Below are 72089 nucleotides of genomic sequence, written 5' to 3'. Positions count from 1 at the left end.
ATAACCCCAAATGTTGATTTTAAAAGAAAACAAGAAGAAAAGGTATTTTAAATGTTTTGGAGGCTGACCTGATAGTGTTTTTGTCTTGGCTTCTCCATAGGAAGATAAATTTCCTGCTATTTAGCACAGTCATCTCTGGTGACAGATCTGGGACGACCCAGATGGATCATTTTGTGTGAGACAGTAACAATCCTATCTAAGATAAATGGGAAAGCCTCAAAATTAAACACCTTTGTGCATCAGAGAACTTTGTCAAGAAAGTAAAAAGACAGCCTATGCAATGGGAGATAATATTTGGAAACCACATATCAGATAAGGGTTTAGGATCCAGAATATAGAAAAAGATTCTTCAACTCAACAACAAAAAGACAAACAACCCAATAAAAAAGTAGGGAAAACCATTTGGAGAATTTTCAGTATCAATTCTCTGAGCCCTTGGTCTTGGGGTTCACTCCTATGAAACTTCTTCCTGCAAAGGATAGTCTAAGCCTACTTAAAATTAGGCCTAAGAGTCACCCCCAGAGAACCTCTTTTGTTGCTCAGATGTGGGCTCTCTCTCTCTCTCTCTCTCTAAGCTGATTTGGCAGGTGAACTCATTATCCTCCCCCCACCTATGTGGGACATGACTCCCTGTAAATCTCCCTGGAAACTGGGACAAAAAACCCAGGATGAGCCAAGACCTGACATTAAGGGATTGAGAAAATCTTCTTGACCAAAAGAGGCAAGAGAGAAATAAGAAAAAATTAATTGTCAGTGGCTGAGAGATTTCAGAGTTGAGAGGTTATCTTGAAGGTTATTCTTACGCATTATGTAGCTATCCCCTTTTTAGTTTGTGGTGTATTGGAATGGCTAGAGGGAAGTACCTGAAATTGTTAGAATTGTGTTCCAGTAGCCATTTTTCTTGAGGATGATTGTTTAATGATAAAGCTTTTACAATGTGACTGTGCGATTTGTAAAAAACCTTGTGTTCGATGCTCTTTTTATCTAGGGTATGGACAGATGAGTAAAAAATATGGATAAAAATTAACAAAAAATAGGGGGACAAAGATTAAAATAAATTGGGTAGATGGAAATACTAGCAGTCAATGAGAAGGAGGGGTAAGGGGTACGGTATGTATGAGTTTTTCTTTTTTCTTTCTTTTTCTGGAGTGATGCAAAGGTTCTAAAAAATGATCATCGTGATGAATACACAATTATGTGATGATATTGTGAGCCATTGATTGCATATCATATATGGAATGTTTGTATGTTAAGAATGTTTGTATGTTTGTTTAATTTTTATCAATAAAAATATTTTTTGATGTGGAAAAGATATGAACAGACATTTCTCAGAAGAGGAAATACAAATGGCTAAAAGGCACATGAAAAGATACTCAACTTCACTGACTATTAGGGAATACAAATCAAAACCACAATGAGATATCATCTGACATCCACTGGAATGGCCATTATAAAAAAAAAAACAGAAAACAATAAGTGCTGGAGAGGATGTGGAGAAAGAGGCACATTTATCCACTCTTGGTGGGAATATAAAATGGTACAACCACTGTGGAAGGCAGTTTGGCAGTTCTTCAGGAAGCTAAGTATAGAATTGCCATGTGATCCAACAATCCCATTACTAGGTATATATTCAGAGGACATGAGGGCAAGGACACAAACGAACATTTGCACCCCAATGTTTATAGCAACATTATTCACCAAGAGATAGAAAACAGCCCAAATGTCCATCAACGGACGAGTGGCTAAACAAGCTGTGGTATATACATACAATGGAATATTATGCAGCTATAAGACAGAAAAAAGTCACGAAGCATGTAACGACATGGATGAACCTTGAGGACATTATACTGAGTGAAATTAACCAGAAACAAAAGCAAATGCTGTATGATCTCACTGATATGAACTAACATTAATGAGTGAACTTGGAGAACTGAAGTTAAAAACACAGATAGAAATAGGGTAGAGATTGGGCTTGTGATGCTGAAGGAATACAGATTATGCAGCAGGACTGATTGTAAAAATTCATAAATGGATAGCACAATACCACCTGATTGTAGCACAGTAATATAAGTACACTGAATGAAGCTGAATGTGAGTAGATTGAAGGAGAATGGCTGGGGCCATGTATGAAACCAGAAGGAAAGGTAAAGAATAAAGAGTGAGATGGCATAACTTAGGAATGCCTGGAATGGATAATGATGGTGATTAAATATACAAATTTTTTAAAAAGTTTTTGCATGAGGGAAAAAAAATCCTATCTGCTTGCTGCACACGAGATATATTCAGATCACTTTGGTCCTCATGAGGTCGGACCCTGTTGTCCTCGCTGGAGTATCCTATGGAAGGTACATGGTTGGGACCTTTCAGGAGAAGTGGATAAATTGAATTTCTCCATCCAAAGGACCAAATCATTGGAATGTGTTATCTCTGTAGAATCACAGTTTTTCCAGGGAAGACTACAGTCCTGAAAAAACGCCAAGAGAAAGTTTACATTTAAAAACAAACAATTAACAGGGACAGAAAGGGAGGAGGGAGAAACAAGACAAGCTTCCTTTCAAGTAGGTTCATTTACATAAAACATTAAACCTGATAAAGGTTTCTGTCAGTGTGTGGGAGGGTCTGTATTTCTTCAGTTACCCACAACCAGAATGAATTAATTTGACACTAATTGCAGAAGAATTAAATTTATTCAATCTCTATAGACTACTCCTTGACTATTAAAATTAAATGAAGATAAAAATGAATTATCCTTTCCTAGATCAAAAATTAAAGACCAAACCAATTTATGAAGGTGTGGGGGAAGACGGCCAGTGAAGTCCATAACTTGTGACTTCTTTTTCTGAAATAAATGGAAATAGGAAACTTATTTTTTTGTAGATTAACAAAAATTCCTTATTTAGGAGGCCTCTTGGACATCTTTTGAAAATATACTATAGCCTAGCTATAGGAACCTGAAAAACATCCATTCTTATTTAATAATTTAAAAATATATAGATAAGTCAAGAAATTCACTTGCTTGAGAATGACTTTTTAAATAGCCAAAACACCAAAAGAATTATTAAAGTGAAAAAAATAAATTTCAATTCAGCATGTGTCCTCTTTACATCCAGATCAGGTAAACAACTGAGACAAAACTCATTATTAGAAGAGCAGCAGTCTTGTAAACTAAATTTTGAAAGAGCTCCCCATTTTCAGAATGATCCTGAAAAAAAACCCCATCAGTTGAAGGCAATGCCTAAGGCTCCCTGAGACTGCCAGCTATTATTTCTTCTATTGCTTTTGCCTGTCTGCTGGCTTAGAGAAAGCACATTTGGGGAAAATCTACAAATTTAGTGGTCAACTTGTGATTGAAATAGTGCTTTGTTGATTCTGAGCTCAGGGCTCTTTCTATCATATTATGCAAATGTGCACACTGTAAATACCAATATCCTAAATAAGGATTCAGAGCCATTAAAGTACCTTTCCTATCAAGCGACATGGAATTAAATATGTATTTGGAATGTCTTATTTTATGGCATTTCTTAAAACAGATAAGACATTTAAGACATGTAATTTTTAGATGATTATACTTAGACAGCAACACAACATTTTAGTGACTTCCTAAAATTAAGGAAATACTAAGTCTATAGGCAAAATGCTAAAACGGGTCAAATGATTGTCTTTGGTCACTGATAAAGAAGCTGAAGGACTGGGGAAGTTAGGCAATTTGTCCAAGGTTGCAGAGATCATAGCAGGATAAGGGTTAAAATGCATCTCTCGACCCTAATCCAAATAGCACATCCTGTTTCTTAGCATAAGATTTATGTGTTAAGGCCTTCTAAAATTGCTTTTTAACATAGGTCAGTGTCATAGATAATTAAGGAAGCATTAACAATGCAATTTCAGGCATCAGTTTTCTTATTGATTCAAATCCACCCCATTCTCCTATACCCCAAAGCACATACGAGGCATATTAGATAAAATTTCTGCTGTAAAAACTGTCTGGGTAAGGTCATTGTTCATATGAAATAGCATTATAAATGTGTGTGTGTATATATAATCTGTCATATTAATGGGTAGCCTTCTGAAGAGTTAGTGTTTGATTAAAAGTCTAAAATATGAGAGATTAGGGATCTTTGAAAAATCAGAATTATTAGAAAATGAAAAATAATGGTACAATTTTAATATTTTCCCTTATGTGCCAGTTTGAAGCTATGTGCCCCAGAAAAGCAAGGTCCTTTTTCCTGATCCAATCTTGTGGGGGGCAGCCATGGTTTTTTAATCCTGTTTCAATACTATGAAATGGAAACTTTGATTGGATTTCCATGGAACTGTAACACGCCCAGTTGTGGGTGGTTCCTTTTAATTGGATTGTTTCCATGGAGATGACACACCCAATTTTGGGTTGGCCTTTTGATTAGATGGAGAAGTGACTCCACCCATTCAAGGTGTGTCTTGATTAGTTTACTGGAGTCCTTTAAAAGGGGAGATATTTTGGAGAAAACACAGTTGCTTGAGAGCTGACAGAGATGCAGATATTTGGAGATGCTTGGAGTGCCGAGAGAGAAAGGAGATACATAGACAAACAGACATTTGGAGATGCAGAGCCAGTAGACATTGCCATGTGCCTTCCCATGAGATGCTAAGCAAGCCAGAACCCAGAGGAGCTAAGTGAAGGCCCATAGATAATTAGAGAGGAAACCACAGGCATCAGAAGCTGGAAGCAATGGAAAAGGGAACAAGGACCAGCAGATTCGTGCCATGTACCTTCCCACGTGACAGACATCAGCCTTTCTTGAATCAAATTGTTCCTGTCTGGATGCCTTAGTTTGGACATTTTCATAGCCTTAGAACTATAAACTTGAAACTTAATACAGTCCTCTTTAAAAGCTGTTCCATCTCTGGTATATTGCATTCCAATAGCATTTAGCAAACCAAAACACCTCAGTTATACTGAAATTCATTAAAAAGAAATGAGTTAGTACATTTTACCTATTTACAGAGCTCCTATGCTTTAAAACATTAGTAATCACCCAGATTTTCTCACTTGAGTAGGTTACTTTTAAGAAGTAAAGTTCTTTTGGAAATACCTTTGTAGAACATTTAGCACAATGCAACAGTAAATTAAATGATGCCACCTTTTAATTTTTATATTTGCATTAAATTAAAATATATCTACCCTACATATAGCCATGTTGGTGTTTTGTTTTGTTAAACATAATAATATTCCCAGTTGACCCAACCATTGTTTGTGCATTTTGAAATCCATTTGTTTTTTTCAAAGGAAGTAAGGTGGATTGACTCTAAAGACTCTAAAGGTGCAGAATGGATTACTGATGCTTTGGTGAATGTTGGTTAACACTTGGTGAACACTGGTAAATGTTACAAATAACTTAGCATTGATCCAGATAAGGAGGCTATAATTGACTACAAAGCAGTCCACTTTAGTTGATCAGCTCTCAATTTTCTTCACCCAATCCAGAAAGAATTAAAATATATACTGGTAAAATCATCACCATCATAGATTAAACTCTACTTCATTTAAATTGAAGGTTATTACTTTTTAGCATGTTTTTCTAACTCTAGATGGTCATAGTGCTACTGTTTTATATCTTAAAGGAAAGAGAATGAAATTAACTTCTTTCTTCAAAATTAATCTTTATTTTAATCACAACTCAAGTATGGTGATACTATGTCTTGGTACTTTTGCAAGAATATTAATAAGTGAAATGATTATTTTGCAATGACCCTTATTCAATGTGGAGGATCTTTATCTCTGTCCATCACCTTCTTTCCAAACATAACCATGATCACCAATCTAAATGCTGCATGACTTTACCAAATCATATGGGTTTATTTTTATAACATTTTTCATTTGCTGTTACATTGCAGATGTAAGATTTATTCACAGGATTAGTTTTTACAAGTAATCTACTAACCATTCCTAACTTCTGTTGGATGAAACGCACATCCTCTCTCATCCTCACCAAACCTGACTATGGTGAGATCTGAACTTTTGCTTTCATCTGACTTCAAACCACAATCCTGCTATTTCCCTGAAGGAGATGAAACCTTCTAGTCCTGTGGACTAAAATTCTCTGGCAAATCACCTTCATTTTTCCCTTGAGGACCATAATATAACTCTGCATGTGAAAATATTTCCTAGAAATATGTTTTTCTTCTTCCTTCTATGTACTCACTCTGTGAGATATGGAAACATTACACAAGGGTAATGTGAAACATATGTCTGTGGTTCAATTTTATTTTTTGAAATAGGAAAGTACAAATTCTTTCTGGAACAATTTCTTTGAACAATTTCATTGTAAGAAAAGCTGTTGTCACTATGCCAAAGACAAAACTGCTGCTGGTTTAGTTTTGAATTTTATAAAGTGAAAAATATATACACTTTCACTTGATTCAAGTTATAAATAATTAAATGAATATATAATTGTATCCAGTTTTACCCTCAAGCTCAACCAGCGAAGACATCTTCAGTCCATGTAAAAATGATATTTCATGCTTTTTTAAATTATGAGTGAGCTGCCAAACATCACTGAATTTATATGCTTGTAGGAAGATTAGCAATCTGTTGATAAAATTATATGGCAGAGAGTAAAGCAGCATGCAAGCATTTTGTTTAATGTGTCTTATGGCTTCTAAAATTTGAATTTACAGAAGTGTTTTCTTAGCATTATCTCAAATGTCTTATTCTTCACCATCTCTCTTCTTACCTCTGGCCTAAGCATGGGGGCCCAGGGGTAGGGGGTGGAATGGGCTTATTGTACATCCTTAAGTAGCATATGTGAATGTGTCTAGAAACTCATATTTTCAAATTCAGAACCAGTCCTCCAGAATTGCTTTATCCATAGAATAAGGGAGCCTTTCTATTACAAATAAGAGAATTACACTCAATTCTAGGACCTTGATGGGAATCTAGGGCCATCCTGTGCAGTTGAGCATGTTGTTCTGCACAGAGATTCATCAAGCCACATGCTCTGGAGCAAGGCTAGATCTGCCTGAGAGGGAAGGGTAACTTTTAAAAGTTTGCACAAAGACACCTATTACAGAAGACTGCCCAAGGTCTGCCCCAAGGTGCTCCATTCAGCCAGAGATGGTCTTGGCTAGTTTATAAAAAGGTGTCACATGGGCTAGCAGCAATTAATGAGGAATTTTCTCACCCTATGGATACCTTGATTTTGCCATCTTCAAGGCAGGAACTAGAAAAACACTGGCATAAAATCTAAGTGAGGGGAAGCTCTTTTAATTATTTACAAAAAAAAAAAATTTGAAAAAGTACAACATGCCCTGTTAGCGAAGTGTAATGATATACCTAAATTTCTCCATCTGTGCAAAATGCTGTGGGACTAATTTCATGAGGAGAGGAAGGACTAGCTACTGGAATAGCAAAAGTACAAAGATGCAGAAAGGAGCTATCCAAGAAGCTGTGTGCTGAAGAGGAGTTAGTACAGGACTCTTTTACACACTCGAGGCCAGAGTGATCCAGGGAAGGGAAATAAGGCACAAAATATGTGCCTGATTTGAAGACCATAGTTCTTCCATGTGGAAAAGCTGCCAGTGCAAAAAAAAAAAAAAAAGAAAGAAAGGTTGGGGTGGGGAGGCATTCTTTGAGGAAGGACAAGAGTAATTCCCAGAATACAAATAATTCCCTTCCCTATGGAAAACACATGCCTAACTGCAAAATTTCCCAGAGGAAGCCACTCCACCACTTACCCTGAGACGTTGGTCATTCTGACAATTGAGAAGATGACAGGGGCCTGTCCTCACTCCATCTGACAACATAACTCCCTGGTAGCACAGGGCAGAAGGTAACTCCTGCCCCTTCCTCTGGTGCACATTTCCATGCCTGCAGCCTGCCTTCTCTCCCACCATTCCTGGCACAGACACTCAGCACCCTTCAAATCTATGTTGCCTGGGTGCTTTTATTTAGATATATGAAGTATGACAAAGTAAAATGAATGATTTTAAGACATATTAAAGCATGTATTCCAAAGAAAGTTGTCCCCTTCAAAGTGGTTCTTTTAGGAAGACTTATCCTAATGATGTTGTCACTGTGCCGGACATATTTCAATCTCCTTTTTTTGGAGTGCAATTATAAAGAAAGCACTGGTTTTATTCCCACGTTGCTCTGAACCAAGTCAGCCTGAGCACAATAAAAATTCCTTTTTAATCTGGGTTTTGACCACGTCTTACTCTTACTGGTCATTTACACCACCCACCTTCCCACATACTGTTAGTGCCCCAGTTATACTGAATATTGCTCAGTTCCTAGAAACTTTAGGCATTTACTAAGAGAAGATCCTTCTCTCACTAATAAGCTCATGATCACCTCCTTCAGAAGACCTTCCTTTGCCGCCTCTCTTCCCTCCTCCCCTCACACCCAATCTGTTTAGCTACCTTCTATTTAGCTACACTTTAGAAGTACCAAAGTCATATCAATCTCCAAAAATGTTTATTATCTTCATTTGCCTCTCCCCCTTTCTAGTTTATAAGCTCCTTGAAGGAAGATATGCTTTTTTATTTGCACACCCAGGGTCCAAATGTATTGACAATAAATGTTTGCCAAATGAGTGGTGTCTTTATTTCCTAGCTATAAATCAAATGTCATACAATAGGTTGACTTAAAACATGGAAATTTATTGGGTCATGGTTTTGCAACTAGGAGAAGTCCAAACTTGAGGCATCAGATTTCTCCCCGAAGACTGTGGCATCTGGGGTTGGCTGCCAGCGATCCTTGGTCCTTGGCTTTTTTTCACATGGTGATAACGTTTCCTTTCTCCTCCAAGTTCAGGTGACTTCTGGTTTCTTACTATGACTTTCCCTTTATGGCCTTCTCTATAAGGTCTCCAGAAATAGGACTAAGATCCACACTGAGTCAGTTGGGCACACCTTAACTAAAAATCACGTCAAAAGGTCCTATTTACAATGGGTTCACATCCACAGGAATAGATGTTTTTTTCTCAATCTGCACCAAGTGGACACTTGAATAAGAGGGTAATAAATGATGACATCTGTGCCAGTTTGAATGTATGTGTACTCCAGAAAAAACCACGTCTGAATCCTGACTCAATCTTGTGAAGGTAACCATTTCTTTTAATTCTAATTCAATATTGTAGGATGGAAACTTTTGATTAGATTATCTCCATGGAGATGTGACGCGCCCAATTGTGGTTGTGACCTTTGATTAGATGGAGATGTGACTCCACTTATTCCAGGTGAGTCTTGATTGGCTTACTGGACTCCTTTAAAAGAAACATTTTGGAGAGAGTCAGAAACAGCAGAAGCCTCAGAGCTGACCGAGAGAGCTGACAGCAACTTCAGAGCAGACCTGACAGGCAGAGAACAGAGACAGGGATGTCTGGAGATGCTCGGAGCCCAGCAGACATCACCATGAGATGTTAAGCGAGCCAGAACTTGGAGAGAGCCAAGGGAAAGCCAAGAGATGAAAGCCAGTCCGAGAGAAGCAAAGGGAGGAATTCCCAGAGGAACGGAGGCTAAAAGCAACAGAGCCCAGGAGCAAGGGACCAGTAGATGCCAGCCACATGATTTCCCAGTTAACAGAGGTGTTCCAGACCCATCAGCCTTCCTTGAATTAAGATATCTTTCTCTGAATGCCTTACTTTGGAATTTTTATAGACCTAGAACTGTAAACTTGCTACGTATTAAATTCCCTTTTAAAAAGCCATCCCATTTCTGGTATATTGCCTTCCAGCAGCTTAAAAACTAAAACAACATCTCTGAATTTTTTTTCCAATTTTTAACAGTCCAAATATCTGCTTATTTACACAAATAAGTGTGCAAAATACATAAAGACTGCCCAAAATGTCTGGAAATACAGCAAAATAGTATATATTTAACACTTTTTACAGATTAACAATTGTACTCATTCCTTCAGAGACACCTAGCTGAGAAGGTATCTGGAAGTTAAAGGCAAATATATTGAGCCTATTTTTAAAAAATCTTACAGTATATTGTTAAAAAACAATTTTGTACTATTTTTCTGACTTTTTGGACATTTTATGAAGTGTTTTAAATTACTAAAAAACTGAAGCAATCTACATGTTCAATAAGGATTGTTAACTAATATATTACCCATAATAGACATGGTGCTGCAATATATTGACCTGAAAAGAGTTCGTGATATATTTCAGGATTTTAAACAATTTTCTGCCCCCCTGTGGAGAACACTACTCATTACAGGACTGAAATAAGCACAATACCCAACAATGAAAAAACTCTGATTTTGAAATTGCTAGAAGGAACATGACCCAAGAAGTTGTTTCCCTACAGCTCTGTTGATCTGTTTTGCTAATTTTCTCTGTCAGCTATTTAACAAAATTGCTAGACGAGGAGGAAAATAATAACACCTGACATTTACAATCACTGTTTAATATATATACAAAATATACTCCATAAATTTCATTCTCAAAAAACCTTATAAGGTGGGTATTATTATTACTATATTTTACAGATGAGGCTCAGAGCATTTAACCACTTGCCAAGATCACACAGTGTTTGGCCAATAATTTCAATTTTTTTTTGACTTTTCCGTTCCCAGGTGCTAAACACAAATATATTAACTTGCCTGCTAGGCCCTTGTATGGGGTTAGGTAGATGAGACTCTCAGAGGATTATTATGTTGCTGGCTTTCTCCAAACCAATAACTAATCTTATTTCTTTGACGCTGTAGAGCAGTTTTGCTCCTCAAAGTATGGTCCATGGACCTGTGCCCCTCAGAAAACTTTGTCACTAGTCCAATGTAAGACAAGTGCAGAAATCCAGAGAAAGCATTTAAAAAAAAATTATGGCAGTTTTTACAGAGCACTCGCTGCTGTTGACTTGTACTTTCTTGACCTTTTTTCCTCATTTTTATATATTTCTATTTTCTTTTATAAAAGTATGATACACACAAATTTTGAAATTAAAAAAGAAAAAAGTGATTGCTTCTGATAGCATGGGAAGCATTGCTTTAGAGTAAAGCTGTCCACACTCAGGAATTTTACCAAACTCTCTAAGGATTCTTCTTAGGTCTGGATCCCCAAAATGAGGCCTCAGATATTTTTCTTCTCATTTTATTCTATTTAAAATGCAGGCATGATTAGAGATATTGCAGGTTCAGTTCTAGACTACTGCAATAAAGGAAATAGAGCAATAAAGTCAATGACATAAATGTTTTGGTTTCCCAATGCATATAAAAGTTATGCTTACACTATATAATAGTCTATTAAGAGTGCAATAGCATTACATTTAAAAAACAATGTCCACGCCTTAATTAAAATGTGACACAGGGACTTCCAGGAAGATGGCAGAGCACAGTGGAGTGAGTTCTCCTCTGCTCCATGAACAAGATAGGGGACAAGGAGAGAATGACTGGGACTGAGGTCTCAGGGTGGGAGTAAACAAAGAGGGTCTCTAGGGTGTTTTTGGGAGAAGAGAGGCGAGGAGGACAGGGATGAGGAGAGTGGGGCGAGAAGATCTACTGTAAGCCCCACCAGGGGTGGCCTACAACATGAGAGGAGGTGTGGATCGGAACATGAGAGGAGGTATGGATCGGAGGAAACTAATGGTCTCTCTGCTCCAACCTGCCCCAGCCACACTGACTTGGGAGACTTCCCTAAGCAGCTCCCCGATTATCCACCGCGGGAAGGCCAGGCCTCCGGTTTGCTGGGAAAGATAACCTGGCCAAGCGCCAGGAATAGCCGGCCCTTTGGGCGCAGGGTCTGGTGGATCTGCTGGGCACTGAGAGTTGGTGATCCCCCAGGCGCTGGTCAGCTCCCCTGTCCCACATGCTGGGACTGGCTGACCGGCAGCCATGGGCCGGGAGCAGCAACTCCCTCACCCCCACCCCCCAGTCCCACATCCTTTCCCCACCGTGCCAGGCCATCTTCCAGCAGCTGCTGCAGTCCAGGAATGGGCCTGAGGGACGAGATGCCTTGGGAGCACCACCTGCTGCTGAGAAGTTGTAAATGCGGGCTGGCTAACTACCTACCTCCCTTAAGTTTTTTGGTTTTTTCCCTAATATTCTTCTTTACTTTTTCCCTTCTTTTTAAAATATAGTTTTCTGTATATTTTTATTACTAGTGCTATTATTTTTTATTTTTATGTATTTATTTTTATTGATTATTTTTATTTCTTATTTATATATTTTTACTCTCTTTTACTGATTTATATAATTTTATTTTTATTACTATTACCATCTTTAATTTTCTCTCCCTTTGGTGGGCTCCAGTCTGAGTTCATTTGCAGTTTATATTGGAGTAGCTCCTTCTGACCTTACAGCTTACTACTTGATGAGGTATGTTTTGTTGTTGTTATTTCATATTTCTATTATACCCTTATTTGATTTTTTTTTTTCTTTTTTGGGGGGTACATGGGTTAGGATTCAAGCTCAGGTCTCATGTGTGGTGGGCGGCCATTATACCACTGAAGTACTTGTGCACCCCAGACTTGGCTTGTTTTTTTTTTGTTTTGTTTTAGCTTATTTTTATTATGAAATATAACATATATACAAAAAAGGAATACATTTCCAAGCACATTTTAACAAGTAGTTATAGAGCAGATTTTAAAATTTGGTATGGGTTACAGTTCAAGATTTTTCATTTTTTCCTGCTAGCTGCTCTAAGATACTGCAGACCAACAGAAATATCAATATAATGATCCAACAGTCATACTCATTTGTTAAATCCTCTCTTCTCTATTATACTCCTCCTTCTCTTTAAATAGCATATACACAAAAGCAGTACATTTCAAAGTACATTGCAACAATTAGTTGTAGAACAGATTTCAGAGTTTGATATGGGTCACAATTCCACAATTTTAGGTTTTTGTTTAGCTGTTCTAAGACACTGTAGGCTAAAGGAAATATCAGTATAATGATTCAGCACTCATACTTATTTGTTAAATCCACCATCACCTTTGATCTTTCTACCAGTCTTTAGGGGTATTTGACCTATGTCCATTCTAACTTTTTCATATTGATAATATGCGATGGGGGGCGGTGGAACTAGTTGATGTTCTGGAGAGGCTAGGCCCTCTGAATTTCAGAACTTCTCTGGTATAGGGACCCATCTGGAGGTTATAGGTTTTGGAGAACTACCCTAGTACATGGAAACTTTGTAGACTCTTATATAATGTCCTTGGTATTCTTAGGATTGGCTGGAATGGTTTTGGTTGGGGGTTGGCAAGTTCACAAAAGCAAGTTTCAAGATCAAGGGCTTGGCCTATTGAGTTGGGTGCCCCTAATGCTTGGCACAGTACTGGGGTTTCCCAAGTGGTAAGGTTTAATAGTTCCATAATTTTTCTCCCAGCCCTCAAAGAACTTTGCCAATACTTTTTGATTATCTGCTTAATTTACTCTGGGATGTATCCAGGCATTATATTAAACTATACAGTATTAAAAGCTCTCATTTTTATTCTGGGCTCCCTGTGTTTGAATTGTTTAAATGATCCATCCAGACAAGTTGAGTTAGATTATATGCTACAGAAAACCTAGGTTCTGGACATAATAAAACTTTCTTCGTTTGGTTTCAAAAAGTAGGTGAAGTTCAAAAATATCGACAATGTCTTCTTACCCCTGTATTCTGAATTACCTTGAGCCCAACCTAGTCAGCCAGCCTAGCTTTTAACAGACGCTCAAGTTGCATTGTATCCCCTACATGAGATCTAGGCATTGGTTTGGCAGGTAATAACTGCCAAAACTGCCAAACCAAGTGCAAAAACAAAGTAAATATGTTTTTAACCAAGTAAATGCAAATTAAATGCAAAATCAAGTAAATAAAAAAATTTGGATGAGTAAAGGAAACCAACATGGAAAATAACCTTATTAAGATAGTCAAATGCTCTAAACACAACAGAATATCACAAAGCACATGAAGATACAAGCAGAAATGATCCAACCAAATGGCCAAATCAAAACTCCAGAGGGGACACGGGCTATGGAACAACTATTCGAGGATATTTATAAAGAGATACAGGATATCAGGAAGATGCCAGAAGAACAGAAAGAATTCAAAAGAATAAATAGAAAAGTGGCAAAAATCTCACAGAAATGAAAGATACAGTAGACCAAATTAGGAATATACTAAAGAGACACATGATGAGTGAGCTAGAAGGCAGAACAATTGAACTAGAGCATAGAAAAGAAGAAATGGCAAGAAAGATGAAAAGAATGGAACTGGATCTTAGGGAAATGATAGGCAAGAGACACAGAAACAGAAGAATTATTGGTGTCCCAGAAGGAGAAGAGAAAAGGACTGAGAACATTAGTTGAAGATATAATCAGGGAAATCTTCCCAACCCTTATAAAAGACATAAATATGCAAATCAAAGAGGTCCAACAAACTCCAAATAGAATAAATTCAAACAAGCCTACTCCAAGATACATACTATTTAAATTGTCAAATGTCAAAGAGAAACAGAAAGTCCTGAAAGCAGCATGAAAAAAATCTATCTATTACATACACGAAAAACACCTAAGATTGACTTTGGAATACTCAACAGGCACCATGGAAGCAATAAGGCAATAATATGAAATATCTAAGATCCTGAACGAGAAAGGCTTTCAGCCAAGAATTTTTTATCCAGCCAAAGTTAGCCTTCAAAATTGAGGGAGAGATTAAAATCTTTAAGGCAAACAATGACTGAGAACTAATCAACAAGAGACCTACCCTACAAGAAATACTAAAGGGAGTCCTATCATCTGGGGGGGAAAAAAAAAAAGACAGGAGCAGGAGGTCTGGAGAAGAGAACAGAATTGAATAATACCCATAATGGTGATTCAAAGCATAAAAAAAAGAGAGGGGAAACAAGAATATATAGATCTGACAAAAACTAGAGGACAAGATGGTAGATTCAAGAATTATTTTTACAGTGATTATTTTGAATGTTAATGGACTAAACTCACCAATTAGAAGATACAGAATGGCAGAATGGATTAAAAAATATAACCCATCCATATGCTGGATCTTAGACCCAAGGACAAAATTAGATTGAAAGTGAAAGGATGGAAAAAAGATCTATGCAAGCTGTAACCAAAAGGAAGCAAGATTAGCTATACTATTATCAGATAAAATAGACTTTAAATGTAAAGTTGTCATAAGAGACATATTAATAAAGGGGACAATTCACCAAGAGGAAATAACAGTCATAAATTTTTATGCTCCCAATCAAAGAGCTCCAAAGCACATGAGGCCAACATGAAGCAAACTAAAGATGTTTCCTCCTGAAAATGTTTCCAACTGAAGGGAACTATAGATGTTTCAAAAGTTATAGTGGGAGACTTCAACCAGACAGAGGGTCAACAGGGAAATGAGAACCTAAACAACGGATCATTGAATTAGACATAAAAGATCATTACACCCCAAAACACCATGATATACATTCTTCTCTAGGGCACATGGAATGTTCTCGAGGATAAGTCATATGTTGGGACATAAAATAAGCCTTTATAAATTTAATCACATTGAAATTATCCAAAGCACTTGCTCTGACCACAATGGAATGACACTGGAAATTAATAATCAGCAAAGAACCAGAGCTTTCACAAATATATGGAGATTAAATGACATACTTTTAAATAACCAGTGGGCCAAAGAAGAAATTGCTTGAGAAATTGGTAAATATCTGAAGATGAATGATAATGAGAACACAACATATCAAAACTTATGGAATGCAGCAAAGGCAGTGCTGAGAGGGAAGTTTACGGTACTAAATGCCTATATTATAAAAACTAGGGTGGACAACGGTGATTCAGTGGCCGTTCAGTGGTGATTCACCTGCCATGCCATAGACCTGGGTTCAATTCCCGGTGCCTGCCCATGTTAAAAAACAACAACAACAGAAAAAAAAACTAAGAACGAGTAAAACTGAGGACTTAACTGCTCATCTGGAGAATTTAGAGAAAGAACAGTAAACTAATCCCAAAGCAATAAAAGAAGATAACAAAGATTAAAGTTTAAATAAACAAACTGGAAAACAATAAAATAGAAAGAATCAACAAAACCAAAAGTTGGTTCTTTGAGAAAATCAATAAATTTGATAGAACCTTAGCTAGACAAACAGAATAAAAAAGAGAGAAGGCAAAAATAAATAAATAAATAAAAGTCAGAAATGAGAAGAGGGTCATTACCATGGACCCTGATGAAATTTTAAAATTATAAGAGAATATTATGAACAACTATAAGCCAACGAACTAGACAACATAGATGAAATGGACAAATTTCTAGAAACACATGAATTACCTATACTGCCTTGAGAAGAAAAAGGTCTCAATAAGCCAATTAGACATAAAGAGATTCAATCAGTTATCAAAAATTTTCCCACAAGGAAAGGCCCAGGACCAGACAACTTCACAGGGGAATTTTAGCAAACATTCCAAAAAAGAACTAATACTGATCCTGCTCAAACTCTTCCAAAAACTTGAGGAAAAGGAACACTACCTAACTCATTATATTAAGCTAACACCACTCTAATACCAAAACTGGATAAGGATAAAGACACTACAAGAAAGGAAAACTTCAGATGCAAAAATTCTTAACAAACCCCTCTCCATGGGACCTGACTCCCAGGGGTGTAAATCTCCCTGGCAATATAGACCTGACTCCCAGGGATGAGCCAGGACCCAGCATCATAGGGATGAAAAAGCCCTCTTGATCAAAAGGGGGAAGAGAGAAATAAGACAAAAATCTCAGTAGCTAAAAGATTTCCAACAATCAGGAGGTTATCCTGGAGGTTACTGTTATGCATTATATAGATATCCCTTTTTAGTTTATGATGTATTGGAGTGGCTAGAGGGCAGTGCCTGAAAATGTAGAGCTGTGTTCCAGTAGCCTTGTTTCTTGAAGATGACTGTATAATGATATAGCTTTTACAATGTGACTGTGTGACTGTGAAAACCTTGTGTCTGATGTTTCTTTTATCTACAGTACGGACAGATGAGTAAAATATATGGATAAAAAATAGACAAATAATAGGGGGAACACAAAGGTTAAAATCAATTGAGTAGATTGAAATACTCGTGATCAATGAAAGGGAGTGGTAAGGGGTATGACATGTATGGGTTTTTTTCTTTTTTCTTTCTTTTGCTGGAGAGATGCAAATGTTCAAAAAAATGATCAGGTTAATGAATACACAACTATATGACGATATTGTGAGCCATTGACTAGAACCACGTCAAGAATGCTCTATGTCAAAAATGATTGTATGTCAAGAATGTTCGTATGGCAGTTCATTGTTCATAATAAAAATATTTCTTTAAAAAACCATTCCATTTCTTGTATATTGCATTCTGGCAGCATTTACAAACGAAAACAGACACTTTTCTGAAGAGCAAATACAAACGGCTAAAAAAAGCACATGAAGAGTTGCTCATTTTCATTAGTTATAAGGGAAGTGCAAATTAAGGCAGCAATGAGATATCACCTCACACCTATAAGAATGGCTGCTATTCCACCCTCCCCCTCTCTGCATGGGACATGACTCCTAGGGGTGTGGACCTTCCTGGCAACGTGGGACAGAGATCCTGGAATGAGCTGAGACTCAGCATCAAAGGACTGAGAAAAACCCTAGAATGAGCTGAGAATTAACATCAAGGGATTGAGAGAACCTTCTGGACCAAAAGGGGGAAGAGTAAAATGAGACAAAGTGTCAATGGCTGAGAGATTCCAAACAGAGTCGAGAGGTTATTCTGGAGGTTATTCTTACGCATTAAGTAGATATCACCTTGTTGTTTAAGACGTAGTGGAGAGGCTGGAGGGAATTGCCTGAAAATGTAGTGCTGTGTTCCAGTAGCCATGTTTCTTGATGATGATTGAACAATGATATAACTTTCACAATGAGACTCTGTGAATGTGAAAACCTTATGTCTGATGCTCCTTTTAGCTACTATATCAACAGAAGAGTAGAACATATGGGATAAAAATAAATAATAGGGGGAACAAATGTTGAAATAAATTCAGTTTGAAATAGTGGTAAATAAAAGCGAGGGGTAAGGGGTATGGTACATAGTTTTTTTTCTCTATTATCATTTTATTTCTTTTTCTGTTGTCTTTTTATTTCTTTTTCTAAATCGATGCAAATGTTCTAAGAAATGATGAATATGCAACTATGTGTTGATATTAAGAAATACTGATTATATATGTAGAATGGAATGATATCTTAATGTTTTGTTAATTTTTTTTAATTAAAAAGTTAAAAAAAAAAGAATGGCTGCTATTAAACAAACAGAAAACTTCAAAGTTGGAGATGATGTACAGAAATTGGAACACTTATTCACTGTTGGCGGGAAAGTATAATGGTGTAGCTGTGTGGAAAACAGCTGGTGATTCCTCAGAAAAGTAAATATTGAGTTGCCCTATGACGTGACAATACCACTACTCATTATATACCCAGAAGAGCTGAGGACAGTGTCATGAACAGACATTTGCACGCCAATGTTCATAGCACCACTATTAACAATTTCCAAAAGATGGAAACAACCAAGTGCCCATCAAAAGACAAGTGGATAAACAAAATGTGGTATATACATATGATGGAATATTATGCAGTAGTAAGACAAAACGAGGTTCTGAAGTATATGACAATATGGATGAACATTGGGGACATGATGCTAAGTGAAATAAATCAGACTCAAAAGGACAGACACTGTATGATTTCACTATTATGACTCTAGTAAAGGAAATCTCAGAGGTTACACTGTAGAAACAGCAGACCTAGAGGTACACAAAAGCTAGAGATGGAAGAAAGACTACCCAAGAGGTTAAATCTAAAATGCAAGGGAACAGATAGAAGTAATTAGTGGATTTATAAGTAACATTGCCATATTGAAGATGAATTTGATTGAAAGGGGATGTATAGTGCCATGTATCTCACTGATTAAATCTATAATTATAAATAAGTTCTCCCAAGAACTATTTCAATCGTTCAATAGTGGACAAAGAGTCAGTATTAGAGGAATGTTGTGGAAAACTAAAAATGAATGCCATGTGGAATGAGCTGAGACTCAGCATCAAGGGACTGAGAAAAACCCTAGAATGAACTGAGAATTAACACCAAGGGATTGAGAGAAACTTCTCGACCAAAAGGGGGATGAGTGAAATAAGTGTCAGTGGCTGAGAGATTCCAAACAGAGTCGAGAGGTTATCCTGGAGGTTATTCTTACACATTAAGTAGATATCACCTTGTTGTTCAAGATATAGTGGAGAGGCTGGAGGGAACTGCCTGAAAATGTAGAGCTGTGTTTCAGTAGCCACATTTCTTGATGATTGAACAATGATATAGCTTTCACAATGTCACTCTGTGAATGTGAAAACCTTGTGTCTGATGCTCCTTTTATCTACCATATCAACAAAAGAGTAGAACATATGGAATAAAAATAAATAATAGGGGGAAGAAACATTAAAATAAATTTAGTTTGAAATGTTAGTGGTAAATGAAAGCGAGGGGTAAGGGGTATGGTATGTATAACTTTTTTTTCTCTATTATTGTTTTATTTCTTTTTCTGTTGTCTTTTTCTTTTTCTAAATCGATGCAAATGTTCTAAGAAATAATGAATATGCAACTACGTGATATTAAGAATTACTGATCATATATGTAGAATGGAATGATATCTTATTGTTTTGTTTGTTAATTTTTTTTTAATTAATAAAAAAAATTAAACATTGATTGCTGGGCCCCATCCCCATAATACGTGAGGGTGAAGCCCAAGAATTAAAATTTTTAACAAATTCCCAGCTAATGCCAATGATGCTGGTCATTGGCCACACCATGAGGGCCATTGCTTTAGATTATGATTTTGTCTTACTATTTATCTTTGTTTTGCAAACATCTAGTCCAATGACTGTTACTTAACAAGTACTCAACTATTCTCAAATAAAAGAATGCAGGGATGAACACATTCCACTAACAGAGTAAATAAATACATTAAACAGGAAAAAAAAAATGAATGCCACGGCCAGTAGTTAACAGGAAGACATCAACAGTACCACAGCACTATCAGGGGCAACTAACTGGACAGGGGGAGGAGAGGGATAAGTGATAAATGAGCAGTTTTGATTCAATAGTTAGTAATGATACCCAATAAATGGAGAGAGCCAAAGGATATAATGACTGAAAAACATAATAGCAAATGGTGATACATCTATATGATGAAATATAGCGTGGCTACAAAAAGGAAGGTCAGTGAGAAGCATACAAAGAACTGAATGAAGTTTGGGGAAAATGTGTTGTGCAAAATAAGCCAGAAACAAATGAGCAAACATGCTGTTCTAGTTTGCTAGCTGCCAGAATGCAACATACCAAAAACAGAATGGCTTTTAAAAACGGGAATTTAATAAGCTGCTAGTTTACACTTCTAAGGCCAAGGTAATGTTCCAATTAAAGCAAGTCTATATAAATGTCTGATGAAAGGCATCCAGAAAAAGATACCTTTGTCCAAGGAGGCCGATGAAATTCAGGGTTTCTCTCTCAAGGGGATGGTCACATGGTGAACACAGTCAGAGTTCCTCTCTCACCTGGAAGTGCACATGGCAAACACAGCGTCATCTGCTAGTTTATTCTCCTAGCTTCCTTTCACAAAGGGAGGCATTTTCCTTCTTCATCTCCAAAGGTCGCTGGCTGATGGACTCTCTGCTTCTCGTGACTATGTCGTTCTGCTCTGCTGTCTTTGAATCGTCTAGCTTCTCCATTGCCGTTCTCTTTTATAGGATTCCAGTAAACTAACCAAGACCCACCTGAATGGGTGAAGACATGTCTCCACCTAATTCATTTTAAGAACCACTCTTCATCACTCAAGATCACATCAAGATGTGACTCCCTAAGTCACATCTCCAGGGAGATGACCTAATTAGTTTCAAACATAAAGTACTGAACAGGGATTAGAAGAAACGGTTGCCTTTACAAAATAGGATTAGGATTAAAACATGGCTTTTCTAGGGCACATACATCCTTTCAAACCAGCACATATGCTAAGATCTCTCACAGAAAATACTTATTAGAAAACTGGAGTCTAGATTGCAAACCCTTATAGGAGCCACATTTAGTCTGAAGTAAATTTATTTCTAGATTCTGAGACACTGAGCTGTATGTGTATCTGCTGGTATTTCTCTGTAACTTTGAGCAACTCTGTGACACCCAAGACCCAGAAATGGAGTGCTGCAGTCCTGAAAGTCAGCATAGCTATAAATAATAACATTTAAGTAACGGAAAAAGACAATGCCTTCCTGACCAAAACGGGAGAGAGAATTGTAACAAAATAAGGTATCAGCGGCTGAAAAGAGTTCAAATAGAGTCCAAAAGCTATTCTGTATGCTACGCTTAGCCAAGCTTCAGCAAGATATTGCTATCTACCATGGTTTGCCAAATCCCAAGCAAAACCATTCCTGCCAAACCTAAAGAATACTTAGGTCTCTGAGATTGTACAAAGATTCTTTGCAGTATGATTACTTTCCAGAAACTTATAGCCTCCAGATGGGTTCTTAGGGCAGATAAGTCCTGAACTCACAGGGGCCAGCATCTCCACAACATCAACTAATTCCACCTCCCATCCCATATTATTGCCAGCCCTTCCCAACATGAAAACATTAGAACGGGCATAGTCCAAATATCCCTAAAGATTGGTGGAAAGATCCAAGGAGAAGGAGGAGTTATAACAGAGAAAATTAGACTTAACAAATGAGTATGATGGCTGAATTATTATATTAATATTTCTTTTCGTCTCCAGTGTCTTGGAGCTGCTAGAAGGAAAAACCTAAAATTGTGGAACTGTAACCCAATATCAAACTCTGAAATCTGTTCTATAACTAATTGTTGCTTTGAAATTTATTGCTTTTTTGTATAATACATGTTATTTTTCACAATAAAAAAAAAGTAATGGAAAAAGAGAGTAGGTCTCAATTAGAGTTTAAAACAAAGCCAGTCTGGTTGGGTTTAAGGTGAATTAGAACGCAGGGTAAAAGATGATAGTGTATGTACTCTAGATCTTCAGCTACGGTATGAGATCAAAGGCAGATAGGTATATAATGTCTAGAACCTAAAAGTAACACAGAATCTAAATCAAATTCTCTGGATAGATCATTTAAACAACGCAAATTCCTGGAGTTCAGTACAGGAACAAGGCCTTATAATTCTGAATACCTTAATAACAAACCAGGATACATCTCAGACTATGGTGAGCTGATAATTTTTTTAAAAAGTATTGGTAAAGGCCCTTGAAGGTCCGAAGGAAAAAAAAAGTTTATATGGAACTATTTAACTCTCCTATCTGGGCAACCCCAGGTACCCTCTCAATCATTGGGGTTTCCCAAGAAAATCATGAAGCTTGCCCTTAGGAAACTTATTTCTGTAGAGAAGCTAAGACTATCCCCATAACAAGGCTTGAGAGTTATTTTCAGGAAGCCTCTTTGTTGCTCAGGTAGCCTCTCTCTTATCTCTCTAAGCCCAACCCTGCGAGGAAAATCACTATCTTCCCCAATACTTGGTACAAGCCACTCAAGGGTGAAAATCTCCTTCACAATGTGGGCCGTGACTCCTTCCTGGGGATGAGTCTGACCCTGGCATTGTAGGATCCATAATGCCTTCCTGACCAGGAGGGGGGAAAGAAGAAATAAGGCATCAATGGCTACAAGAAATCAAATGGAGTCAAGACGCTATTCTGGAGGTTCTCTTATGCAACCTTCAGTTAGATAATGCTAATTGTCATGGTATGCCAAATGCCAATCAATATCACTACTCTTAACTCGTAAGAATACCTAAGGTATGAGTTTTTTCTTTTCATTTCTTTTTCTGGAGTGATGCAAATGTTCTGAAAAATGATCATGGTGATGAATGCACAACTATATGATGATACTGTGAGCCACTGATTGTAAACCATGTATGGAATGGTTTATTGCTAAGATTTATCAATAAAAACTTTTTTAAAAAAAGGAAAACTGTAAAAAACAACAACAATAACAAAAAAAACACCTAGGGCTCTGAGACTCTATGAAGTTTTGATGCTCTAGGTTTGTGTTCCTGGAACATATAATTCCTGAGGGGTTCCTAGGTCAAGAAAATCCTGAAACTCAGGGGGACCAGCCTCTCCAAGATTATCAATTAATTACATCCCCCTATCCTTTAGTGTGTAGCCAGCCTTTCTCAAAATGAAAAATGCAGAACAGGCATTGCCCAAAGAGCCCTATAGTTCAGGAGAAGGTTAAAGGAGGAGTAGTTATAACAGAGAAAATAAGATTTAACAAACGAGTATGACTGCTAAGTCATTATATTCTTCTTCTAGCCTCCAGTGTTTTGAAGCAGCTAGAAGGAAAAATCTGAGATGGTGGAGTGGTAGCCCATGACAAACTCTGGGATCTATTCTGCAACTATTTGTTGAAGTATGCTTTGAAAATTGCTTTCTTTTCTTCACTTTATTTATTTTACAAGAAAAAATTTTAAGAAATACTTAATGCCAGAAAACTGTACACTTAAAATGGTTTAAGTGATTTTGTCATATGTATTTTTCCACACAATCAATGTTCAAAAAATGTGACAAAATGAGCACCAACTGTTGGAAAAATGATGCAGATAGGACTTGCTAGAGGCAGGGTTCCCACAAACCCTCAATTAGTAAAAAACAAAAACGCTGTATCTGCAAAGCGCAATAAAAGGAGGTATGATTGTACATAATTTCTGTAATTATAGTAATGATAAGCCAAAGGAAAATAAAAATGGCTCTTTGGGAGTTGAGGGACGCCTGCCAGCAAATAAGAATGGGCTGGGAAGCGCGTCTAGCGCTAAAGACAGCGCCAATGAGGCTTTAACTCTACCTTCTGCCCAGGAGAAAACCAGGGAGGCCCCTTGCGCATCCCCGGGATTCAGCCCGAAGGCTCGGAGTTGGCGTGGGTCGTGGGTCGGGTCGGCTTGAGTTTGGGGTGACCCTGGGGTAGTCTAGCAGACCGCCAAGACTCCGCCGCCGCCTCCTCGTCTGAGGGCTGGGGTGCCAGGAGAAGGTCGGAGTGTCGTCACTTCCGTTGTGCCCGATTTCTGCGTCCGGGTCAGGGCTACAGCCGTCGCCTCCGCCGCCACTGCTGTAGCCACAGTCGGGAGCCTGGGCCCTAGTCCGCGCCGTCCACCGAGCGGAGCCGGCAGCGTCTAGTACGACCTGGCCGTCAGCCGCACGTCGCCGGCCTGGAGAGACGAAGAGCGCGAGGGGGCCCAGGCTTCCTCCGGGGTGAGTGCGTTCCGGTAGGGGCTGGTAAGGTGGGCCTGGGCTGGAAACAGGCCTGGGGGGCGGAGGGTCTGAGTGGCGCCAGTCCACCGGCGCCTGGAGAGAGGAAGCGCGGATGGAGGGTGGGTATCCGTCGTTTAGAGCGTCTTTGAACCTGCCCGGAGGCGCTTCCCGGTCCCGCCCAACTTAGGTCCACGCCCTTGGCGCGGCTCCTGTTCACTTTTGCCACCCTTGCCCCCCACCCCTTTACTGTTTGTTTTGGTTGTGGTGCTCGGGTTGGGGCCTTCTCCCTCCCGGGAACCCCGCACCCACACACCCTGGTCTGCATGCGTGAATGGGCCACGTTGGTCCCGTGTCTATGACTGGTGACTGTCCTGATGCAGAACAAAGAAACTTGGACTGGTGCTTTGCCTTGTACCCTCGGGGAATGGACACGGAAGCGGCATTAGTAATTCCGGGACAAGCCAAGCCAAACATAGGGTGTGCACAGAAAAGCCAAGTCCCTGCCTGGATTCATATACTGTACGCTTTGTACATAAATACCCGGCGAAAAACAGATTGGGTTTCCGGGGTACATCTGATGCCACCAGGGATCAACTCTATCAAGTCATATAAAATTAAAAATTTGTTTTTTACTTTGTCACATTGCTATCGAAACTGCTCCCTTGGCTGCCAGGAACTATTTGAGTGCACAGCTTTTGCTGTGTTTATCTAGGTATTCACAATGCCCCCCCCATATATTTGGTTAACTGAATCCGTGCTAAGTGTGTGCTTTTCATCCCCACCACTAATTAATTAGGATCTCTGTTTCTCCTAACTCTTAATTTCTTTTTATTTAACTAATAAATCTTAACATACAAACATTCCATACATGACTTACAGTCAGTGGCTCATTATACTATCACATAGTTGTGTATCATTTTTTTATTATATCTGTATAATGCGTAAGAATAACCTCCAGGATAGCCTCTCTACTCTGTCTGAAATCTCTCAACCACTGAAACTTTATTTTGTCCCATTTCTCTCTTCCCGCTTTTGGTCAAGAAGGTTCTCTCAATTCCTTGATGCCGGATTCCAGTTCATCTGGGCTCTCTGTCCCATGTTGCCAGGGAGATTTTTACCCCTGGGAGTCATGTCCCACCTAAGGGGAGGGAGGCAGTGAGCTCACCTGCTGAGTTTGCTTAGAGAGAGGCACATCTGAGCAACGAAAGAGATTCTCTGGGGTGACTCTTAGGCCCAGTTTTAAGTAGGCCTAGCCTGTCTTTTGCAGGAAAAAGTCCCACAGGAATGAACCCCAAGATTGAAGGCTAGGCCTGTTGACATGGTTGTCCCCACTGCTTGCCTAATGCATAATTTCTTAATTATTTTTTAATGAAACATATTCTTACTCTAACATAAAAATTTCAGCAATTCATAAATGGGTGTTTCCTCTAAATTATAACAAAGTAGGTAGTACCTTACAAAGTAGTTTCTTGATCTTGTACATTTTCTCCTACTCTGTTTTTGTCGTTTTATAACCTTGATCTTCATAATCTCCTCTATTGCAACCCAATATTATAAGATTTAGGAAATCCAGTGGCAAATCTACTTCTACAAACGTGGAACTTGAACTAGATCAAGTTCTAGTTCAGGGGTTTTTATAGTCTATAGACTTCGCGGGACCTTTGAAGCTAGACTTATTCTGTGTAAAGTTGCAAGTGAACTGAAGGCAATGTGCTGTATTAGAGACAGTTCTGGACTGGATCTGGAAACCAGAGGATTAAACTTTGTAGTGTCAGTGCCTCATATATAAGATAAAATGGGGATAATAACACCAGTGTTTTATACCTCACGAAATTGTTGGTTGAAATGCATGTGATGATGAATGTAAAAATAATTAGTAAATGTGAAAAGCAGTGTTTGGGAAAGTGGTTCTCTTCTGTTCAGTCTGTCTGGGGTAATGCTGGTAGAATGAGCAGTGAGGGCGGAAAAGGTTTTGAGAAATACAATGTAGCCAGGTACAGTGAATCAACCTTAGTTGGTCGTAATAAAAAAATGTTTTGTTAAGTTTACATCTTATAAAGCACTGTGCTAATGTAATGTATTATTGTGATAGTAATATTCCAAAATTGTAATTTTTATTACGACCAATATTTTAAAACTGTAAGTGTTAGAGATCAGTTATTAGACTTTAAAAATTTCAGCCTCTTCTGTATGTTCTGCATTCTGATAATTCAGTAAATGTACATATTGTTCTCTTCTTTTGTGTTTGTGTATTAATGTCTATGGCAGAGGATTTGTCATCTCATGGATGAACTATTTATGCTTTGCTTTATTTTCACAGTTTGAGAAAACTCAGGACCATTCTAGTTTTTCTGTAAATTGTATGATAACATTCCTAATAGAGTATCTCATTGTACCCTTAAAAACCTGTGTGATCCTGGTTGCTCAAGTGTTTCAGCGGTAGAATGCTCGCCTTCCATGTGGGAGACCCAGGTTTGATTCCTGGACCATATACCACTCTCCCCCCCCCCAAAAAAAACAACTTATGTGTCCTCAAGGGAACAATGCCGGGTAAGCATTTAGGGATTTTCTAGAGGTGTTTCAGTGATCTTTGTAAACATATAGGCTGGTTTAAAGTATTTTCCTATGGTACTACCAATGGCCAACCTCATATGAAAAACTGAACATATTTAGAATTAAAATAATGAATATATTTAGAATTAAAACGTTTCATTTAAATGGAGACGTGAACAGTTTGCCTGAGCATTTCCTTCTGCAAACTGTCCTAATTTCAGCATAGATGATGACTACTGGCATCTATTCCAACAGCATTGTTAAACTACATAATAGTATTTAACAGTTTTTTTGGTTTTTTAACATGGTCAGGCACCGGAAACGAACCCAAGTCTCCCGTATAGCAGGCGAGAATTCTGCCACTGAGCCACCGTTGCACCGCCTATGTAATAGTATTTTTCATGTAAAATTATGTTATAGTTTAGACAGTTCTAAATATGGTCTAAATATTTAATTTTTACTTTTGTTACCAAGCTGCATGGGGAAATCCCCTTCTTCATTTGGTTGGATTTATCACCACACCTTCCCTTTGAGGCTGTGTCAGGAGGAAATCCGTAGCTCTTTGATTTTTAACCTCAATGAAGTCAGCGACTTTTTCTAATTCATCTTTATGATATCCACAGATAATTGGCATGAGTAAGGATATGCTACCACTACCACCAAACGATTACTCTTGTTGCATTGGGTTATTCTAACTAATGGCATCTTATAGTGTTAATTTACCCTTACACACACACACACACAAATCTATGAACAAAAAATGGGGAACAACACAGTTAACTTGTGAGTCAGCAATATCCTGATTTCCTTCAAAGTGGTTGTGCTTATATTATTCTTTTTTGTTAGCTTCCTGTTCTTACAGCTGCTTGATGATAAAGTGCTTCCAAGAATGGTACTCTCTCAATTGTTTAAACTGTTTTTATCTACCTAGTGTGTTATTTGTGATGAAATGATCAAGAGTAAATATATCTTTATCTCTAATCCTGGGTTATATTTAACTAGCTTAATTAATTATCCCCAAACTCTGAATATCCATGTCCATATGGTGTGTCATAGTAACGTCACATGATTCAATATGGTATTAAAGGAAAGTTGAATAAATAGGCTGAGAAAGACTTTAGGCTCTGTGTTTAGGCAGGTGTTTTCAACTGATAACTTTATTCTAATGGGTTTGTCTTGTAAAATTCCACAAGATTATATTAATCTTACCTACAGAAAATTCTATTACATGTCTATAGATTGTCACAAAATATTTTTATTGTATTTTTGAGGCATAAACAACAGAAAGCTTATTTGTGAAGTTTAATAAGCAAAATGAGCATAAGAGGTTGAGTAAAGGCTTGCTAGCAAGTGTCATACTTTACAATGAAATATTTGTTCATTTAATTATGCTAGATGTTAGAAATAAGAATGGTAGCAACTTGTAGCCACCACTTTTACTTTAGAAATATTGAATGTTTTTCTGAGTATGTAGGATATTGGAAAATGACATTCAGAGCATCCTGATATTTTTCAACACCCAGTTAAAAGGTAAGACAAGGGAATAGGAAACTTTTTCTGGTTATCAAATTTAGAAATATATCTGTTCACTTTAGAGTAACTGCCAAAGACATGAGAAAACTTGACATTGAGAACCTTAGTGAAAGGTTGTCAGTCCTTAGTGATAGAATGCTCTGGGCTTACTTGGGCATAATTCTAGAGTAATACCTTTTAAGTATTTGGGATTGTTGGCTATGATTTGGAGTTCTTTTCTACTGGTTCTGTGCTGAGTAAAAGAGGTTGCTTGGTAAGGTAATGTCCTTTTTTGTTTGTTTTTCCCACCATATAGAGAAAAAGTTTCAATGAGAAAGCAGTCTATGGAGTGATCATTGAAGATGTGTGTTAAAATTACTTTAAAACATAGACTATGTTTTGGAATTAGAGGAACTAACTGCTAAGTAAGTCAAGCTTGTCTTATTTTAAGTGTGTTTCTCGTTAATTTCTCAAGATTACCTGGCTCAGTGTTTTCCCAGAGGATTATAAGTTCCTTATTCATATATATATATGAATTTGTATATACATATGGATAAACTAAGTTCTCCAAGCAAATATGTTGGTGAGGAAAAGACAGAAGTTGCTAATTTTTTCCATGCTGACAAGTTGGATACTTGAAAACTTAAACCTTTTGGAAATGTTTAAAGCCTTCCCTTGAGCATAGATAAGAATTAAAACCGGGAAGAGTGGCTCCTAGTCTTGGTGGAGTTTGAATTTGGTCTACCATGTGAACTCTAATAACACTTTAGAAAATTTCCACAATAATTTTATTGTTGTTCTAGAATCAGTGCTTTTTCTATACCACTTTGTGTTGTAATGACATAGTATATTAGTCAACCATTAAACATGACCAAATGAGGCCATTTGTCTTATTTGATAAATGCATTTAAAAAATCATGTATAAATCAATGTAAGCCAGGGTCTGTAGTCATCAGTAACTTTGTAATATGCTTCCACTGACTGTAACAAAGGCATTATGTCAACAGGCTGGGAGATTGGGAAAGGGGTCTGGATTCTTTGTGGAAGAAAAAGAAATGTCTTCAGATTGAGTATGGTGGTGAAGGCGTGTCTACACAATTAGACTGGATTTTATGATGTGTGAATAAAACTGGGAGAAACAAGTGCTACAGAAAATGCGGAGAAAGAGATGTACCTGTTTACTGTCAGTAGGGAAATGAGAGCTGCAACCCCTTGGAGGGCAGTGTGTTGGTTCAACAGGAGGCTAGGGATGGGTTTGCCATATGATCCTGAAACCCCATTGCTCAGTATATACCTGGAGGAACTGAGTGTGGGGACAAAAATGGACGTTTGCACACTGGTGTTTCTGGCACCAGTGTTCATGATCCACAACGAATGGAGGTGACTTAATGGTATAATAATTGAAGACTGGAAGGGGAAACTATGGTGTATGCATACAGTGAACTACTGAGCAGCAACAGAAGGAATGAAGTTGTGAGGCGTGCAACTAAGTAAATGAACCTTAACAGCTATATGTTGAATGAAATGTCAGGAAAAATATATATATATTATGCCTCAATCATATGGAATAACATAAAAATTCAGTGAACTAAAGTTGAGAGGATTGGTTATCAGTTTAGGGCTTATTTTAAAGGGTCCTAGATTGTAAGCCTTTACAGCAGTCACATATATTCAAGAAGTGTAACTTTTAATTTTAAATTCTGAGATACTGAGCTGTTTGTATATAACCTGATCTTTCCTAGAAACTTTGGGTATATATGTGACACCTGAGACTCAGAGTTAGAGCTCTGAAGCTATGAAAGTCAGCAGTACCCCATACAGGAACTGTTTAAAAAGTTGAAAAAGTGATCAGACATCAAGTAGAGATATGAAGCTGATGTGAAGAGCAATAAGCTATATCAGAAGACTGGGTAAAGGATGATATCATCCACATTTTAAAACTCCAATTTCTGTGTGAGACTAAAGGGAGAGATGTTTATTTGGTGCAAGATTTATATTTTGGATAGTGCATTTCCTAAGTTAACTTGTATGGTCAGTTTTGTTGAACACCATAAGTACATAGAAGTTTGATAGAGCATGAGATTTTCTTAAGTTTGTCCAGATTAGTGCGATGCCCCGATAAATCCCAGAGTAATTTGGGCAGTACATAAGGAAGTATTTGTAGAGTCCTCTTGAGGGAATGGAATAAAAGGAGGAAATATTCAACTTCCCTATTTGGAGAATTGCTGATATCTCGCAAGCAGTGGAAATATTCAAATGAATATGCTGAGCCCTCAATCTTGGGGTTTGTCCCTTTGAAACTTATTCCTGCAAAGGATAGGCTAAGCCTACTTAAAAGTGGGCCTAAGGAAACAAATGTTAAAATAAATTTGGTAGATTGAAATGCTAGTGATCAATGAAAGGGAGGGGTAAGGGGTATGGTATGTATGATTTTTTTTCTGTTTTCTTTTTATTTCTTTTTCTGAATTGATGTAAATGTTCTAAGAAATGAACATGATGAATATATGTGATGAAAAAAGTATTGCTCTTTTCTTTCTTTGCTTTGTATATATTATATTTTACAATAAAAAAGTTTTTTAAAAAGTGGGCCTAAGTGTCACCCCCCAGGGAACCTCTTTTGTTGCTCTCATGTGACCTCTCTCTCTAAGCTGTTCGGCAGGTGGGCTCACTGCCCTCCCCCCTGCATGGGACATGATTCCCAGGGGTATAAATCTCCCTGGCAATGTGGGGCAGAAAGCCTGAGATAAGCCAGGACCCCCAGCATCAGGTGATTGAGAAAGTTTTCTTGACCAAAAGGGAGAAGAGAGAAATGAAACAAAATGAAGTTTCAGTGGCTGAGAGATTTCAAACAGAGTTGAGAGGTTATCCTGGTGGTTATTCTTGTGCATTATATAGATATCCCTTTTTAGTATATGGTGTATTGGAGTAGCTAGAGGGAAGTACCTGAAACTGTCAAACTGTTCCAGTAGCCTAGATTCTTAAAGATAATTTTGTAAAGATAGAACGTTTACAGTGTGACTGTGATTATGAAAACCTTGTGTCTGATGCCCCTTATATCCAGGATATGGACGAAAGAGTAAAAAATATGGGTAAAAAATAAATAAATAATAGAGGGGGACAAAGTTTAAAATAAATTGGGTAGATCGAAACACTAGTGATCAATGAAGGGGGGGGTAAGGTGTATGGTATATGTATTAGTTAGGGTTCTGTAGAGAAACAGAATCCACAGGAAATATTTGTAAATATAAAATTTATAAAAGTGTCTCACGTAACCGTGGGAACATAGAGTCCAAAATCTGTAGAGCAGGCTGTGAAGTGATGATTCCGATGGAGGGTCTGGATGAACTCCACAGGAGAGGCTTGCCAACCGAAGCAAGAAGAAGAGCCTGTCTCTTCTGAATCCTCCTTAAAAGGCTTCCAGTGATTAGATTAAGTATCACTCATTAAAGAAGATACTCCCCTTGGTTGATTACAAATGGAATCAGCTGTGGATGTAGCCGATGTGATCATGATTTAATTCTATGAAATGTCCTCACAGCAAAAGGCAGGCCAGCACTTGACCAGACAAGCAGGTACCACCACCTGGCCAAGTTGACACATGAACCTGAACTATGATAGTATATATGAGTTTTTTCTATTTTCTTTTCTGGAGTGATGCAAGTGTTCTAAAAAACGATCGTGGTGAAAAAAATCACATATCCATAGTTTTAAAAATAAAATAATGCAGAAGAACTTAAAATGAAAAGCATCGGTTCTCGTTCCACCTTCTTTTCTTTTCCACTGGTGTCAACCAATTTAAACTGTGCTTTTAGTATCTAGTGATACTTTATATCTCTTAAGAAATATGTATATTCTGTTGTTTTTTGAATAACTTTAGATGTCTGTGGACTTACTCTTAAGTAAGTGAACTAAATACCTACCTATTAACTCAAGACTTCTTAAATAAATACCCAAACCTCTATTTCTTATTCTGCCAACCAGAGGGAGTCTCTCTAGACTCATCACTCTGTAAAATGAGAATATTAGCATTCACACCTTCCTTGAAAAAACTAAAGTTAAAATTCATAGCCTGAATTCAAATAAGTAGTTGCATAAGCAAAGACATTCACCAAGTTCAGTGTCTGAAAACTTAATATTGAACTATACAAGAAAGGTAGTGTAGATATGAAACAAATCAAAATATAGCATAATTCATTTACCGAACAGTTACCACATAGACTTCTTTCGGTGGCTCAGGAGTTGTGGCATTGAAACTATAGAGGAAGAAATATACATGATAGCACACCCTTTTGGTTCTGCTGAGTCATGAGAATGCTTTTTACTTGTTTCCAATTTCTAGAATTAACTTCTATTCAAAAGACAGAAGAGTAGAGTGTATATTTAGGTTCTCTTAGCCCCATCCCCAGTTTTTTTAACATAATTCACAGTAAGAAATATATTTTAAATTGTAGATGAAAACAGTTTTTTTTCACTGACCAGTAGTAGCCTTACTACAAACAGTACTTATTTTTTTTAGAATATATGCATTCTGGGTGTTTTCTGTTCCAATTTTTTAATGAAAATGGTCATTGCAACCCAGTAAGTTGATTTCATGGCCAGACTATGGAGCTAAAGCCCCATGGTTAATAGGGTAGAAGTATGAATTTATGTATAAGATTATTGCACCTTTTAGCAGATAAAAAGTAAAGTGGACTATAAGTTATTAATGGTTATAAATTTTTCTCTCTCCTTCACAGGATATTGGATCTCTGGATTATCAGGAATTTGTAGTTGACATTGAGGCCAGGCTGAGAATGGAAGGTGTGGAACTTAAGGAAGAATGGCAAGATGAAGATTTTCCAATGTGAGCAGTTCTTTCAAATGAACACAAATTTAGAACACAATGTTAAAATTTCTTTATTCATGTCACTCATTAAATGAGTATTGGACTTCTTAGAAAAACCTATTTGGATGGTGATCATTTGAATACTAGAAAATGAAAATTCCTTTCCAACAGTTAAAATAAGTCTCTTGAATCTTATTTCCCAACCAAATATATATGTAATCTTATTTAATACTTATAATTTTTTTAATTTTTTATTTTAGTAACATTTGTATGACCTAAAGCTCCCCTCTTTAACTACATTCAGATATATAATTCAGTGGTGTTAATTACATTCACAATTTTGTGCAGCCATTACCATCTCCATTATCACAACTCTTCCATCACCCATGATGGAAATTCTGTACCAATTAAACTTTAACTCCCCTTTTCCTAGCCCTGCCCATCCCCAAGTACTCTGTATTCTAGTTTCTGACTGTCATGAATTTGCTTATTCTAGTTGTTACATAACAGTGAGATTGTACAATATTTGTCCTTTGGTGTCTGGCTTACTTCATTCAGAATGTCTTCAAGGTTCATCCATGTTGTCACATGTATCAGAACCTCATTCTTTTTCATAGCTGCATATTATTCCATTTTGTATGTGTGTGTGTGTGTGTGTGTGTGTGTGTGTGTGTGTGTGTGTGTGTGTGTGTACACCACATTTTACTTATCCATTCATCAGTTTAGGGACACTTGGGTGGCTTCCATCTTTTGACAATTGTGAATAATGCCAGTATGAATATATGTTCGAGTGCCTTCTTTCAATTCTTTTGAATATATACCTAGAATTGGGATTTCTGGGTCATGTGGTAATTCTCTATTAACTCTCTGAGAAACTGCCAAACTGTCTTCCATGGTGGCTACACCATTTTATATTCCCACCCACAGTGAATTGTGTGTTCCTGTTTCTCCACATCTTCTCCAACACTTGTTAGTTTTAATTTTTTTCAATACTGGCCATTCTGGTGGATATAAAGTGGTATCTCATTGTGCATTTCATTTGCATTTCCCTGTTAGTTAATGATGTTGAGCATCTTTTCATGTGTTTTGACCATTTGTATATCAATGGAGAAATGTCTATTTAAGGCTTTTGCCCATTTTTTGATTGGGTTCTTTATCTTGTTAAATTATAGAATTTCTTTAAATATTCTAGATAATAAACCTTTATCAGATATATGGTTACCAAATAATTTCTCCTATTGTGCAGGTTTTTGTTTTATGATAAAACCCTTTGATACACAAAAGTTCTAAATTTTTATAAGGTCCCATTTATCTATTCTTTTGTTGCTTCTACTTTTGGTGTTAGATCTAAAAACCATTGTCTAACACAAGGTCTTAAAGATGCTTCCCTGTGTTTTCTTCTAGGAGTTTTATAGTCCTCGTTCTTGTATTTAGCTGATACATTTTGAATTAATTTTTGTATATGGTATGAGATAAGGGTTCCCCTTCAATCTTTTGCGTATGGAGATCCAGTTCTCTTAGCCTCATTTGTTGAAGGAACTGTTCAGTCCCAGTTGAGTGCAACTTGGCACTCTTATCAAAAATCTATTGATCATTAATATTAGGGTCTATTTCTGAACTCTTGATTGGCTGTCATTGGTCTAAATATCTGTCCTTGTACTGGATCATGCTGTTTTGATTACTGTAGCATTGTAATAAGTTTTAAAATCTGAAAATATGAGTCCTCCAACTTCATTCTTTTCTTATATGATGATTTTGGCTGTTCAGGGCCCCTTACCCTTCCAAATAAATTTGGTGATTAGCTTCTCCATTTCTGCAAAGTAGGCTTTTGAAATTTTGATTGGGTTTGCATTGAATCTGTAAATCATGTTGAGTAGAATTGACATCTTGACAGTATTTAATCTTCTAATTCATGAGCATATAATGTCCTCCCATTTGTTTTTAGGTCTTCTTTTATTACTTTTAACATTGTCTGGAAGTTTTCCATGTATAAATCCTTTACATCTTTGGTTTAATTTAATCATGGATATTTTATTCTTTTAGTTGCAAGTGTAAATGGAATTTTTTCCTAAGGTTGTTCTTTACTAGTGTATAGAAACACTACTGATTTTTTCATGTGAATCTTGAACCCTGCCACTTTGCTGAATTTGCTTATAGATGTAGTAGCTTTGTTGTACATTTTTAGGGATTTCCTATATATGTATATAGGATCATGTTATCCACAAACTGTGAAAGTTTTATTTCTTCCTTTCTAATTTGGATGTCTTTTATTTCTTTTCTTGTCTACCTGCTCTAGCTAGAACTTATAGCACACTGTTGCATAACAGTGGTGACAGTGGGCATCCTTGCATCAGAGGGAAAGCTTTCAGTCTATCACCATCAAGTAGGATGTTAACTGGATTTTTTATATTTACCCTTTATCACGTTGGGGAAGTTTCCTTCTATTCCTAGTTTTCTAAATGTTTTTATCAAGAAAGGGTGCTGTATTCAGTTTGCTAGTATTTTGTGGAGGATTTTTGCAATTATAGTCATAAAGGAAATTAGTCTGTAATTTTCTTTTCTTATGGTATCCTTATCTTGTTTTGGTATGAGGGTAATGCTGGCCTCATAGAATGAGTTAAGTAGTGTTCCCTACTCTTCAGAGTTTGAGCAACATTGGTATTAATTTTTCTTGGGATGATTGGTAGAATTTACCTGTGAAGCCATATATGATCCTGGGCTTTTCTTTTTGGGGAGGTTTTTGATGACTGATTCAGTCTCTTTACTTGGTCTGGTGAGAGCTCTAATTCTTTTAGAGTCAGTGTGGTTAGTTTGTGTGTTTCTTGGAACTTGACCATTTCATCTAGTTGTCTAATTTGTTTGCATACAGTTGTTCATAGTATCCTCTTGTGATCCTTTTTATTTCTGTGGAGCCAGTAGTAATGCCCTCATCTCTTATTTTAATTATTTGCATCATCTCTTTTTTTTTCCCTTGTCAGTCTAGCTTAATTTTTGTCCATTTTATTGGTCTTTTCAAAGAACCAGCTTTTTCAAAGAAAAGCTTTTGGTTTTGTTAATCCCCTATTGTTATTTCCCTTTTGTATTTCTGCTCTAATCTTTATCTCTTTCCTTCTGCTCACTTTAGGTTTAGTTTACTGTTCTTTTTTTTTTCCTAGTTCCCCTAGGTGTGCAGTTAGGTCTTTGATTTGAGCTGGCTTTTTTTTTTTTTCCTCACATGGGCAGGCATCGGAAATCGAACCCAGATGTCCGACGTGGCAGGCGAGAACTCTGCCTGCCCTTGCTCTTCTTTTTAATGTAAGCATTTAGAACTGTAGCACTGCTCTCACTACATATTTTCATTCATTTCAAGATATGTACTGATTTCCCTTGTGATTCCTTCTTTGAGCCACTGATTGTTTAAGAATGTATTTTTAACTTCCATGTGTTTGTGGATTTTCCAGTTCTCCTCCTGTTACTGATTACCTTCATTCCTTTGTGATCAAAGAGAATATTTGTATAAATTCAATCCTCTTTAAATTTACTGAGATGCATTTTGTGACCTAACACATGGTCTGTCTATCCTGGAGAATGTTCCATCTGTACGTGAAAAAATGTGTATCCTCCTTTTTGGGAGTGCAGTGTTCTGTGTTGTATGTAGTCTGTTAGGTCTAGTTCATTTATTACATTATTCAAATTTTCTTTTTCCTTACTGATATTCTATCTACATGTTCTATCCATTGATGAAAGTGATGAAGTCTCCAACTATTATTGGAGAGGTGTCTGTTTTTCCCTTCACTTTTGCCTGTGTTTGCCTCATGTTTTGGGGAGTACCAGGGTTAGCCACATAAACGTTTGCAATTGTTGTTTTTTCTTGGTAAATTCACCCTATTATTAATATATAGTATCCTTCTTTGTCTCTTGTTGCTGCTTTTTTTTTTATCCAATATTAATATACCTATTTTGTCAAAATAGCTTTTTCCATCCTTTCACTTTCAACCTATTTGGGTTTTTGGATCTAAGGTGAGTCTATTGTAAACACCATATAGTTGGATCATGTTTTTTAATCCATCTTTGTCTTTTGGTTTGGGAGTTTAATCCATTAACATTCAGTATTATTACTGTAAAGATAAGACTTACTTCAGCCATTATGTCTTTCGTTTCTTATATCTTGTATCTTTTTCTGTTACTTTTCCTTTATTGAATCCCCTTTTTCTGTATAGTTGGATGTATTTCATTGATTGCTTTTTCATTTCCATTTCTGTATATATTTTAAATTTTCTCTCTGGTTGGTTATCCTGGAATTTGTATTACACAACCTAAGTCTATATAATCTACTGATTTGAAAAGATACCAATTTAACTTCACTAGCATACACATTCTTAGTTCCCATACCTCTCCATTTCCCCTCTTTATGTGTTTTTGTCCCACATTACCTCTTTATATTCCGCATGTCCATTATCAGGAAATATGATTATTCCCCCTTTTTTTGGATTCTGATTAAAATTTTATTAGTGTTACAAATTTATATTTGGAGAAATTGATACTTTTAAGAGGTTTTATTGAGATGTATTCACATACTATACAATCCATCCAAAGTGTGCAATCATTGGCTCTCAGTATAATCACAGAGTTGTGCATACACTACCATAGTCAATTTGAGAACATTTTCATTGCTTCAAAATGAAGAAACCCATACTCCTTATATTCTCCTATTATTGACACTTAGCAGTTGATGAAAGAATATTACAATATTACTTTTAACTATAGTCTATAGTTTGCATTAATTGTATTTTTTCTCATATACTGTCCTGTTACACTTTGTAATAGTGTGTCATACATTTGCTCTAGTTCATGGAAGAGCATTCTTATAATTGTACTATTAACCACAGTCATCATCCACAACGATGTTAACTATTTTATACAGTCCCATGTTTTATCCTCTAGCTTTCCTTCTAGTGACATACACGACCCTAAACTTCCCCTTTCAACTACAATCACACTCATAACTCAGTGCTCTTAATTATACTCACAATCGTAGGCTACCCCTCTGTATTTCCAAACATTGATAATCTAACCTTATGAAAAATTCTGCACAAATTAAGCATCAGCTCCCCATTCTTTACTCTCATTCTATCTCCTGGTAATATGTGCTGTAGGTCTTAACTCTGTGAATTTGCTCATTGTAATTAGTTCCTGTTAGTGAGACCATACAATATCTGTCCTTTTGTGTATGGCTTATTTCACTCAATATGATGTCTTTACTGCCATCTATGTTGTCGCATGCATCAGGACTTCATTTCTTTTAATGGCTGTATTAGTTTGCTAATGTTGCCAGAAAGCAATATACCAGAAATAGAACGGCTTTTGGGTTTTTTTAATTGTATTTATTTATTAGCTTTTTGTGTGTGTGTGAAAAATAACATATACAAAAAAGTAGTAAATTTCCAAGTACATTTAAAAAAATAGTTATACAACAGATTTTAAAGTTTGGTATGGGTTACAGTTCCACGATTTTTCATTTTTCTTCTAGCTGCTCTAAGATACTGGAGAAATATCAATATATTGATTTAGCAGTCATATTCATTTGTTAAATCCTAGCTTCTCTATTATACTCCTCTCTCTTTTTTCTTTTTTTTTTTTTGTGAAAACATCTACAAAAAAGCAGTAACAAAGTACATTGCAAAAATTAGTTGTTGTTCTAGTTTGCTAGCTGCCAGAATGCAAAATACCAGAAACAGAATGGCTTTTAAAAAGGGGAATTTAATAAGTTGCTAGTTTACAATTCTAAGGCTGAGAAAATGTCCCAATTAAAGCAAGTCTATAGAAATGTCCAATCTAAGGCATCCAGGGAGAGATACCTTGGTTCAGGAAGGCCAATGAGGTTCAGGGTTTCTCAAGTGGAAAGGCACATGGTGAACATAGTCAGGGCTTCTCTCTCATCTGGAAGGGCATATGGTGACATGGCATCATCTGCTAGCTTCTTCTCTTGGCTTCTTGTTTCATGAAGCTCCCTGGGAGGCATTTTCCTTCTTTATCTCCAAACGTCGCTGGCTGGTGGACTCTGCTTCTTATGGCTATGTCATTCTGCTCTGCTGTCTCTCAATCTCTCATTCTCCAAAATGTTTCCTCTTTCATAGGACTCCAGAAATTTATCAAGACCCACCCAAATAGGTGGAGACATGTCGTCACCTAATCTAGTTTAACAACCACTCTTGATTAAGTCGCATCTCCTGGGAGATAATCTAATTACAGTTTCAAACAACAGTGCTGAATAGGGATTAAAAGAAGTGGCTGCCTTTACAAAATGAGATTAGGATTAAAACATGGTTTTTCTAAAGTACATACATCATTTCAAACCAGCACAGTTGTAGAACAGATTTCAGAGTTTGGTATGGGTTATAATTCCATAAATTTAGGTTTTTATTTCTAGTGCTCTAAGGTACTAGAGACTAAAATAAATATCAATATACTGATTCAACACTCATATTCATTTGTTCAACCCTACCTTCTCTGTGTAACTCTACCATCACCTTTGATCTTTCTGTCCCACTCTTTAGGGTATTTGGGCTATGCCCATTCTAACTTTTTCATGTTGGAAGGGACTTTCGATAAATATGGGATGGGGGTGGAACAAGCTAATGTTCTGGAGATGCTGGCCCTTGTGTATTTCAGGACTTAAGTCGTCCAGGAACCCATCTGGAGGTTGTAGGTTTCCGGAAAGTTCCCCTAGTGCATAGAATCTTTGTAGAATATTATATAATGCCCTAGGTATTCTTTAGGATTGGCAGGAATGGTTTTGGTTGGGGTTTTGCAAGTTATGATAGTAGCAGTGTCTGACTGAAACTTGCATAAGAGTGACCTCTAGAGTCTATTTGAATTCTCTCAGCCACTGATACCTTATTTGTTCTACTTCTTTTCCCCTTTTGTTCAGGATGGTATTGTTGATCCCACGGTGCCAGGGCCAGACTCATCTTTGGGAGTCATCTTCCACACCACCAGGGAGACTTTCATCCCTGGATATCATGTCCATGTAGGGGGAAGGCAGTTGTTTCACCTGCAGAGTTGAGCTTAGAGAGAGAGAGAGGCCACATCTGAGCAATAAAAGAGTTTCTCTGGAGGTGACTCTTGGGCATACCTATAGGTAGGCTAAGCTTCTCTACTATATACATAAAGTTCACAAGAGCAAGCCTTGTTTCAGCCTCCAGAGCAAGAGCTTGGCTATTGATTTGGGTGACCCTAATGTTTGATACAGTATCCAAGGTTTCCCAGGTAGTAAAGTTTAATAGTTCCATATATCAGAATGGCTTTTAAAAAGGGAATTTGCTAAGTTACAATTTTACAGTTCCAAGGCCACAAATATGTCCTAACTAAGGTATCCAGAGAAAGAACCTTGGCTCAGGAAGGTTGATCTGGGAAGGCACATGACTGGCATCTGCTTATCCTTGTTCCCAGTTCTGTTGCTTCCAACTTCTGATGCTAATGATTTTCTCTCTAAGTGTCTGTGAACCTTCACTTAGCTCCTCCAGGACACAACTCTGGTTCTGGCTTGCTTAGCATCTGATGAGAAGGTACACGGCAACGTCTGTTGTGCTCTGCCCATATCTGGGCATCTGTTCCCTCTGTCAGCCCTCCAAGCATCTCCAAACATCCATGTCTCTTTCAGCTCTTAAATAGCTGTTCTCCAAGCATCTGCATCTGAGGTTTCTTCAAAATGTTTCCCCTTTTAAAGAGCTCTAGTAAACAAATCAAGACCCATCTTGAATGAGTGGAGTCACATCTCTATCTAATTAAAAGGTCACACCCATAATTGGTCGCACCATAGCTCCATGGAGATAATCTAATCAAAAGTTTCCACCCTACAGTATTGAATCAGAATTAAAAGAAACAGCTGCCTCCATAAGATAGGATCGAGATAAAAATAAGGCTTTTCTGGGGTATGTAATAGTTTCAAACTGGCACAGCAGCTAAATAATATTCCACTGTATGTATCTGCCACATTTTGTGTACCTATTCATCCTTTGATGGGCACTTTGGGTTGCTTCCACCTTTGGCTATTATAAATAATGCTGCTTTGAATGATGAATATGCAACTAAGTGATGATATTGTAAATTACTGATTATCTATATTAATGTTTTATTTCGTTTGTTAAATTTTTTTAATTAATAAACAAATTTTTTAAAAATAAAATAAAATAAAAAAAGATCCTACAAAAGTTCCATGCACTAGGTTAACTTTTCAGAAACCTACAGTCTCCAAATGGGTCCCCGCACCAGATAAATCCTAAATTGCAGAGGGGCCAACCTTTCCAGAACATCATCTAGTTCCATCCCCCATCCCATAATATTGACAGCCCTTCCAATATGAAAAAGCTAGAACGGACATAGTCCAAAAAGGCTTAAAGAGTGGGAGAAAGATCAAAGGTGATGTAGTGACACAGAGAAGGTAGGGTTTAACAAATGAGTATGATTGCTGAATCAATATATTGATATTTCTTTTAGTCTCCAGTATCTTAGAGCACCTAGAAGTAGAAACCTAAAATTGTGGAATTGTAACCCATACAAAACCCTGAATCTGTTCTACAGCTAATTGTTGTGCTTTGAAATTTTTGCTGTTTTGTATATGTGCCATTTTTCATACACACACAAAAAGAAAAGTTGATTGGGATGATAAGCTAGCTATATGATGATATTATAAATCATTGATTATATACTTTGGATGATTACATAGTATGTGAATATATAATATATATCAATAAAAAATAAAAATAAATAAAAGTAAAAAAAAATAATGCTGCTTTGAACATTTGGTGTACAAATATCTGTTCGAGTCCTAGTGTTCAGTTCTTTGGGGTATACACCTGGGAGTTTAATTGCCAGGTTATATGGTATCTAGACTATTTTTCATCTTTGAACTTGGTTTTTTTAAATATCTGGATTAAAATATTTATGTATATATCTTCTAGACCTTTACCAGAAGATGATAGTATTGAAGCAGATATACTAGCTGTATCTGGACCAGAGAGCCAGCCTGGTAAGAACTTGACGCTTAACTTTCAATAAAATAAACTTCGAGGAAAGCATTTATTGGAATTTCAAAATTTAACATTCTAAAACCATAGCCTTTGTTTCTTAAAATTTATGCAATGTAAAGGTGAAGGAGGGGGATAATTTTTAGCAGTAAGAGGTGTAAGGTCTGCTTTATTATTTTAAAAGACATACCCTTGTTGGATACATCATTATCTCTTGCCATGAAATAGAAGCAACAGTGATCAAAATTCAAACAGTGTAAATTAGCCAGTGCTTTGGGATGGTTTAACGTTATTTTTCTCAAGAATGATTGGTTAAAATTCTCATCTTACTCAATTGGAGCATCTAAGCCTTCTTTTTAATGTATCTCTCACCTTGTTTTTCCATTCCAGGATCACTAGAAGTTAATGGAAATAAAGTAAGAAAAAAGCTAGTGGCTCCAGACATTAGCCTGACACTGGATCCTAGTGATGGTTCTGTGTTGTCAGATGATTTGGATGAAAGTGGGGAGATTGACTTAGATGGCTTAGACACACCATCAGAGAACAGTAATGAGTTTGAATGGGAAGGTAAATGTTTTGCTATTTTTATCTATTATTAGTGAATATTTGTATTTATATACATGCACATTTTTACAATGGCATTCTCCTATTGGGAAAATTAGGATAATTGGAAAAACTTAAGACTAGATTATGAAACCTACTAAAATCCATGCATTTATTATATGCATGAATTTTCTGTAAACCCCCGCTCCTCTAATAAAAATTTTTTTATCAGTGTATTAAGGAATCTTGTTTGAAATATGTTATGCTTTCTAAAGTTTGTACATTTGTTACTAAAATAGGAAATTCTGTAACTGAATAGTCTCATAGATTTCAAAACTGTTTGTAGAAGATTAGGGTTTATAGTACATAGGTAGATTAATTTTTTTTCTTAATTGCCCATTATTGTAAAGTTTTGTTTTTTCATGGTTGCTTCAAAAATGTTGCTTGATAATTATGGCATACTGTTATTCAATAGATCAGCCAAAAAAAAAAAAACATACTTTGAAAAATACATATAATTTAGTGAATGTACTAGCATAGTTAAGGATTTGAGGAAAGGAATCATGAAAGCAGTCTTTTGGAGGTGTTTTTAAAATAGGTTTGCTTGATAGTGCTGTACTTCATGAAGTGACCGATTTAAATAATATATACTCTAAGCCCCTATTCCTTATCATTAGGATAATAATAATATCCTAATAACAGTAATATTTTTGTTATTTGGAATTTGCGTGTATTTTGCTTTGCATGCATTCTTTAATTAGATAATTGCTGTCTGTAGTATCCTTATATATCTCTTAATAATTCATATATATTCCATCCTTAAAATGATTTTTGCTTCAAAGGATTGTTAGCATTAGGTGTCATTATATGCAGACAAGAGTAAGATTATTATTTTATCTTTGGTTTCTTTTTTTCCTCCCTGTTTTGCTGGCTTAGTAAGCATTCCAATAAAAAGCGATATTTTATAAAGATACTGAAATAGTTTTCTGCCTATGTGTTTTGTCTCTTCTTTCTTTAATGCTGCTGTAGTCATTTCCTGGAAGGATATTTTCCGTTAACAGCTTTGTCTTGGAAACAAACAACTAACATGCCGTAGGTTTCCCCTCCCCCCATCTTTTGGTAAGGACTATGATACTAAAACTCTGAAAATCATAACTTCATTAAAAATCAACTAAAATGCAATCTTGAAGCATAAATTATACCTAATCATTGGTGCTTATGCTTTCACTGATGCTAATTAAATATACTTTTTTTTTGCATGTACACTGCAGAATATTATAAATAAATTGCTGCTTATAAAACTGATCAAATGAGAATTAATCATCAACTAGTTAACCACTTTCTATCTGGAATTATAATGTTTGGGAAATAATTTATGTGCTCAACAGAAAAACAACTGGCTCCCAGATAGTTAATAAATTAACTATCAAGGATAATGTTTTCATAAATAGAATCCTGGAAAGACACTGTAAGGCCAATACAGTAAGACTTGGATTGCTATATTAATTCTCTTTCCTCAGCATATGGATATATGTTGCACTGTGTTAGATGCTTTGCTAAATTAGGCAGTAAAAAAAGTTAGCTGTGATTTCCAAAAAACTTAAAGTGGCCTCATGTTAAAGGCAAGGATTTTTCCTCTTTAAGGATAAGATATTTAAAATTCTACAGATGATATAATAAAAAGTGTTCTGAATAATCTACGATAGTAAAGTGGTTAACATATAATTGATTTTTATTGTAAAGTAACAATTTGTGATCCAAAACCTTTTATTTTGACAGATGATCTTCCAAAACCCAAAACTACTGAAGTAATCAGGAAAGGGTCAATTACTGAATACACAGCTGAGGAGGAAAAAGAAGACGGACGACGCTGGCGTATGTTCAGAATTGGAGAACAGGATCACAGGGTTGATATGAAGGCAATTGAACCCTATAAAAAAGTTATCAGCCATGGAGGTATTTTCTAAATGCAATATCAGAAATATAAATGTTTATAGAAAAATCACCCTTGAAATATCACATAGATATTAAACATCTCTCATATTATTTTAGGAACACAGTTTTGAAGTGAAAGGATAAAGCCAACATTTTTAAATCATTAATATCGTGTACAGTATGTTCAAAAGGTACAAAGAGGTGTGCAGTATAAACTGTAACCCTCCCACTTCTGTCCTTCAATACCCAAAACTGGTACTTTAAATTCTCCCCTTTTTATTGAGGTTTAATTTATACACAATGAAATGCTTTGATCTTAAGAGCATTCAGTGAGTTTTGATGATTGCGCATATAACTACAAATATTTATAAACCGGGGGAGTGCAAGGGTGGTTCAGTGGTAGAATTTTCGCCTGCCATGTGGGAGACCTGGGTTTGATTCCTGATCCATTCACTTCCCTAAAAGCAAACAAGCAAAACAAAAAAAATTCTACAAATGGTGCTGCAATAACGGAATATTCACATGGAAAAATAATGAAATGTGTCCCTGCCATACAGCATACGAAAAAAAAAATACCCATGAACCTACACCCCTAAAGATATTAGAACATTTTCATTGCCTGGGGAAATTCTCTAATACCCCTTCCCACTGAATCCCCCCAACCTACCCAGTAATAACCACTGTTCTAGTGTTTCTCCGCCATGACTAGCTTTGCCTGTTTTAGAATTTCATGTAAATGGAATCATGTAATCTGTACTTTTTTCTACTTCCTTTGCTGATCATGTTTTGTTTCTTTTTTTAACTCTTTTATTGTATAATATAACATACATACAAAGCAGAGAAAGGAAAAAGCAATAGTTTTCAAAGCACCCTTCAACAAGTAGTTACAGGACAGATCCTGTAACTGTCCTGAGTTTGTCATGGGCTACCATGCCATCATTTCAGATTTTTCCTTCTAGCTGCCCCAGAATATAGGAGGCTAGAAGGAATAAATATTTTTTTTATCATTACAGTCGACTTTTTTTTTTCTTTTTTGTGATAAATAACATATACACAGAAAAGCAATAAATTTCAAAGCACAGCACAACAATTAGTTGTAGAACAGATTTCAGAGTTTGGTATGGGTTATGAGTCTACTGTTTTAGGTTTTTACTGCTAGCTGCTCTAAGATACTGGAGACTAAAGCAATATCAATTTAATGATTCAGCAGTCATATTCATTTGTTAAACCCTGCCTTCTCTTAATAACTCCACCTTTGATCTTTCTGTCCTACTCTAGGGTATTTGGGCTATGCCCATTTAACTTTTTCATATTGGAAGCGGCTGTCAGTACTCTGAGGTAGGGAGATGGTCTGGCGAGGCTGAGCTCTCTAGGTTTCAGGATTTACCTTGTCCAGGGACCCATCTGGAGATTGTAGGTTTCTGGAAAGTTACCCTAGTGCGTGGGACCTTTGTAGAATCTTGTATAATGCCCTGGGTGTTTTTAGGATTGGTTGGAGTGGTTTGGGTTGGGGTTTGGTAAGCTCAGCGTGTTTTTGAGATTCATCCATGTTGTTACATGTATTTGTAGTTTGCTCTTTTTATTGCTGAGTGGTATTACCACTTCATGGATAAATAATGATTTTCATATTCATTTTCCTTTTGATGGACATTGACATTATTTTGTGTTTTGGGTATTATGAATAAAACTCCGACCATTGCTGTCAAGTCTTTCTGTGGATTTAAGTAAAACTTAACTTTTTAAACTATGATTCTTAATTTATCTTAATACCCTGAACAAACCATTTAGCTTTACCACCAAGTAGAAAACTAGTTCGTTACATATTTTTTTGGAGCACCTACTTTGAAATTTGTGGGCTATAGAAAATAGATAAGGCCTAGTCTCATCCCTTAAGAAAATTACAAGTCATACAGGAAAAGCTATGCAAGTATAGATTATAACTTAGATCATTCAGGCATTGCCATAAATAAAGTTTGCCTAGGCCCTGTGTAAATAGTACCAGAATGTTAACAGTAATCAATATGCATAGGGTAACTTTGTAGAATGTGTCATATTACCTTAAATCCTAATTTAGGTCAGAGAGAACACATAGGAAAAGCAGACTGATTTTTCATTTAGAGTCATTTCCACTTAATTTACCCCCTATTGAATGCATTTCCCTGCTTATTTCAAGTCTTCATTCATCTGAAAGCAGATCATTGAATATTTGCGGTCACATTCTTCTACCTAATTTAATCTTAATCGGATAAAGAAAACTGGATAATCTAGATCAGAAAATCTACAGACATGCATTAATTCAGCTAGTTCAAGTTAGATGGACGTCATGAGACCTTCCTTATGGTTTATACCTAAGGTCTTTGAGAAATGACACTTTGTTTCTCTTTTTCTTTTTTTTTTTTTACATGGGCAGGCACCAGGAATTGAACCCAGGTCCTCAGGCATGGCAGGCAAGCATTCTTGCCTGCTGAGCCACCGTGGCCCGCCCACACTTTGTTTCTCTTAAGGGAAAATAATTAAGACCATCTAATCCTGGAGGATTATCACATATTATGTTTTGTGACTAAGAAATTAAGAAAAGTAGTGGAAGTTCTGATGTACTTGAAATATTAAAACCTTTTCAGTATGTGTTTGTAAACAATAGAAATGAAGGTTAAAGTAAAAATATTTGTTGCTAGATTGAGCTTAATCTCAAGAGATTGTAATGGAAGCATGCATGGTTTAGCACTGTTTTTCTTCACTTAGAATTATATCAAATATAATCTTTTCTTAATTTAAAACCCCTAAAATCTGCAAAATCCTAGGCCTTGCTGAATGTAAAATTACCTTTTAAAAAGCACCCACTTTAACTATAAATTACATAAGAATGTTTTGGGTTTGTGTCTACTTGGATTTTTTTATTTTTTTCTACTTGGACTTTATCACTGTGGCTACATACTAAAATAAGGTTGGCTTTTTAATTATGCCCATTTAGGTGGGTTTCTTGGTTTTTATGTCTACTCCCTTTTCTCATCAAATTGCATTGTTTTCATTTTTGGAAGAGATGTAAAAATCTATAGAAGACTACATGAGCTAAAACATACACAGTTTTCAATTCAGAACTTTGTGAAAGGTAAACCCCTATAATCTACCAACCATTCAGATTTCCTCTGGAAAATATTCAGAGTGGAGTAACACTCACAATTTTATCTTGTGTTTCTTTTTTCAGGATATTATGGGGATGGATTAAATGCCATTGTTGTATTTGCTGTCTGTTTTATGCCTGAAAGTGGTCAACCTAACTATAGATACCTGATGGACAACCTCTTTAAGTAAGTCCATTCTCACAAAATTGTTAGAACAAAATTCTGTGTTAATTAGATAATCTAAGGAAGTAAACTTTAGCCATGTTAAAATTATAAATGTCCCAATGCTGATTCTTTAAGTCCTTTTTCTGTGGCATTATGGAACTAATGTTTTCCAGCTCAATAGAAAAATTGTCCATTTTAAAACTGAAAGCTATCTTAAATTATCTGTCCCAACTTCTTTAATTTACATTTGAAGACATGATAAGTCTAAAAAAGTGACTTTTATCCAACATCATATGACTAAATTATACCTAAGCCTGAAAAGCCATATAAAGCTGAGCTGACTCAGTTTAGTTATATTTCCACAGATTCATGGTATTTTTCATGATAGTACAGTTTTCTAAAACTTTATTTTGGAAAATTTCAAACATACAAAGGTAAGGAGAGGCACATCAAACTTTCATTAGTATCAATTTATACTTCATTCCTACTTCAAGATGAGTACACTCTTAAATTTTTTAAATAATCATAATATCAGTTAATGAGGTTTTAAAAAATTAATTGTTTTTACTTTCTTTGAGGGAAAGGGTTGGGAATTATATAATTTGGGGAATCTAGTTCAATTCTCCATAACAATATTTAAGGTTCAATCTTAATTTTCTTTTTACAGATACGTTATTGGCACTTTGGAGCTGTTAGTAGCAGAAAACTACATGATAGTTTATTTAAATGGTGCAACAACTCGAAGAAAAATGCCTAGTCTGGGATGGCTCAGAAAGTGCTATCAGCAAATTGATAGAAGGTAATGTAAGTTGAAAGGTAGTCTGAATAACTTTTTAAAATGGCCTTATTAAATTTTATTTTCTGTTACCTCTTAAAGACACTTTATATCTACTTCCTAATATACATTTATTAAAATGTTTCATGACAGTTTCTGTTTTCTCAAAACAATATTTTAGAAAGTCATGAAGGAAATCAATTTGATCTGTTTTTTTAAAGAATAACTTTAATTTTTCAAAACACTTATTTTTCCTTATTTATACCAGATTGAATTTTTTCTTACAATTTGTATCTTGGGAAAGGATGGAGAACTTATATTTCTTCTTCATTACGTTCTGAGTACTTGCCTAATTTATAGTACTTAGCACATTTTGCGTTTTTTTTTTTTTTCACATGGGCAGGCACCAGGAATCGAACCTGGGTCTCTAGCACAGCAGGTGAGAATTCTGTCTGCTGAGCCACTGTCACATCACCACTCTTTCCCCCCCACACACACATTTTGCATTTTTATAAAAGTGCCTGTTTAACTGTAAGTATTCTTTGAATTGAGGTCTAGAAGTGCATTCTCCTCGTAGTCTCCCTTGCTAATGGAAGGGTGACCTCTTCCAATTGGTTTGATTTGGCCATAGCTAATTCAAACTTGATTTGATCCACTCAAACGCCTTAATAGGCTTCTCTTTATACCTAAACATTCTATTTGTCAGTTCTTGTGATTTAAAAAAAAAATAAAGTGGTAATGTTCACTTTATGCATGAAGTATACATGGTAAATGACAGTTTTTATTTAGTCATTTTAAAAGAAGAGGCCTAGGATAATGCCTTTCATTTCTAATCACAGTTTTAAACTGTAAGAATTGGAATTAGGTCTGATTCACATTGTTTGTTGTCTGGTCATGTCCACTCCTACATCAGTGCCTGCATGGTGCCTTTAATGTGTTGAAGGAATTAGTGCCAGTTTCCCCCAGTCCTGAAAAATGAAAATATCATTCTTCTGTGTTTGATATTGCCTTCTACCTCTGGTTGAGAGTCCTGAAGACAAGTTAAAGAATTCTATGAGACATAACAGGCTATATAGTAGGACCTACATTTGACTCGAATGAAAAGAACTTCATTTTGTAGTGGTAGGACCATCCATAGAAATTCAAGAGTGCATTTTCTTGTTTCCAGACTGTCACACCTAAATGAGAATTTTTGGATGAGCTTTTTAAATTATTATTTGGTATAAAATTGCATATACTTATTGAAGTCGTTTAACTTTTAGCCCTAGAATTTATACAAATTTTTTCCTTTCCTTTTTTTTTATTCCAGGTTGCGGAAAAACCTAAAATCTCTAATCATTGTACATCCTTCTTGGTTTATCAGAACACTTCTGGCTGTTACAAGACCATTCATTAGGTAATTTTCTGGAACCACTGATTTAAAAAACAACAACAACAATACTCCTTATGTAAATTTCTTGCCGGTAATATTGGTCAGAAATATTGAGGTAATTATTCTTATTTTCTTCCATAGCTCAAAATTCAGCCAAAAAATTAGATACGTCTTTAATTTGGCAGAACTAGCGGAACTTGTCCCCATGGAATATGTTGGCATACCAGAATGCATAAAACAGTATGTTTGTTTTATTTCTTTAATTGTATTGAATTTTTATATTTTGATATACAAGAGGTAAATATTTTTTAATACCTGTTCTGTCTTGCTTCATCTATTACAAATATTTTGTAGCTGCCCTGTTGTTTTGTAAGATAGGAGGAGGAAGTCCTTTCCCCGCACCTTTGCACATAAGTCACCATTTTCTTCAGACTTTCAGTTGGTGAACCAGGAGAAATTATTTCTGCTTGGAGTCATTTTAATAATAAATATATAAATACTCATTTTTATAATTAATACATTTAAAAATTTGTAGTTTTAAAAATTGATCACAATTGAAGAGATTACTTCCTGATTGGTAAGTACTCAAGAACCTCCTCCAGACTTGAACATGCTGTTGTCCAAATTTGAGTAGGTTCATTATGGTGTAAAATGACCATATTGCTGGAGAAATAAAATGTTATTTGTAGCAACCTAATCTTAATATCTTCCAGTGGCTGGAATTTGTTCTCTGTACAAAATTTCCTTCTGACTTTTGAAAGGACTTGGTCAAAGACTAAGTACTTGATCATCACAATGCTATTATATAGAAAAAAGTTCCTTAGCTAAATTAATACAAGGTTTTAGTCTGTTTAACGTGTCAAAGCCAGATTTACCAAGTCAGTTTTGATTTTGTACATAGTGCTTATTAAGTATTTTGGTTTCAACTGCAAACTTATATGGGTTTATTTTTAGTGACTTATTTCAAGGTTTAATTCATCTTCATAACATATATATTTACTAAAACAACTCTTCCCTACCAAGGTATGAAGAAGAAAAGTTTAAAAAGAAACAAAAAAGGTATATGCACACCTTGACTGGGTTGCATCTAGACTAGTCTATTTGCATTGCACACACTAACTCTTCCTGATTGGTTGGTTAGCTTATAGACAAAGATAATAGCATTTGTAAGTGTAAATATACCCCAGCATCCAAATACAGGGTGAATCCAAAGTTACTGGTACTGAATATGACTTGGATTCACCCTGTATTAAGCAACACCTTATGTAATGGAATTAAAAGTCACCACCCCTACCTCATTCCTTTTTGGTATAAATACTGAAGGTTAAAAACAGATATTATGAAAATACTTTTTGAAACATCAGCTACTTTTAAGACGATATCTGTTTTCACCATTTAAAAAAAAACCTATAACCTGTGTTTTTTAAATATTTATGTATACTTTTTTTAAGAAACCACTATTTATTTCCCTGGGGTTGATAATTATATTTACAGTGCATATATTCTTTGGCTAACCAACATTGATTTCTTTGTACGCTTCAATTAAATGGCCTGCTAACCAGTCAAATTCTACATGTGATAAAATACCTAAAAGTTCATTTTGCCATTTAACAGTTAAACACTGTGCTTTTCATTTTAAATTTAATTCTGAACACTTCTGCTTTGAGCATAACAAACCATTATCTATTTGTATCTTGGCCCAGAAAATGGAAGGTAAGGGTATAAAAGTTTCCATTTTATATAGTAATTTATAAAAGCATAGGATTTGGATATAATTTATTAATTAATTTTAGAATATTGGCAATTAAGTTAGCAAAACAGTTAATACAACCTTTCTTCCTTAAAAGTTAAAGTGTGAAATTTCTATGTAGTTTTTTCATTTTGCCCATTCTAAGGAATGAACTATACCTAAACTGAAACTGGCTCTTTAACTTGAAACACGGTTTGGCTCTGTTGATGAGCTAGAACTCAGTTGACCATGTGATAGAATTATAGTCTTACATTTATTTCTACATGACATTTTACAGTTTAACCAACACTTTAACAGAGAAATGTAGATAGTGATTTCAGACCTTGCTAATTTCTCATTTCTTCCTGGGTTTTGGTGTGCATTTGCCAGACAATGGACTGAAATAAAATATACAATCTAATTATAGACTGTTTGGAAGCTAGCCGTTTCATGTTTTTTATGGGTTTCAAAATGAACTGCCTTTGTTGATGGTACGTTCTGTATTGTGCCTTTAAAAATATATATCTTAGTGTTTAAAAACCTGTCAGAAAAAAGGCATTAGAAAAAAGTGAAACTCATTGTACTTTTAATTTAAATGTATTCCTTGCAACCTACCATTACTATTTTATCTTGATTTTTTTTTTCCTTTTGTTTGTGTCAAACTTTAAAATGGGATCTTTACATAGACCTTTCAGGGATTTGTTAGTTTTTTTTACAGAGTTTCTTTAGTCTTAAAAAATAGTAAGTCCTGTCATCTTTGAAAATGATAAAATTGAGTTTTTAAACATAGGCCTGTTTTTAAAACCAAAACTTATAAGAGTCTGGTTGTGGGGGAGTTTAGTTAAGGTGAAATCTCTGTGATGAGTACTAGTGATAGGGAGGGTACAGAACTGTGTATAGCAGTTTTAAATGTTCCAGGTGTTTCTTTCAGCCAACTGTAGACAAGTGTGACCAACAGATAATGACTGCTAAAATGTTTCAGCAGTTAAAAAACAAAGTAACTATGAAATTAGCTGATAAGGATTTTCAGATATGGAAAGTTTGGGTATATATTGCATGCCTTAATAAGAGTGTATACCTTTCAAATTTTTGATACCAGTAAAAAAAATGTTTTAAAATGTTAGTCTTTCTTAACTAGGGTCTGATTCAGTAATGTTCAGGTACATGGTGATCATAGTAATGGAAATAAGTGTGAAAATATCTTCATCTACCATACCAGATTGCTTTAAACCCCTTCTTAACAGTAATTCAAGCTAGTACAAATATAATAGTAATGAACTGTTGTACATTATCTTTGAAAGGTTGCCTATAATTATGCAGTAAATTACATAATTCTTCTAATCCTCACTTGCCTAAATTTTTGTAGGGTGTCTGCAACCCACCACTAATCCAGCAGATTTGTAATCGTCATCTGGATATTTCTAAATGATTAAGTTCATTTGGCTCTTTACTATCCACACAAGTGAAGGGCATTCACATACTAAGTCTACAAGTAAATTTTGGTGAATTATTATGGTTTCTATAAATACGCATTTTGTTATTGAATTTAAAATATTAATTGAGCAATTGATGACATTAGGGGCACTTTTAAATACTTCAGTTAACAAAAAATTTTTTGAGGGAGTTTTTTCCCTGCTAATCTCTCTTAAATCTCTCTTACTACTTGGATCCTCATCCCAGCCAAGCTACAATTCAGTATCCCAAGTGTAGTTAGAACTTTAAGGAAATAGATCTGCATTTGTATATAAAATATTTTATAATTTTGAAAGAAACAAGTCACATTTTTTTGCTAGTGTCCTGCCTTTAAAATTTTTCTTCTCTTTCCTGGTTGGGTACATAATGTTTGGTAACCCTTTTTACTATGTCTGCTTCTTTGCAAAGCTTTGTTTTTAACAATAATATTCCATGCTAAAAGTAGTTACTATTTTTTAAAATAAAATCATTTACTTGGTCTCTAATTGTCTATATTACTTGTCATTAAACAGAGTTGATCAAGAGCTTAATGGAAAACAAGACGAATCAAAAAGTGAACAGTAAGTTTGGCATCTAGTCCGAACAAGACTGAAGAATGTGCTGATGAAGCAATACTCTTTTTTTGCATTTATAATGCATCTATTCACCCTTTTTAGGTAACCTGTTACAAAAATGACTTGACTTTTTCTTAATGTACTTTTGTACAAGGGACTGTTCACTGCTGTATTGGTTTGCAAATTTATTGAATTTAGCTCCTTAATGGCTAATTATATTGTAATCATTTTATTATATATTGTTAAATGTCCGGGAACCACACTTTATATAAAGCGGTTTTTGCATTTGTTTATTGAATGATGCATCTTCTTCAGAAAATATTTATATTCAAAAATGGTAAAGGAAAGAGATAATATATATTTTTATGTTTTGAGCAATATTTTTAATGTATACCTGTCTTCTGGAAGAATATGCAAGTAAATAAGACCATGATTATGTAGAGTACATGTGTTTTTGTAAATGGTTAAGTACATTTCCTGGGTAACTTAGAAAATTAAGTTGCTCATAAGTTGAGGACAGTTAAACTGGCTGTCTATGAATATCCAAAGATCCTTGTTGTTCATGAGCATAATTTAACTAGAGTAGTTCTAAGCTTTTTTCTCACTTAACATATATTGTTCCTTAATTCAGAAGCACGAATACAAGTGCATAGCACATTATTTCCTTTTTAAACTTAAAGGCAAGTCAGAAAGCCATTTTTGAAACTAGAAATTCTAAGAGGCTAGGAATTAGATTGTGTGTATATGTATAAATGGAACATATAATCTTCTGGCCAAAAGTCAGAACTTTGTAAAAATCTTAGGTTTGTTCACTAATGTGAAAAATCTGTGTGTCCAGGGTATCAGTCCCCTGAATTGGCAGGAATGGTGGTGTATTGCAGAGTATGTGATGAGTGTTCACTGTTACTATTTCCTGTAGAAACAAGGGCTACTTTTTAACTGCTCTCAGTGTGAGCATTTTACCAAAATACTTCCCTATCAGTTAGGTATAATAGGTAAGTGTTTGACCTAGTCAGATAATTGTGTTTTTTCACATTTTTGTTTAACAGTAAATTACATTAACTTTGTAAATCTTAGAGCATTGCTATATTGTGCTCTTTTATTTACGTAAACATAGCTTGTTTAATTTATTCAGTACTTTTACTATATGTTAAAATAAATTGCACTTGTACCTCAAAACAGAGTTTACCCATAAAATCATTATAAAAGAATAGTCGAATATTTGTCATATACTTGTGTGACTCATATACATTTGATAAAATTAGTACCCTCCACATTTGGGGATCACACTGTTCTTGTGACCATCCTATGCGGTATTTTACAAAAGAACTACAGTAGCAAAATTGAAGTAGATACAAGCTGCGTTTTTAAGATTTATTCTGTCCTAGTCTGGTTTTTACCATTGCCTTTTTTTTTTAGCATAAAGTTATTATTACAAAAGGGAATTTTCCTTTACTTTTTGTCCTCATCAGTCATGAAATTGGTCTGCTAACTTAAAACCAATCATGGAAGATACTAGGGGATTCCCAGGATGAGAAATTCCTCAGCAGCCTCTTGACATAATGTGGATTCAACATCTTTAGGTAGATCTTAAACTAATGTCACTGTAATGAATAAAGCCAAAACTGTTATTGCTTGCTGAAATCTTAGAAACACTTTGTGTGGAAAAATATATTAACAGTAACAACTTAGGCATTCCTTCTTAATCCACTGTGTGAAGATTATGAATAAAAGATCATCTTGTATTTAATTGTGATTAGATTCTCTGTGTACACAGCATATTAAGTAGTCTTTCATCTATAGGACTTTATCTTCCTCAAAGTGGGCTGAGCTTTTTAAAGGTGGTTTTTTACCATATTAAGTATTTAGTTATTCACAAAGGATAACTCAACTCTTTGTGTTTATTGACTTTTGCTTCTGCAATCATTGTTCCTAACTATAAATACAACTTATTCTAAAAATGAAAAGTTTTTCTAAAATTTTGTATGTAGAATTAGCTTACTTTCTATTAGAACATTAAAATTCAGAGCTAACAGTGATATTAACACCTGGGATATAACAAAAGGGATGTGTTGTGAAACACTAGAGTAAAAAGAAACTGCTCTAATCTATACCTTAAAAGAATCGTGTGTATGGAAGTGCCCTACAATAAATATTCATAACTATAAGTTTTAAGATCATAATTAGTACGTTAGAGTAAGTGATTTATTAATTTTGCTATTTGTAATTTTTTGCTATATTACATTTTGCCTGATCGTTTCATTTCAATTTTCCATTACTGATTGAGGTGAGAGTACATATATAATTGTATTATTTTACCTTTCTAATGGAATCATGGATCTCAACTGGTTTGATTTTATGTCTGTCGCTATTTTTTGTTATACTTGGGGTCTGAGTGCCCCTTTTTACTTAAAAATTATTCATATGAAGCATAAATCAGTATGATTCTTTGTTCTGCTTGATCGTATTCCTAAGTAGCACCAAGGAAAAATGCTATACTTTCTCAACATCTAAGTTTAATAGTCTAAACTCAGAAGGAGATACAGGGAAATATGATTCTAAATGGGGCCTGGCAAGGCAATTGGGAAGGAAGTCAGCAAAACATAGAAGTAAGAGAAAGAAAATTATAAAGGGTTAAGGAGTCAGCCATTATATATAGTACCACTGACTTGTCCCTGTTAAAGAATGTACTGTATTAATGATAGCTAGTGCTACTGTCTTCTGGATCCATCAGCAAAACCTGCAGGTTACACACATGTGAGTAAGGAGATATGTGGAGCAACAGGACAAAAGATTGATAATACCTATGATGAGAGTTCATATTTTCCTCTTCTTTGTCTCTTCATGCAAGCAAATGTGAACAGAAAGTATCAACAATTATAGTGCTTAGATTAAAGACTGGATTATTTCTTATATTCCATGGTTGAACTATAATGTAGTCATCCACAATGGACATCACTATTTAGTACACTGCATTGGATACTGAAATCTGATGATTGACAAGTATTTTATCTGTAGCTATAATTTATTCAACTGCTGTTCTAGAAATTTACAAAGGTAAGGGGTCTGCTTTTTCATAAGAGATTTCTTTTAAATGACTATATAGTATTGCTATTTGGCTGTTTTTATGTGAGTGCTCAGGGAATTTGAAAGAGTATTTGATTTAATGAAGAAGTGGCCTTTTAATTTCATCAATTAATAGGTAAATTACCATTAGAATATATTGAATAGAGCAGGCCAGTTTCCTGTCGGTTGAAGAAATTAGAAATCAGTAACACCATTCTGTTTTATTTTCACCCCATCCTGTATGGATATGTGAAAAATGAATCACAAAACAAATTTGAGAGGAATGAGGTACATAGAGGAATTAATGTCATAAGTTAGGTCTACCAACTATTATGTTAAAGAGCTTATCTTGTAGAAAGTATGAATTGTGTGGTTTGCACTGCTGGGAGGATGAATCAAGAACTTATATTTGCATGGGAGTGCAAGCTGGTGAGGGAAGGGAGGGAGGGGATATCTCCTCAGTGTTCTAAATAGTTCAGAAGAATTACCTGGGGAGTTGTTCACCTTCCCTTCCCCTTTTCCAGACTTAGTGAATTCGAATCAGATCAGAGATGAGGTCCAGTAATGTAACTTTCCTTCTGAGTTCTAAATGTTAGTGTGTTTAACAGTGTAGAGTTTGAATAGAACAGTTAGTATGTTGCAGCTATATAGATCTTCTACTTAATTTCTTGGGTTTTGAGAACTAAATTTTTTAAATGCTATGGAAAGTTCACATAAAGCATTTAACAAATCAAGCACTAGATAAAAAAAAGTTTAGTGCTTTCAGATTAATGAAGAATGATGTTAAGCTTTTTGCTTCAGATAGCTGTCTGATTTAAGACATTCCAAAAAGATGTGAAACATTTGCATTTTGAGATTTTTATGCATTTGCACATTCATTTTGGCTAAGGAAGAACTTGGAAAATAACACTGAAAATTATCAGCTACCCCACTGTACTTTTTGTTTACAGACTTTCTGAAGTTTTATATATCCCTTAAACAGTTGCTTAATTGTTTATTTACATAAGCCTAGCTAGTAAATATTAGTGGTGTTTAAGGGCCTTTGATTGTACAATCCTTGGGGTACCCTTCACATAGAACACAATTCAGAGTTTGTTAGACACTATCGCACTTTGATATATTTCAAAATGTTTTTTGTTACCACAAGTTCACATCCTGTCATTTAAATAAAATTAATATACTGTGGTCATTTTTTCTGTTATTCAGATGAAGTTGCCTAGCCTAGAACTGTCATTTTACAGTGTGAGAAATTTAATTCTGATGAGTGTATGTGTGCAAGATAGTGATGTGGTCCCTGTAAGAAATACTAGGGTTGGTCATTATATACTAAGGAGATGTAATATTTTATTTCCCTTTGACCTGTTAGGAATGCAATAACTTGTGTCCTGGTTTGTTGCATATTACATTTTTTGCAACGTTAATGAATTCAAATAAATTAGTTGGAAACTTTGTTTTTGCCTTATTTTATCACATTTTTCTGTTTCCCATTATGTTACAACATTTTTACACTGAATTAATTATCTTGTAAATTTTACAGATAATTTTAGATCTTATTCGTGTTTCTCTTCTGATAGGCTGGGTGCTTCTGAATCTTTTGGGGTAATAAAAGAGTTCACCATTTTAAACATTATCTTAGCTGTAATCAAACCTTGTATCTTCATAATTTAGAGTTATTTTAATTAGTACAGTATCCAAGGATGAAATCAGCTCAATAAATTGCTGGAAACATGACATATATCATGAGAACTTGTTCAACTTCCTCAGGATTCCGCTTGGTAGTACTTGTTTTTTGCACTCCTTGATCATTATTCAGCAATGTAATGGCAAACTGCCGTGTACGTTATTGCTGCCTTTAATTCACAGTTAGGATATCATCACTGACACCTAAAGGAATTTGGGATTTTTGTCTTACATAATATCTTGCATTAGGCACAATATTTTAAATATAAATTCTTCCATGTTAAAATTCTTCATGAGTCATAGATTTAAAGCTTGCTACCTAAGTGAATTGCAGCCCTAGTTTGAATGGTAAAAGAAATAACCCTGCAATACTCTGCAGAATTTGTCTTCAATTTGATTATTACACGTTCTTCAGTAATATTGCTTTGAATGCACCCCGGGCATGAATTGTGTATCTATCAGTGAAGAATATTAGTCCCTGAAAATTATGATTCCCTTATGAACGACTTAGTAAAACAGCTTCTTTATCTTAGACTGAATTACTCGAAAATTAAACCAGTGCGCAGATTTAGTTTGAAGACTCCAGCCTGCGCCCCTCCCCTCCGATTCCCCGCCCCTCTCTCTCAAGTCTTGAGTGGTGTACAGGAGCTGGGCGTGGGGTGGGCGGGGCTTCACGGCCCTCCGGCGTGGTGTCATTTCCAGGTTTAGCGATCACTTCCGGGTCTTCGACCTTGCTCCGTAGTTTCTGCGGCTGCTGAAGCGGTGGGCGAAGTGGGTACGTTTCGCCAAGCTTCTGTCCGCTGCGCGGCGGGAAGCGCGTTCTCCACAGGTACTGGGTGAGCTGGGTTGGGTTAGGGAGGGAAAGTCAGTCTCGCGCTCCTTGCTGTCTACACCAGAGCTAGAACTGAGGTAGAATGGGTTTTTCCGAGAACGATTTCTAGGGCCTTCGGTCGGCCTGCCGCCGACTTCGCTGCGGGGAAACCTGGCGGCCGGTCTCTGGGAGGGGAGGCGAGGCAGCGGAAGACGGTTGCGTTTTGGGGCGGGAAGCTTGTGGTCCACCCGGCCCTCCGAGGCATCCCACCAGAGCGGAACGCACCTAGCGGGAGGTCATCAGCCCAGCGCCGTATTTTTAGCCAAGTTAATATCTTAAAGCATCCAAAGCAACAGTTTGGACCTCTCTTTTTCCCTTGCCGTTTTCACCTTACCCACCGGCCCGCCATTATGCTTACTAACGGCATGTCTTCATTTCTTGAACAAATGTTTATTGGGCTCCTACTTTGTGCAGCGGACTGTACCAGGTGCTTAGTCCATTTCAGTAAACGAAACAGTAAGAAAAAAATCGCTGCCCTCCTGGAACTTAAATTCTATCATATGAGGTAGAAAGTAAACAAAACAAATTCTATAATCTGTTAGAATGGTGCCAGTAAAAAAAAAAATATCAGAATAAGGGGATTTGGAAAGTTTCAGAGATGGGGTAGGATTTGCTATATTAAATTATGATGGTCAGTTTAGGTATCATTGAGTAGATGCTATTTGAGCAAAGAATTGAAGGAATTGATAGAGGTAGCCAAGTGAATATCTGGAAGAAGAGTATTCCAAGCAAAAGGAAAGACTGTGAAGAAGGAGCATGCCTGTCATGTTCCAGGAATAACAAGGAAACCAGTGTGGCTGAAGGGCAAGCAAGGGAGAAGGTGAATAGTAGATAAAGTCAGAGGACTGAATGAAATGGAAACCATGGGAGATTTCAAGCAGAGGAGAGATGTTCCAACTTAGGTTTTAAGAGATCACCCTCCACTACTGAGTTGAGATTAGAGTGTAGGAAGGAGAATGGAAGCAGGGAAACCAGTTAGATTATTTCAGTAATCCAAATGACAGATTATGATAATGTCTCAGGTCAGGATGATAATTATGAGAAAGGGTTAGATGCCGAACAGATTTTGAAATTCAAACTTAAAGAATTTGCTAGTGATTGGATATGGAGTGTGAGATAGAGGAGGGAGTGAAGGATAACTTCAAAGATTTTGCTTAAGTCCATAGAAATATGTTGCTATATCAACTGAGATGGGAAAGACACAAATAGAAATGTTGGATCCAGTAGTGAAGAGTTAAGAGAGAAGTCCAGGTGAGTCTGGCCCTGACATCATGGGATCAACGATCCCATGCTGACCAAAAGGGGGAAAGAAGTGTAACGAATAAGGTATTAGTGGCTGAGCGAGTTCAGATAGAGTCGAGGGGTGCTACGGTAACTTTCCAGAAACCTACACATCCAGATGGGCCCCTGGACCAGGTAAGTCCTGAAACCTAGAGGGGCCAACCTTTCCAGAACATCAGCTAGGTCCATCTCCCTACCCGGTATTATTGACAGCTCCGTCCAACATGAAAAGGTTAGAATGGCCATAGCCCAAATTCCCCTAAAGAGTGGGATAGAAAGATTAAAGGTGATAGTGGAGTTACACAGAGAAGGTAGGGTTTAACAAATGAGTATGATTGCTGAATCATTAAATTGATATTTTGTTTAGTTTCCAGTATCTTAGAGCAGCTAGAAGTAAAAACCTAAAATTACGGAATTGTAACCCATACCAAACTCTGGAATCTGTTCTACCACTAATTGTGCTGTGCTTAGAAATGTATTGCTTTTTTGTATATATGTTATTTTTCGTAAAAAAGAAAACAAAGTCAATTGTGATGATAAAAATATTTATTCCTTCTATCCTCCAATGTTCTGGAACAGCTAGAAGGAAAAATCTGAGATGAAGGTATGGTAGCCCATGACAAACTCTGGGATCTGTCCTGTAACTACTTGTTGAAAATGCTTTGAAAACTACTGCTTTTTCCTTTCTTTGCTTTGTGTATACGTTGTATTATACAATAAAAAAAAGTTTAAAAAAAAGAGAGAAGTCTGTACTATTTATGCATTTAGGAATTATCTACAATGGTATTTAATGCCATAAGACTGAATGTTAACACTTAAGAATGAGTATAGATAGAAATCAGCAGAGGATCGAGGCCTGCATCCTGTTGACATTAAAAGTTCAGGGAGAAGAGGATCAACTAACAAATGTCATTGAGGATGAACCAGTGAGATAGAAGACAACCCAAAAAGTGTGGTGTCCCAGAAGCTAAGTAGGGATCCTTTATCAAAGAGGAGGGAGTAACCAAAGTCTCAAATGCTCCCATTTGGTGAGGACTGAGAATTGAGGATTGGCTTTAGCAATAAAACTGGTGAGCTTGACCATTCAAGTGTTGGAAGTGAAATCCTGTTAGTAGTTTTAAGAGAAAATGGCAGAAAAGAAATGGGACACAGTAAGTACAAGCAACTCTTAGGAGCTTTGCTGCAGTGGAGAACAAAATAGGATGGTAGCTGGCAAGGGAAGTGGGTCAAGACTTTATATGTTTTTATAAGACAGGAGTAGTCCCATGTTTGTTTGCTGCTGAGAATGAACCATAAAGAAGGGAAGCTTTTTTTGATAGTGAGGAATAGAAGAAGTCATTGTGTTATCTGATATCCTTGAGTGTACTGGAGGAGGTAGGACCTAATGCACAGTAGAAGAATTGGATTTAGATGAGAGCATAAATAGCTCAACTGCAAAGACAGGAAGGAAGGTAGAATATATGGATATAGATGTTGGTAGATGATCAGATGTGGTTTTGAGACTCTGAAAGATTTCATTGCTTCAATTTCTTCAGTAAAGTAGAAAATTTGACCTCATACTTCTAGTATTTATATTAGCACTTTGACATACCCCCAAGTCATTTATTCACTCAACAGATACTGAATACATGCTACATACTAGGCACTATTCTAGGTAGTAAATATATAACTGAACAAAAGTCCCTGCCTTCATGAAGTATATATTTTGGTGGATGGAGACAGAATAACCATGTATATGTCAGCTTTGGTTATTGGTATGAATTAAAATAAAGCATTTAAAGGAGGAAAGGGGTAATTTTTTTTTTTAGGCCGTCACAGATGGCCTTATGGTGAAGTGACATTTGAGCAAAGATCTGAATCCTATGAGGGAGTGAACCTTGTAGATATTTGGGAAGAACATTTGCAGCCAGAAAAGCCAAGCAAAAGCCCTGAAGCAAGAACACACTTGCTGTATTTAAGAGCAGTAAGGGGCCAGAATGGAGCACAGTGAGGAAATGAATAGGAGATAAGATCAGACAGGTAGTAGGGCCTTAGATCATGTAGGACTAGTAAATCATTGGAAGGACTTTGTTTTTTACTCTGAGTGAGTTGTATTGCGGGAAGTTTTTGAACAGACAAGTGATGTAGTTTGATTTACGTTTTAAAAGGCTCTGTGTGGCTGCGCTGGGGGTACGGATAGGAGTAGGCAGAGGGGGCGGGCCACGGTGGCTCAGCAGGCAAGAATGCTTGCCTGCCATGCCAGAGGACCCGGGTTCGATTCCTGGTGCCTGCCCATGTAAAAAAAAAAACAGAAAGAAAAGGAGTAGGCAGAGGTAGAAATAGGAAGACCCACTTAATAGGCTATCACAGTAATCAATAATGACGAATAATGGTGACTTAGAGTGATAGCAGTGGAGACAATAGAAGTTGTGAGATTCTGGCTATGTTTAGAAGGAATTGCTGAAAGGGGGCAGATTGGATGCAGGATGAGAGGGAGAGGAGGGAAGATTTTCAGGCTAGAATACTAAAGACTAAATTTACTGTTCACTGAGGTGGGCAAAACAGGGCTAGGGCAGGTCTAAAGGCATAGCATTGTGAAATTGGTTTTGACAAATCTGAGATATTACTTGATATTCCTATCAAGTAAGTAAGTAGGCAGTTTTATATATGAGTATAAGGGGAGAAGGCAGGGCTAGAGATAAAAATTTGGGAGTCATCAGCAGTTAAATGGCACCTAAAGCCATAAACCTAGACAAGATAACTAAGGGAGTAAGGCATATACAGCAGAGAAACATTCAGAAGCCTTACAGCACTTCATTAACCCAAAGTCAAGGAGCTGAGGAGGAACCAGCAAAAGAAAACAAAAAATGTAGATTGAATGAGAAATGAGAATTAAGAATAGTGTTCCCAAAGTGCCCATTGAGATCAGAAACGAAAATTAAGAGTAGTGACCCAAAACCCATTAGAAAGTGTTTAATGAAGGAAGAAATGGTTGTGTCAAATGCTGATAAGGTGTATACTATGAAGACTGAAAACTGACAATTATTTTACTGGTTTTAACCTAATGATTATTCTTCAAATGTATCTCCTTCATTTCATCTCTAGACTGGGATCCTACACCTGACATTTGGTAGCAGCTCAGTAAATATTTGTTGAGTCTATACAGCCGCCCCTTTCTGAGCTCTCACCCCTCAGATAATCTTCACATTGCTGCCCTTTAGTCTGACTTCTGCTTCAGTGGCTCCTCATTACTTACACAGTAAAATCCTTGCACTTCTCCTGGTGTGACAAGTCCATCCATGCTAGCTCTTTCAGTCTCATCTCCTATCATTCCTGTTTGTACTTATGCCCTAATAATATGGAACAGTTTATACATCTCTAAATTATTTCATCCTTTGTGTCTTTACTCATTTTATTCTTTCAGCCTAGAATGACTTTTCTCCTTTGTTTGGCTAAAGGCTAGCTTTAAAAATCAGGAATCTTTTCTGAACTGACTTGTTCAGACCATAGGCAACTTCCATAGTTCCCTGTGTATATCTCTCATAATTCTTCTATGCTGGATTTAACTTTTTTGTATGTCCATTATCCTCTTGAGAATACAAAATTCTTAGGGTCGAGGGTGTTTCTTTCTGAATTCATCTTCCTCTACCTGGTATCTAGCACAGTACCATCTTCTTGGTAGGCAGTCTATAATTACTGAATTTTAAGAGCACAAGAAAAGGAAGAGGAAGGCATGCAAATGTGAGCCAAAAACTGTCTGGATCAGTGGCGTGACAGTAAGTAGAAAGGGCGGTGCACGGTAAATTCTAGACTAAGTCAGAAGACAGAATTTTGAAAGAAATTGTAAAGATACATTTTTATAAATATAGCATGCCTATACGATATAAAGTATATATGTCAGAGTCACTGGAAAAAAACTAGAAAAATCATTTTGAACTACTACTTGTAATTCTAAAGTTATTACATAGTAATTTGCAAGTACTGAGAGTTCTAATAGTATATATTAGACTATATGAGGTAGACTATATTACATACATAATTTACAGTGTGACTGTAATCTTTAACACTTACTTTTAGGACATCAATGCAAGCCTGAGTAAGAAAAACAATTTCTTCCTCCAAAGCCATGGCATATCAGTTATACAGAAATACCACTTTGGGAAACAGTCTTCAAGAAAGCCTGGATGAGCTAATACAGGTAAGAGACTAAAAATCAAACATTTTGATTTAGTTGGATCTATAATAATTCTTGCCTTATTCCAAGCACAGAGATAATGAGGTAAATATCTTGGACTGTTTGACTCAGCAAGTCAGTATCGTTGATGAAAAACCTTACCTTCCTGTTTATTACACTGTCCTAACTACAGGACATAAAATATAATGCCAATTAAATGATAGAGTTGAATATATCTAAATCGCCAAAGATTTTTGTAAACATGAAAACTGAGTTCTTGGTTTTCCCGTTTTCATATTTATAAGAAAGGTATATTCTATTTGCCTTTAAGATAATTTTGTCTAATAGTCTTTTAAAAGAGATTTAAATTAGAATTTTGAATTTATATTTCAGTTTAGGAGAATTAACATTTCTAATGTAAACTCCTTCTAAGACTATATTATTTCCATTTGTTCAGATATGTTTTATGGGCTTCAGTAAGACTTATTCGTTTTTTTTCTAATATAGGTCCTATGTTTTTTACTTTGAAGAAACTTGGTTCCCTCAGTTTATTGAGCGCCTCTTTCCAGACCCTATGAAGGAAAGATAGACAAAATTTTGTTCTGGCTTTGTAACATCACTGCATGTTTCCTTTTTCAAAATTATGTTTATGTCAAGATATTGTAAAAAAATATTTTCAGACTTTGCTTCTTAATTGTCAGTTACCGCAAGAGAGAATAAGGAATTCTAATTTAGAGACTCTGGTAAACCTTGGTTAAATTTTAGATAATCATATGTTTTTACTTATTTTAAGTCATTAATGTTCTTCCTTAAGAGGATTTGTGACTTTTACTTTTTTCAGTCTCAGCAGATCACCCCTCAACTTGCACTTCAAGTTCTACTTCAGTTTGATAAGGCTATAAATTCAGCATTGGCTGTAAGGGTCAGGAACAGAGTCAATTTCAGGGTAAGGATATTTTCCTAAATTTAGACGTTTGTACCAGTGCTTGCTACCAGTGTTTTTTAGAATCACTGCATAACTATTAATCATAATAGGAGGGGATGGCTACTCAAAATTTGGAACTTGTTATTTCTAGAAATAGATTTGATCAGTGGCTTCTTGACTTTTTTTACATTTATGATTCCGCCAAAATTATTTTATTTTTGTTTGTATAACCATATGTAGAAATCTTCCTAGTTTATCATCTAAAACCTGATTCTTTAATTCTAAATTGATCCACATTAATATATGTAGAAAATTTGTTCAGCCAGATCAAATCAGATTCAGTAGATCTACAAGAAAGACCGCAGTGGTGTTCTAATCATTGCCTTATTGGAGCTTTCGCATTTGGATCTTTTCAGCTAAAGTGAAAAGTAATTTGACATTTGCATTTCTCTTGCATCATGTTTCATAAATTTGTCTATTTTCCAAAAACTATAAATAATTCCTTGGTCTTGACCAGGACTTACTTTCCATTCTTGCTTTTTCTTTTCTCCCTGTTACTGCTTTAGTTTAAGCTTTCATTACCCTGCCTTCCTGGATTAGAGCAAACTCTTTTAATTCAAGAATATTTGCAAATAGCCTTCTTTTAACTTGTTAGGACATATGGCAAAGACAAAAAAGATAGTACATTAATAATACCTAATTTTCAAAGCCATATTTTTTGTATTTAAAATTTTACTGACCTAGCAATAGGATTAAGGGCTCATTGAAAGAATAGAATAAATTTCTATTTATTAGAAATGTTAAATTTTTTTTTAATCTTTATATGAATTCCATATAGGAGAGATTATTTAGTGGAAAGTTAGAGGTAAAAAATCCCAAGTATGAGAATAAAGTCTTTATTAATTTATTTATCGACATTTATTAGATTTAAAGTCAAAATCTATTAGGAGCCTTGAATTAATTTTTAGGGAAAAGAATTCAGACTGAATTGGTATACATAATTAGCTTTTAAAGCACTATAGTATGCTTTTGAGAAAATGTATGCCTGGAGATAAAATAGAGTAATAATAATAAGAAGAAGAAAACATTACTGGTACTGGTCCTAATGCAGTAATTAATAAAGCATTAAAAACTTTATTGAGGGCAGTGCAACAGTGGCTCGGTGGCAGAATTCTCGCCTGCCATGCTAAAGACCTGGGTTTGATTCCTGGAGCCTGCCCATGTAAAAAAAAAAAAAAAAAACTTTATTGATCAAGAAAAACAGCCCTTCTAACATCACTGACAATTTCCTTTTGCCTGTCTGTTTTTTTGATGATGTGATGCAGTGAACATGTATTATCTAACATTTTAAGATGTTATTTAAAAGAAATTTGTTTAATGTTGCTCAGTTCTGGGTATATGTAAAAAAAAAAATTAGGTAGATACAATTTGACCAAATGACTGAGTGTTAAAATTAGAATTTGGCCAAAGCCAAATGTTATCATATAAAAGGAACTTTTTGAATATAAAGACTAAAGTTAAAATTTCATTTTTTAAAAAATATATTCAGTCACTTTTCTGTACTTGAGATGCTAAATAAATTCTTGTTTTCAAGTGAAAACTGTGAAGAAGCAAGATATTTAAATAACTAAAAGTTAAATACAGTAAAGATTATTTTATTTCATGTTAGGGATTATAGTTCAAACAATTCTGAAAAGATTAGAAATATATTTTTATCTAATCTCTTACTTACCCTTGTGTTTAATTCTTTAAAACATGTTACCTCAAAAGTTATCTAGCTAATGTACTCCTAATTATATTCATCCATTTATTTCCTAAACCTAAATATTGGAAAGTACGTAATAACTGTTTTATACATAAAATTAGCAACTTTCATAGTCAACTTTTGTAGCATTTTAATTTTGCGATAAAATAAATGGACTTTATACATTTATACCCCAACATATAAGCATATAAATTGATTTTTCACACTTGATTATATCTAAAATGTTTTATTTGTATTTGGAGATTATTAAGTCAATGTGCTTGTGCTCCCATGCTTTCTCCTACACTCCCACTGCTTACTGGACATAGCTCCAACTCAACAAGTCCCAAATTTAATTTCCCTCTCAACCGGCTTTTTTCTGGGAATGCGTGTTACTCAAGCCTGAGCCTTAGGAGGTATTTAAACTTCTCTCTCACCACCCAATCACGACTAGTTAGTTGTCAAGTCCTTTCAGTTCCATCTGTTAAAATATCTCCACTTCAGTGATTGCCTTGCTGCTCTTGGAGCAAGGCAACTTTTACCTCTGGTTCAGCTGAGAGGCATCAGCTTCCCAGCTGGTCTCCCTGCCCTCCAGTCATATTGTTCTCTAATCCATTCTTCGTGAAATCACCCAAAAGGCACATCTGATCCTATGACTTCCTTGCTTATACTCCTGCACTGATCTCCCAATACCCTTAGGATAAGATTTTTAAAAGGTTCTCAAAGCTTCTTGGTGATCTCCTTCACCTTAAGGCCTCCTTACATCTCAGTTCTGTAGAATTAATACCCATTCCTATTGTTTCTCTTCTTTCCACTGTCTCACCTCTTCTTTCACTGCTACTTATTCTTCAGGACTGAACTTAAACTTCACTTTGTCCGAGAAGCTTTCTCTGCCCTATCTTGTTCTACATACCATTGAGTGCCCCTCCCATTACACCCATAACTTACTCTTTCATGGGACCGTTTTAATTTACTTGTTTTTCCTTGCTAAACTAAGCTCATTGATGACAGAGACCATATCTGTATTTCTCACCATTGTATACCCAGAGGTTAGCATAAAATAATTGCTCATATTTGTCAGATTCATTAAGCAATTCATTTGTGCCATTATAGTTGCCTGAATCATTCTCCCTTTGTAGAACATGTAGATTGAATCCAAATTTTGCTATTACAGGTAACACTACAGGGTACATTTTTGTGCTTAATGCTTTTTTCTGAATTGGGGGTTTTTTTTTAAAAGAACTTTTTATTAATTATAAGAATGTCTGCGGCACTGGGCAACGTATGTGGTAATTTTAGTGACTGATAGTAGTAATGCATTTATGCATTATTACAGAATAAAAATTAATTTAGTTTTTCTAGGAAATCCCTGCTTTTGTATAAGTTCAGAAAATTAATATACACAATAAAATATGTAGCTTGTAAAAAGTGCTTTTATAAAAGATTCACAGTTTAGCCACATGAGGGCAGAGAAATACAAATTCAAATTTCCATTCAGCTTTTCTGATACATAATTTGCAGACTCTTTTACAGTGCTGAAACTAGTCTGACATTTTTCAACTTTTACCTTAGCAAATTTATATAGGATTCTTTTTACATGAGTGATGTGATTAAAATTAAGGAAAATTTTAAGCTAACTAAGCTTCAGATAAACATAATGTACTGTTTTAAGAGTTAGGTACTTGGAAAAAATGGCTCTTCATGGTATGTCTGAATGTTTTGTTTTAAAGGGCTCTCTAAATACGTACAGATTCTGCGATAATGTGTGGACTTTTGTATTGAATGATGTGGAATTCAGAGAGGTGACAGAGCTTATTAAAGTGGATAAAGTGAAAATTGTAGCCTGTGATGGTAAAAGTAAGTGTTTGCCTAATTACTATGAAAGCCAATCTACGTGAAATCTTATTTTTTAAATCTTTATCTGAAAAGCCTAAGGGGGAGAAATGGTCAACAGACCAACCTGACTTCTGTCTCAGCTAAATTCTGAATTCCAGATCTCAAAGAATCCTCTTATTGACTTTGATCTCATGTGTCTGTGGACTATCTCCATAGATTGAATTTGGGGAGGAAAGTTAGCAAATTAGTAAGCTTTTCTTATCTTGTTTTGCAAATGTTAAATATTTATGAGGCTTTTCATACCACCTTTTTCTTAAGGTAAGTATTGATTAACTTTGACAGTTTATTATCCTCTGGTTTCTGTGTTGCTGCATATCTGTACATTTTATAGTTTAAAAAGTGTCCTGTAACTACTTGAAGAGTGCTTTGAAAACTATTGGCTTGTTTATTTCTTTGCTTTGTATATATGTTATATTATATAATAAAAAAGTTTTTAAAAGAAGTAACTTAAAGATTTTAAGTGACCATAAGCCTCTGAGCAATCTGAATAAACTTAGAGTCTGTGTGTAGGTATATATTTTACTTATAGGAACTTCTGTGTAGTGGTCCTTAGAATGAGTTATCCTTGCTTAAAACGATGCAAGATCACATTTTTTTTCCAAACTTCGATGGATAAGAAATAGCCTATCAGCCTTACTTATTTCACTGGTTCTGGAGGAACTTCTCCAACACAACATAGTTATTGATTTTCTAAGAAAATATCCTTGAGAACTCAAGAAAAGCTTAGCTTGTGTTCCATGTACTTTATATCAGTAGACAAGAATGCAATCTTAGAAAATTAAAATATAAATGGTTTGGCATTTTCAGGTAGAAGTATTTTTGAATAATTAATAAAATACCATTACTTGGTGATGCCAGATAAATGAGGTGCTACTACAAAGTAAGCCCATTTTATTCTGAAAGCAACTAGCTGAAGTAAAGTTGAGTTCTTAGTACAGAAACAGAGAGAAAGTAATAATAGCTAAAAATTTTTATCTGTTTGAGACCAGGATATTTCTTTAAATGCAGTTCTCTTTTAATTATATGTTATGGTCATTTTGTGATTTAAAATTCGGGGACAGTAGAGTACCTGAAAGAAATGTGGTTGTAATAGTTATATTAACAGAACATAGTAGTACTTGGTTTTTCTCTAGCATAAACATGAAGAGCTAAGCAGTCTTTATTTCTGCCCTGGAAAGAAAGTTATATAAGTTCTCAAGGTATTTCCATGGTCAGCAGCCCTCCAACATCACATACTCTCCCCCACCCCTAAAACCACTACCACCATTACTTCCTATTTTAGTTTTTTAACAGATTTTCTTAAAATATTTAAATTTAAAATTACATTGCTCCTTGAATTTACTCTTTCTCTCCTCTGTGTTCTAGATACTGGCTCCAATACTACAGAATGAATAGAAAAAAATGGCTTTTTTTCATGCCATCTTCTGTTATTATTCATCGCTTTTTGAAGAGAAGTATAGAAGAGACTTTTTTATTTATTCTAGCAATGCAGAAATTACTACACTGTGCTCTATTATCAGAGAATTCCATTAGGAAGAAGCTTATAACCCTGTAACCTCTTAATTACCTGTATTATAAAGCATGAAGAAACATAACTTTTTTTTAATGACAAATCAAAAGTTGTTGCCTTCCTAAGAACATTCTTTAATAAACTCATTTTAAAACTTAGAATGTATATGTTTATCATATAGTAAGATTAGGTTCTTAGAAGCCCCATCCCGTTTACCCCATTTTAACCCTAGTTCAGTGTGCTTAAGCTACCACATATGGGTAAAAGATAACCTTTTTTCTCTGTGTACTGAGAGAAGAGAGCAAAATAGCTTTTCACAAACCTATTACAATTTTAATAGTATTTCCCCTTTGCCCTCAGCACCTTAGCCAATTTGAGTTCTTTACCTGATGGGATGACCCTAAATTTCTTTCCTAAAATATCTAAGTATGTAGTGATACTACCTTTAGGGAGTTGCTGTAGCCTTCCATTAGTTTTTACTACTGAATATAGAAGCACTGAGAGGCACTCCAGAGAATTCCCTTGATAACTGGGATCAAGCACCCTAGTCAATACAATAACGCCCCCCTTTTTGTCCCTTGGCCCAGTAACAAAAGAACCCCAAATGCCCCAATGGGAGTCTCAGTTTCCAATTCAGTGAGATCACTGTTGGTTGCCTACTGGAAATATTCCTCCTCTTGGAACCTAAAACCTACAAATAGCAGAGCCCAAAGTTGTAGGGAAAGGAAGCAAAAGTTCTGTGAGTGGGTTATTAAATGTAAGATTGAGAAGAGACTTTTCGTACACCCTTGATTCCTTGACCCTTTGATTCTATTAACAATGACCACCCCTAATACCCAAATTATGGTTTATAAATACCATTTCACATTGAAAAAAAAGTAACCAACCAGGGCTTCTTGGAAAAATAGCCGACTAATGGTAAGGGATAAGAAATGTATATACTAGCATGAAAAAGTTTCTTGTATCAGAAAATAAGCTATCAAAGACTACTGGATTCATGTCAAAAAGACTCAGAAGCCAACTTAAAAGGAATCTCACTAGTTATGATAGGCTGAATAAAGGTCCGCAAAATTATCAGGTCCTATTCCCTGGAATCTGTAAATGTTCCTTACATGGCAAAGATTTTGCAGATGTGATGAAATTTAAGGATCTTGAGATGGGAGAGTTGCCTGCATAATCAGGTTGAGCCCTAAATGCAATC

The 72089-nt window shown here is 35.8% G+C and overlaps 2 protein-coding genes across 9 annotated transcripts; both read left to right on the top strand.

Annotated features, from left to right (window-relative positions):
* The first annotated feature begins 24004 nt into the window (after positions 1-24004).
* Positions 24005-58279, top strand: BNIP2 (BCL2 interacting protein 2). 5 transcript variants are annotated; one of them, XM_077128065.1, is made up of 12 exons: positions 24005-24196; positions 28578-28686; positions 32998-33104; positions 42029-42096; positions 42485-42661; positions 44417-44593; positions 47778-47880; positions 48527-48658; positions 49944-50030; positions 50148-50246; positions 51030-51065; positions 53721-58279. In XM_077128065.1, exons 3-12 carry the CDS (start codon positions 33055-33057, stop codon positions 53770-53772), a joined length of 981 nt encoding a protein of 326 aa, XP_076984180.1. In that variant the 5' UTR covers positions 24005-24196; positions 28578-28686; positions 32998-33054; the 3' UTR covers positions 53773-58279. The 5 variants fall into 5 exon arrangements, 4 of the variants coding, with proteins under 4 accessions (XP_076984180.1, XP_076984181.1, XP_076984182.1 ...); XM_077128066.1 differs by lacking the exon at positions 28578-28686; XM_077128067.1 differs by lacking the exon at positions 51030-51065.
* Positions 58280-59201: 922 nt separating this feature from the next.
* Positions 59202-71049, top strand: GTF2A2 (general transcription factor IIA subunit 2). Of its 4 annotated transcripts, none has more exons than XM_077128071.1 (5): positions 59202-59283; positions 64717-64837; positions 65655-65759; positions 69213-69339; positions 70744-71049. In XM_077128071.1, exons 2-5 carry the CDS (start codon positions 64766-64768, stop codon positions 70767-70769), a joined length of 330 nt encoding a protein of 109 aa, XP_076984186.1. In that variant the 5' UTR covers positions 59202-59283; positions 64717-64765; the 3' UTR covers positions 70770-71049. The 4 variants fall into 4 exon arrangements, with proteins under 4 accessions (XP_076984186.1, XP_076984184.1, XP_076984185.1 ...); XM_077128069.1 differs by having other exon boundaries at positions 59206-59337; XM_077128070.1 differs by having other exon boundaries at positions 59216-59344.
* Positions 71050-72089: the final 1040 nt, after the last annotated feature.

The sequence above is a fragment of the Tamandua tetradactyla genome, chromosome 14 (genome assembly GCF_023851605.1).
Source record: "Tamandua tetradactyla isolate mTamTet1 chromosome 14, mTamTet1.pri, whole genome shotgun sequence".
Classification (NCBI taxonomy): Eukaryota; Metazoa; Chordata; class Mammalia; order Pilosa; family Myrmecophagidae; genus Tamandua; species Tamandua tetradactyla.
The sequence above is the reverse complement of the archived record's forward strand: the minus strand, read 5'-3'. Positions and strand labels throughout refer to the sequence as shown.

Bases quoted from the DNA above. Each gene is read 5' to 3' on its own strand.
- GTF2A2 (XM_077128071.1), top strand. From the start codon at position 64,766: ATGGCATATCAGTTATACAGAAATACCACTTTGGGAAACAGTCTTCAA. The intron at 64,838-65,654 runs GTAAGAGACTAA...TACTTTTTTCAG, and splicing joins GCCTGGATGAGCTAATACAG to TCTCAGCAGATCACCCCTCA. The intron at 65,760-69,212 runs GTAAGGATATTT...TTTGTTTTAAAG, and splicing joins GGAACAGAGTCAATTTCAGG to GGCTCTCTAAATACGTACAG.
- BNIP2 (XM_077128066.1), top strand. From the start codon at position 33,055: ATGGAAGGTGTGGAACTTAAGGAAGAATGGCAAGATGAAGATTTTCCA. The intron at 42,097-42,484 runs GTAAGAACTTGA...TTTCCATTCCAG, and splicing joins TGGACCAGAGAGCCAGCCTG to GATCACTAGAAGTTAATGGA. The intron at 44,594-47,777 runs GTATTTTCTAAA...TTCTTTTTTCAG, and splicing joins AAAAGTTATCAGCCATGGAG to GATATTATGGGGATGGATTA.